The 72,089-nt window shown below is 44.2% G+C and overlaps 2 protein-coding genes across 3 annotated transcripts; one reads left to right on the forward strand and one right to left on the reverse strand.

Annotated features, from left to right (window-relative positions):
• The first annotated feature begins 13,148 nt into the window (after positions 1 to 13,148).
• RANBP9 (RAN binding protein 9) lies at positions 13,149 to 47,293 on the forward strand. Its single transcript, XM_075585668.1, has 14 exons — positions 13,149 to 13,421; positions 23,207 to 23,318; positions 24,416 to 24,468; positions 26,454 to 26,621; positions 27,627 to 27,649; positions 31,350 to 31,525; positions 32,817 to 32,929; positions 34,120 to 34,228; positions 37,692 to 37,783; positions 41,054 to 41,201; positions 43,489 to 43,610; positions 44,239 to 44,390; positions 45,086 to 45,197; positions 45,783 to 47,293. The coding sequence occupies exons 1-14, from the start codon at positions 13,280 to 13,282 to the stop codon at positions 45,911 to 45,913; spliced, it is 1,653 nt and encodes a 550-aa protein (XP_075441783.1). The 5' UTR covers positions 13,149 to 13,279; the 3' UTR covers positions 45,914 to 47,293.
• Positions 47,294 to 55,049: 7,756 nt separating this feature from the next.
• Positions 55,050 to 68,738, reverse strand: NOL7 (nucleolar protein 7). 2 transcript variants are annotated; one of them, XM_075585669.1, is made up of 8 exons: positions 68,536 to 68,738; positions 67,397 to 67,457; positions 61,544 to 61,596; positions 60,638 to 60,678; positions 59,970 to 60,033; positions 57,025 to 57,146; positions 56,865 to 56,942; positions 55,050 to 55,439 (listed from the first exon to the last, which is right to left on the reverse strand). In XM_075585669.1, the coding sequence occupies exons 1-8, from the start codon at positions 68,658 to 68,660 to the stop codon at positions 55,375 to 55,377; spliced, it is 609 nt and encodes a 202-aa protein (XP_075441784.1). In that variant the 5' UTR covers positions 68,661 to 68,738; the 3' UTR covers positions 55,050 to 55,374. The 2 variants fall into 2 exon arrangements, with proteins under 2 accessions (XP_075441784.1, XP_075441786.1); XM_075585671.1 differs by lacking the exon at positions 68,536 to 68,738 and adding an exon at positions 68,332 to 68,363.
• Between the last annotated feature and the right edge of the window lie 3,351 nt (positions 68,739 to 72,089).

Below are 72,089 nucleotides of genomic sequence, written 5' to 3' on the forward strand. Positions count from 1 at the left end.
GGTAGAGACAACACTGCTGAATTTGGTAGTGCAGCCCCTTAAGTACAGGAAAAGCAGGAACCAGGTCTGAGTCCCTGATTGGACACTAGGCCTAGTTGCACCGCCTCCCCTGTGAGTCACTGAAGCTGCAGGGGGTGGGGAAAACCCAGGATCTGTCCTGGCAGACCTGCTCTTACTAGGGCTTACTGCCAGGAGAAGGGCAGACTGGTAGCCAGAAACCAGCCCTGGCTACATATATATTTATATACTTCAATAATAATATTCTTATTTGGCCAAAGGGTTTAACTAAATGACCCTTATTCATGAGAATATTATTATTGAAGTATTTAACTATATACTATTTACTATGTATTTTGTCATATTGGATGTAGCATTGGGCTTTTCTGTCTTTTGTTGTAGACATTCCAATACCGGTTGATTATATGCATTATATTTATTTTGACTTAGTTTTATATATTTTAGGCCATTTTTATACATATTATATGAATTTGTTGCTTAGTAACACTTGCCTATATATTATGCTTATCAGTCAGCAGTAGGACATAACCCTGATGAAGTTGCCCACCTGATGGCGAAACGCATTGGGACATACTATACTGTGACATTGCGTCAATGCACGGGAGCCATACTGCGTCATGTCAGCTCCTCGCATCTCCCAATCCCGCCCTCAAACATACGAAGGCTGAGGGCGCTGCACACCTGAGTTTGCTGGTATTGCTTGTGAGTAAGGACAGGAAATCTGTGAAGCCTCTGGAGCTATGGTTATTACTGGCACTTCTTTTCTCTTCCTCCCTCAACACATGGAGGCTGAGAGGCTACACAGCTAATTTGCCAGCACAGCTTGTGAGTGAGGATAATCAACTTGTGAAACTTTGAGAGGTATAAGAATTGCTCCCATTTCCCACTTTCTCTCCCTCCCTCAAATTCGCAGAGGTTACGTATGATTACACAGCTGAATTTACAGATATCTATTTTTGGGGAGTTTGGACTGAGAATACATTGGATAAAGAGGTAAATACATCATTTGTTAATTACACCTGCTCTTAATACCGGATTGGTATACTGTACCTGTTGTCCCACAACAGCAAAGAGACCTGGGTTGGCCTCTTGTAGGGCTTTTACTGACACAGGATTTTGAACAGGGGCGTTTTCAACATGTTCCTATCTCTTCAATACAAACATTATACAGTTCACTCCATTCCAGGCTAGTCAGCCACTCAGTCTTGGGAACAGTACAGCAACAGGACTGTTTATTCATCATTGATTAGATTGAGGTTGGACTTTGCTACTGATTATTTACTCTTATAATATTATTGTGTTTGTTTTTTATCCTGTGAGTTTCTATATAAGTGTTCATAAACATTACTAGTCACATATTCCTAGAACTGTATACATCAGAACTGGACAAATGGAAAATAAATATAGGTGTTTATTTAACCCATAAAACACACGGTTACCCAATGTTTCGGTCCCCAAAGGGACCTTCATCATGGGAGTGAAACGTCTGGTAACCGTGCGTTTTACGGGTTAAATAAATATCTTTATTCATTTACCATTCGACCAGTGCTGATAACTATTATATATATATATACTGTGACAAACGCCCCTCTTTTGTAGTGCTGACGTCTGTCTGGGTTCTTCCCGACACAGTCTTCTAGGGTTAATTATACAACAAACAGGATCATGCAAAGTATTATATTGCTTAAGTCAGGCTTCTGCCTGCTTTATTTTCATCCAAGTAAGGTACTGCAGCTTTAACATGTGTCGGTTAGAGGCACTCAGACATTTTCATTCAGCAGTTCACTTATATCAGTGTCATAGCATTTCACACAGTGTCACTTTTAAGAAATAAAAACCAAATCATATAAAGAAATCCTATCCCTTTCAGGGAACTAACTACACATCAGAATCAGCCTCTAACTGCGAACTAACTGGGCCAACTAACCTGGTTCCCCAGCTTAAAACAATGCCCTCTCATTTAGGGTCACTAGATACAGCACACTCTTTTAGCAACAGCAATAAACATTTGTTTTGTCTTATCTGTTCGTGGTGGGAACACGGTCCCAAGTGTCCAGGTAAATCCTCTGGTACTGTGATACTTGGAGGGGCTGTCCACCCCGAAACTGGATTCCTCTGTGGTGCCTCCTCCTGTGCAAGAACTTCACACCCACACAGCAAGGATTTGTTGAACTTGAGCATCTTTATTGTAGTAGCAGGTATGGGCTAGCTGCCCCTCGCAGTGATTGACTCAGCCGCACATCTCGGCGTGTGATCCCTTCAAAGGTACACCCTCCCAATGGAGTGGGATCCCCTCTCCCCTCAGGGAGATCACCCCTGTGCCAGGTCCCTGGACACAGTATGGCGTTAACAACTTGATGCTGATTTATCAGTATAGGGCCACTAGTTACAGCACTAGCGCCCTCTATCCCCAGGTCTCAACGCAGACCTGCTCCTTACTCCAACACCTAACTTTGAGCAGTGTGGTGCCTTATATCTCTCAGGAGGCAGGCACATCTCTGATGTCACTAATGGTGGACTCAGAGTATGTAGCCACTCCCATCTACACATAGGGCATCTCACCAGGTTGTGAGGGCAAACATCCATGATTACTGCTGGCATCCCTATAACTTACTAGGCTTACTGCCAGCAGGAGAGGAAACTGCAGTCCATTTTACAGCACGGCTACATTCTCCCCCTGGTAAATCCCAACATCCCGTCTGGCGTCTGGGACCTAAATTTATGTACCTTCTTCGGGAAACACTGTAAAATGACACACATAATTGGTTATAACAGTTGCATTATCAGCAAAGAGTATCTCACCAAGCACGCCCTGACCAGCAGGCACTAACTCGCGCAACATCTGTCCTGTACCTCCTAGTAATAGTGATGTGGGTCGGGCTTCTTAACTTCCCGTCCCCCCATATCCAGGACCATGATGCAGTACTCTCGCGGTAGCCCATTTTCTGGTCTGTATACAACCTTGTGCTTGTAGATGTTCCGCCCTATGCTCCATACCCGCATAAGCTGCGCGATCCTCTCTTCGGCCTTGTGCCCAGTAATGGCGCCACCCTTGTTAACCATATATAACTCTATGGTTTCGCGCAACCACCTATCCCTGTTGTCCTCAATTTCCTGCATGAGGGGTTCAGGGACATACGGATATTCCAGGCCATGAGAATTTTTAGACTTTGTGATAATGGCCCTCTCCGCTCTACTGACACGGGTCAACTTGGCATTACCTGCCTTTCCGGGTAACACCCACGATAGGGGCTAATCCGGTTCTACCGGATCCGTTAATGTACTGGAACCCATGGGCTCTATGTTATGGTGGCGGATCTGGTACCACCGCTCCTGCATTTCCCTTTTCAGCTCTTCTGCAGTAAACTCCCCACGAGCCCACCAGTAGTCAACCACATCCTCTCTCTCTAGTAGGAACCGAGTACGGTCCAACCAACCCACATAACCCTCGAATAAGGGGGCCCACCACCGGGTCTCCCTAAACTCTTCAGGGGCAGATTCTATGGAGTCCCCTTCCTCTTGTTCTCCCCAGGAGGACACCCCAGATGTCCCGGTAGATCGGGAATTAGGCCGCCCCACTCGTTTGGACCTATTTTCTAGCGTTACGCTCACCACGCTAGGGCACCCGCTAGAAATTGACACTTCCCGCGAATAACCCCCACCCAACGACCCGTCATCTGATGTGAAACCCCCCAGTCTCTCCCCAGTCCGTTCTTCGGAGGCACCCTCTGGACATTCCCAAACTTGACGAGGACCCCCGGGAAAACGTGACCGGGACTGGGGCTTTAGTTAAGGCGTGGGGTTGGGCATAAGGGCGGATGGTGGGTATCTGCGGGGTTCCGACCCGCTCACTCCCACGGCATTGTCCAGAGTTACCGCAAGGGCTCTCCGCTGGTCGAGTCTCACCGCTCTCCTTTCTCGCCGCCTGCCAACTCTTCTTGGGACCGGGCGATCGGGAAGCACTGCCCGATCCACGATGCGTAGTCGTCTCTCCAGTTGGTCTGCCACGCCCGCCGGAAGTGATGTCATCTACGAGGCTGGATGCTCCGCCATCTTGGGATGGGTCCCCAAGCGGGACCTCTTCCTCCACCATGACATCCGGAAGTTCCGCTTGGTTCTGCCGCCCCGCCTGGGCCTGGTAACGCCTTTCCTCCGCCGAGGTCGCCGTCAGAGCCAGGTAAGAACAAGGACTGCTCTTACCGCTCCGGGGTGTGGGTGTGGATCGACCCTCACCACTGGACCCGCCGGTCCCTGGAATCAAAGGACTCCGTCTCTCGGTCTTTCGCGGCACTGGTGACACCCGGCTCCTTTCACCCACAGCCCCAGTAAGTGGCATTTTTCTCCCGTTACCGCCGCAGGAGGTTGATGGTTGCCGAATCACCACACCGGACGACACCATGGGTTCCTCGTCCGAGGAATCCTCTTCCACCTTGCTTGAGATCACCGGTCGGGGTGACCGTCGCTTAGTCTCTCGGCCGGTACACTGACCGATCGTTTCTTTCTCCTCGGGCTCGGTTTTGGCAACCGGCCCCGATCCCCATTCTCCGGGATCCACACCTTCCCTCCATAGCGCACCGGGAAGCTCGGCTGCCAGCATAGCCGCATCCCCCACCGCTTCAACGGTCTGGATGGGCACAAACGTGGGCATAGGCCACAAGTACTGAAGAGCGCAGTGCGGGCAGCGTGCAGCTGTACCCACGGTACCATCGGGTAGTCGGCACTGTAAACAGAGGCACGCCACAGTCTCGGTGCCCGCCACCCGAATCACCAGGAAGCCTCCTGGTGCCGAATAGGGTTGGGTGGAGACCATGGTATTTTCTCCTTGTCTGCAGGCCAGACACGGTAGGAGGTACTCGCAGCAGTGGTCTGTTCAGTGTACTGCCTCCGCGTGACTGACATGCAGGGGTTGAGTTGGCAACCACTCCCTTGCCCAGCTCCACCCTCATCTGACAAAGCTGGAAGCCACCCCCACTAGTGGAGATTAGGGACGGGTCCCACAACTTTATAGGATGTCCTGGGATTAGTGCTGTACTTTTCACCGTCCTGGGGGGCGCGGCTTCAGGTTTCGCGCCAACACCTGAGCACCACTCCTTATTTGGCGCCATCCCCGGCCAAATTTTCTCAGCCTCTTTGTCTTTTCCTCCACAGGCAGCACTAATTACAGGGATTACTTTCTGTATAGTGCGGCCGGTTCACCAGCTCCTCGCTCAGCTGAATCCGTTCCCACTGGGCATAATTGGAAACCACTCCCCCTGGTTGAGATTAGGGGGAGGTCCCACAGGTTAATCGGGTGACCCATCACTGGGGCTGAGTTAGTCATTGTCCATGAGGGCGCGGCCTCAGGTTTCGCGCCATACCCCCCATCAGGGTGGGGTTTTCTTGTTGGCGCCACTCCTGGACAACTTTCTGTAAGTCCATAATCTGCAGAATTTTCTGCACTTGCTCCAAGCGGTCTCCCAGGGAGGCGGGAGCCGCCATTTTGGTTCGCACTGTCAGTCTCTTTGAACATTGAGGTAGCGTTTAACTGTTTGTATGCCGACTGACAGGCAACTTCATCGTTTTCTCCACATATCACAGTAATTTCCTCCTCAATGTCCTCAGGGGCAGTACCCCTAGGTCCTAGGCAGGACCAAAACGGCGCGGCCACAGCTTTCGCGCCACTCCACAACAGGCTTGCCAAAGTCACATCAGTAGATTGCTCTTCAGCGGAACGCACACTACATGCGCTCCCTCCATCTGCCTCCATCCGCCATCTTGGACCTTCCGCACCGCATGGATCCTCCATTCTTGCGGTCGCTATTTGGTTGCTGTTTTTACTGTGATTGTACATGGAGCTCCTCTCTGCGGGGCAGCCACCATACCGGTACAATAAAGATTGCCTTGATGCACCACCTTGTGTACCTAATGTAGGTCTGACTCGTGTTGCACTACCTCAGGCTAGACTCACTCTCTCAGTGTCTGCTGTGTCTCCTTCCTCCCAGCGACGTGCTCCCTTCTGTAAGTGGTCTGGAATGGGCTAGAGTACTCTGGCTCTTCCATGCAGTACTTGGGCGTCTACCTACTGTTGGCTAGCCTAGCGCAGACCCTTTCCAGAATTCCTGACCTCATTAACAGGCTATCCCTCCAGGCATCCTACCAACTAGCACTGCCTCAAGGTGACTAGAACAGCTATAGCCCCTCTCCAAACCTCCAACTCCTTTCAGGCCCCTAGGTCGTCCCTGCGAGCTGACTATACTCCATCAGCCCCCTGACTACTCCTAGGTCCGTCCCAACACAGCACAAAGTGGCAGCATACACTCTCCCTGTTTCCTAGTGTGCCTAGCAAAAGCCTGTCCTGTTGACAGGTATCTCAGCAGCGCCTCCAAATGTAACGGATTTTCTGGCCTGACTGACCCACCCAATCTCACATTGGCCCCTGTGGTCTAACCAGTCCCCATTACATGGTCGTGTCTGGTGGTGCACCTGTTGGCAACAGGACTCCTGAGTCTCCCGCATGATGTTGTGTGGGGATTGCCAACCCAGACAGGCAGCTGAGGTAGTGTGCATGAGTCCTACCTATATCCAGTGCAGCGCCTCCACCTCATCAGGATTTCTGCGTCCGCAGGAAGATGTAACTGATGAGGAACTCCTCTGTGGTGCCTTCTCCTGTGCAAGAACTTCACACCCACACAGCAAGGATTTGTTGAACTTGAGCATCTTTATTGTAGTTGCGGTATGGGCTAGCTGCCCCTCGCAGTGATTGACTCAGCCGCACATCTCGGCGCGTGATCCCTTCAAAGGTACACCCTCCCAATGGAGTGGGATCCCCTCTCCCCTCAGGGAGATCACCCCTGTGCCAGGTCCCTGGACACAGTATGGCGTTAACAACTTGATGCTGATTTATCAATATAGGGCCACTAGTTACAGCACTAGCGCCCTCTATCCCCAGGTCTCAACGCAGACTTGCTCCTTACTCCAACACCTAACTTTGAGCCATGTGGGGCCTTATATCTCTCAGGAGGCAGGCACATCTCTGATGTCACTAATGGTGGACTCAGAGTATGTAGCCACTCCCATCCACACATAGGGCACCTCACCAGGTTGTGAGGGCAAACCTCCATGATTACTGCTGGCATCCCTATAACTTACCAGGCTTACTGCCAGCATGAGAGGAAACTGCAGTCCATTTACAGCATGGCTACATATATATATATATATATATATATATATATATATATATATATATATATATCACACAGTACAGTGTATATTTGGGCACCCCTGTATCTTGATAGATATATATATATATATATATTTCCTGTGGAGGGTTTTTGTCACTTTTTTTACTCACCATAACTTAACTCAGTATTATGGTATATATATATATATATATATATATATATAGTCAGATAAGGCAGTTGGCACTCCAATAGGTGCTGTTAAGCCACAGGTGCACGTCCCATATAGAGAATGTAGTTATACGTTACCGTTCCAAGGATTGGTAAACAAGAGACAGCACTCAATGTTGAAGATCAAAGTGTATTAGTGAAAGCAAAAATACATCCAGAAACCCAACGTTTCGGTCCTACAGAATGGGACCTTCCTCAGGGGGATACAAAGGGAGAATGACACAGTTCACCACATATTTATACATCAAACACTGAAAGTCAATTAACCAATCACCATCACCCAATTAAATTAACACAAGAAACCTGCAGCTCTGATGTCATATGTTGATTAAGCTTACATAAGATACCTCCATACTGCTAATCACTCAGCTGTGTATCATCCATTGTCATGGTTATCAATGGGTGTGAGCTCTGATTGATATGGCAGGGGCAATAGGGAGAGGATATCTAAAGAATTAAGGCAGGTTGTGCCATACATAAGTGAAACATTATAAAACCAGGGACATATATATCAAACACTGAAAGTCAATTAACCAATCACCATCACTCAATTAAAATAACACAAGAAACCTGCAGCTCTGATGTCATGTGTTGATTAAGCTTACATAAGATACCTCCATACTGCTAATCACCCAGCTGTGTATTGCATCCATTGTCATGGTTACCAATGGGTCTGAGCTCTGATTGATATGTCAGGGGCAGCAGGGAGAGGGTTTTTAAAGAAGTAAAGCAGGTAGTGCCATACATAAGTGAAACATAATGAAACCAGGGACATATAGGTGTGGGGGAGTGTGGGGGAGTGGTGGGGATCATGATGGAATGTACTGACATAACTAGAGGGCAGAGCCAGACTATGTCATATGAACCATAAGTGCATATGGGAATACCACAATAAGTAGAACTTGCATGTAAACAAATGATGAATAAATATGTATAGACTTCTAACCAAAGGAGAGCAACAGAGGATATTATACCATGAAACACATCAGTGAAATTAATGTGATTGTCCACACACGCACATGTCCATAGGTATCATCAGGATCTGACCTAAAGAAAACAACTTAGCTTAAAATCCTCGTTAAGCCCTTTTGGGGTCATTGTACTTAAATCAAAGATAGCTTTAGCTTCCAGCTGTAATAGTAGTTTATTCCTGTCGCCACCCCTGGTAGGGGCACGAGCCTGTATAATAGGCATGCATCTTAGAGTTGCTAAACTGTGTCTGTGTTTCCTGAAGTGTCGTGCCACCGGTTGGTGTTTCAAATCATCGTCATCTTCAGCACCCAGAAGTGCCTTCCTGATTGCACATCGATGAATACTGATACGTTCCTTTAACATTCTCATCGTCTTTCCAACGTAGTAGAGCCCACATGGGCACTTGATGAAGTACACTACATATTTAGACTCACAGTTTAAATATTGTTTAATTTTTGTAGATTTGCCAGTCTGAGGGTGAGCAAAAGTACTTCCTGTTTGCATAAACTGGCAGTTGGTACAGCCATGGCATCTGTATGACCCCGGTTTTCTCGCCAGCCAGGTCTTTGCTGGCATGTATTTGTCAACGGGATCAGAATGTGTAAGCAGATCTCCCAGATTTCTGCCTCTTTTATAACAAAAAAGGGGTGGAGCATTAAAGTCTTTCCCAATCCTGCGATCATTAGCCAATATATGCCAATGTTGTTGTATAGACCTTTTGATATGTCCAGATGCAGTGCTGTAAGTGCTGACCACCTTACAGCGATCAGAATCAGTGGTCCTCATTGTTGGTGACAGCAGCTCCTCCCTCTCTGGGATCCTGGCTTTGATGAGTGCCTTATTGACTTCTTTGGGATCATATCCCCTCTCTAGAAAGCGAGAGGCCATCTCCAGAAGTGCACACTCCACTAGTTTGGGGTCACTCACAATTCTCCGGACACGTAGTAGTTGTGAGAAAGGGAGACCTGCTTTTAATGGTGGAGGATGATGGCTGGTTGCATGTAATAATGTGTTCCTATCTGTGGGCTTCTGGAATAGACGTGTGCAGAGTTTTCCATTGTCCTTATAAACAATGGTATCAAGAAAAGGAACTTCAATGGTACTGTAGCTAGATGTGAACCTAATTGTGCATGGAATTTTGTTTAGATACTCAGTAAATGATAGAAGCTCTGTTTCCAGTCCTCGCCAGACCAGGAACACATCATCAATGTAGCGATAGTAGTTAGATATACGGTCCGCAAATGGGGCATCGGTAAGCAAATGGGTGTTCTCGTAGGTATCCATGAACAGGTTGGCATACGCCGGTGCCATGTTTGACCCCATAGCGGTGCCTGTTAGTTGCAGATAAAAGGTTTTCTCAAACCTGAAGTAGTTCTTATGGAGTATCACCTCCAGCAGCAATAACAAGTATTCTGGAGGCGGCCCCTTGTGCTCTGCAAACTTACTGAAGTGGTCACGGATCGCTTCAATGCCCTCCTGGTGTGGGATGTTAGTATATAGACTGCCCACGTCCATGGTTACCAGTATAGTATCTGCAGTAACCGGCGAAATGCCTTCCAATTTGTGGATGAAGTCAGTTGTATCTTTGACAAATGAGGCCATCCGCATCACCATGGGTTGAAGGTAGAAATCCAAGAACTGTGATAATGGATGACACAAGGACCCTCGTGCCGAGATGATTGGTCTCCCCGGAGGCTTGGTCAGAGATTTGTGTATTTTAGGGAGTATATAAATGACCGGTGTAATGGGGTATGTTTGCATCAGGAACTTGGCTGTTTCCTCCGCAATCCACGAATTATTGAGTCCTAGCTGTATGATAGAGTCAATCTCCTTCTTGAACGGCATTGTTGGGTCTGATTTCAGACGCTTGTAGTTAGTATCGTCTCCAAGCTGGTTGGAGATTTCCTTTTTGTAGTCAGAGTATGCCATGACTACAATTCCGCCACCCTTGTCTGCTGCGCGTATGATGATATTTGTATTTGCCCGTAGTGACTTCAGTGCTTCATGTTCTTCCCTGGTCATGTTACGGAAACTAGTTCTGTATTGGCTGATACGTTGTCTAGTATCTCTCTCCACAAGACTCATAAATGTGGTGATGTTATGGTTCACGACCACAGGATCGAATGAACTCCTAGTCTTGAAACGGCCCCCAGTAATTGGGTCCCTGAGGGTGCTTGTTGATGTATCCCCTGTAGGTTTGCTATAAAAATCTTTTAGACGCAATTGTCTATTGAGCTTGAAAAGATCAACCTCCCATAGGAACGGATCCTGTTTGTGTGTAGGTACATACGATAACCCTTTCTGGAGGACATCAATTTCTGTTGTAGTCAATGCATGACCAGAGATGTTGTAGACTACCGTCTTCTCCATCTTCCTCTCTCCCCCCTCTCTCCTCTCTCCTTTCTGGAGTCCCGTAGTGGGTATCGGTGGTTTCCACCCACCTCTCCTGGTCTGCCGCCTGTATCGGAGTCGGGTAAGGGGGGTTTTTTTTGTCCTGTCGTACCTATTCCTAAAAAAGGATCCGCAGACGTGCCTTCTTGTGAATCAGAAAAGTCTGTATCACTTGTATTGTATGCTGCACCAGATACTGCTGCCTTCCTGGTATGTGTATAGTGGCGTCTGCCCCTGGAGGAGCTCTGTGTGCTATCTCCAATCCCCAGAAGCCACTTATAAACACGTCGATCTTTGTAGTCCATCTTAACCTGTTTCAGCTTGTCCCGCTTGTATTTGACCAGCCCCTCACGGTACGCATCTATGGTGGTCTGCAGTTTGTCAGTCCAGTTAGTGTTGGTATCAGCACTGAGGGTATCACCATGTTTGGAATAGATAGTATCGATCTCTTTTTTAATTTTCCCCAGTTCCTTACTGGACTGTTCGATTACCAGTATGGTAAGGTCAAATGAGCACTTATTGAGTATCCCAATCCATTTTCTGCAGAATTCGGGATCGTTCCTACCTATGGTTGGTTGGTTCTTAATCCTGAACCCTCTGGGTAGCAACCCCTCTCGATGGTAGTGAGAGAGTGTCACCCCATGCAGGTAATAGTCAACTTCCCTCTTCTTTAACTTCACCAGATCATTATAAATTTCTGATGGTTTTTCAGGTCCAAGTACCTCATCAAATTTTTCAGTATATCTGATGGATGCTATTTCTGCCTCGCTATAGGTAAGCGTGTCAGAGATAGAGGAGAAGAGTCCTGCAGTATCAGCAAATTCCTCCATGATCCAATGTGTAAATCCCTAAAGCAATAGGAAGAGTGTGATATGAAATGCAAAAAATATCCAAAACTGCTCTACTCAATATGCTGTAGAGGAGCAAAAATAATAGTCCTGGGTGCTCAACTCATAAGAGAGTAATAGTCAGATAAGGCAGTTGGCACTCCAATAGGTGCTGTTAAGCCACAGGTGCACGTCCCATATAGAGAATGTAGTTATACGTTACCGTTCCAAGGATTGGTAAACAAGAGACAGCACTCAATGTTGAAGATCAAAGTGTATTAGTGAAAGCAAAAATACATCCAGAAACCCAACGTTTCGGTCCTACAGAATGGGACCTTCCTCAGGGGGATACAAAGGGAGAATGACACAGTTCACCACATATTTATACATCAAACACTGAAAGTCAATTAACCAATCACCATCACCCAATTAAATTAACACAAGAAACCTGCAGCTCTGATGTCATATGTTGATTAAGCTTACATAAGATACCTCCATACTGCTAATCACTCAGCTGTGTATCATCCATTGTCATGGTTATCAATGGGTGTGAGCTCTGATTGATATGGCAGGGGCAAGGATATATTATATGGGCAAGGATAATTGATGCGAATATAGGGCCTCTCATTATCAATTGACAACCCTGCCTTCACGTGGCGCCCCTCGTTTCTAAGGCCGCGCTTATAGTGCGCGCGACGGGTGACGTCACCACCCGCCCATTGATTAGTTCAGAGGCTGTCACATGTGGCGACAGCCTCTGAAAAATCAAATGTTATCGGCTTCCAAATTTTTGGTCGCTGCCGTCGCGCCGCGCTTACGACGGCGGCAATGCTTTTGTTTTCAGGCGATGTCGCGTCGCCGGCACTATAAGCGCTGCCCGAAAACAAATGTATTGTTGCCGCCGCGTGCGCTTATAGTAAGCACGACGGCGACAAAGCGACGGGGCAATGCGATTTTTTGAAGCTGGCAATATTTGATTTTTCAGGGGCTGTCGCCTCATGTGAAAGCCCCTAAACCAATCAATGGCCTGGTCGCCCGCGTCGCCGCCAAATACAACTTTCGCTAGCGGCGATGGCGACGGGCCATCGCGGCCACTATACGTTGATAAATAAGTTTGTCAGATAGTAAAGTGAGTGTGTATATATATATTTATATATGTGTGTGTATGTCTAGTGAGGATGGTGAACACGTCACACCACAGTATAGTGAGTGTGAGGTGTACATACATACATACATATATTTATATATGTGTGTGACAGTACCGTGAGTGTAATATGTGTGTGTGTGTGTGTGTCTAGTAAGGGTAGTGTACACATATGTTACACAGTATAGTGACAGTGTAGTTTACATAAATGGGTGTATGTGTGACACAGTACAGTGAGTGTGTACAGATGTATAAGTGACACACACACACACACACACACACACACACACACACACACACACACACACACACACACACACACACACACACACACACACACACACACACACACACACACACACACACACACACACACACACACACACCTCTCTCCCTCCCTCTCTCTCTCCTGTGGGCGGCTCCTCCTGCTTCCTGTGCTGTGTGTGCTCGGCCCCCGTGTGGTTGTGTCTCCTTGTTGTGCTGCTGCTGCTGCTTGTTATTATCAGTATTGTTGTTGTTGTGTGACCCTCCTCCCTGTCATGTCCTCCCCTCCTCTCCTCGCCCCCCTGCTCGGGGTGGTCGCACCGGGGGGTCTCCTCCCGCGGCCCCGAGCCTGGAGCCCCCGGGACAAGTGCAGCTACCTCGGCCTGTCCCACGGGAACCTGCGCGTCCACTACAAAGGTCAGCACCACCGGCAGGGAGGGGAGACGGGGCAAGGGGCAAGACGGGGTGTAATATGGCTACCGAGGGGGGGTGCCACAGAGGCAGATATTAAGTGCGAGGAAGTCAGAAGGGTGGGGTACTGGGGTAAAAGAGAAACGAGGGGGGTTGGGAGGCAAATCATGACGTAGGGGGGTAGAGGGGCACCCACAGGCCTGGAAGGGAGAGGGTTCCTGGCTGCCTTATTATTGTTCTTACTCCCTTCTCCCTCCCCCACCCCTATTTGGTATAAAACAACAACACTCCTGAAGTGCCCAATTGAGCCCCCCCCCCTCCCCCCTTATACAGTGAGGCAGGGGAGTTGTTGTTTGTTCTTCCCAGCCCCTGGCCTTCTTTTCCCTCTTAACCCTTCCTCTCCCGCACTGAAGGGGTTAAGGGGAGATTTATTAGATGATAACCTAACTCCTGCAGTGTCAACACCCTCCCATCTCAGAGGTTATCAGCAATGACCCCCCCCCTCCCTCGACCAAAGGACATTGATAAACCACTGCAGGAGTTGGGTTACCAGCAGCTACCCTCGCCCATCCCCCGACTTCTGCAGTGCACAATCTCACTGCTTTTTAGCCTTAAGCAATCCCATATAGACTTCAATAGCGCCTCGCTGAATAATAATAATAATAAAAAAAAAACGCCAGTACATTCGCTGGAGTGCTTGGGGTGCCCCCAAGATGTAGTCACAGCGTCATGGGGTCTCTGTCACTCCAGGGGCCCTGTGACACTGGCAACGTCATGGGCAAGAAAAGCTTGTTTGTCAGGTTAAATCGCGTCCAATGGAGCGTGGGACGCGATCTGAAGGGAAACGGTCGAAGAGGACTCCTTCCTGTTCTGGGCTAAGGGGCGCAGTGCCCCCCAACACTCAAAGGGTTATAGCAGCAATACCTGAACTGGGGGGTAACCTGACTTTTTTTTGTACCGATTTTGACACAGAAAAAAAACACAAAAATACGTCTGCGCGGTCATTAATTCAAAGTCGCAACGTCCTCTGCTGAAGACATTGCAAGTTTCTATCTGCTGACCCTGCAGTCATTTTGTGTCCACCGCCCGGTGGCCAAACCTGCTCATCGTTCGAGAACCGAGAAGATAAATAGCGCGCAGCCGGGATTGCCGCTTTAAAATGGACATTTCACGGTTAAGGCCTGAAAGGTTAAGCTTATGCGCTGACCCGTGCTGAGGCGAGCTGCTGCTCGGCAGTGAGCCCCTGCAGCCGCAATGAGAGCGGCTTTAGCAGGGGCTCGCTTACGCTTACGCAAACGTGCGGAAGCGTAAAGTCTTATAAAATGTTTAAATTCAAATTCCAGGGAGCGCAGGGCCGGTCACGTGAGCGGTTCGCCCCAATTAGGGCGAACCAGCTCCGTGACGTCACTAGCCCGCCCCCGGACGGCGCGCTAACCAAGGCCAGGGAAAGCACCCGCTTTTCCTCAGCCTCAGCGTGCCTCCGCACGGGCTGAGTCACCATGGACTCAGCCTAAGAAGACCCAAGCCTCACTGCTTGGAGGTTGAAATGTCCGCAAATGATACCCCAGAGCGGGTGACAATACGATGGCAGCCGAATCCGCAGTGAGATGCATGGTGCAATAGAGGGATGCAGGGGTACAGCCTGCGGTACAAGGGGGGGCTATATTTGGTGACGCGAGGCTCCCAAGGACAACAACCCCCCCTCCCCTGCTTTTGCAGATCTCATACCCTGTAGATTTTGATCCACTTTCTACTTGCAGGACAAGTAACACCGAGAGCGGTTAACGGGGTATTTCTGTATAGGCCCAAGCGGCCGCTCCGGCTGTTAATGACCAAAACTCCCCTTTGACTTCAATAGGGATTTTTGACTAAAAACTACCCAGAGGCCTCTGCAGCAATATAAAATAAGACCCTAAACTGACTGCTGGCAGCCTGTGGTGAGGTAAATGAAAAAGTAGCGGTACCCCCTAATACCATCGGCCTTCAGTCACTGTCCTGGTCTTTTCCCTCCTGAATACAAAGGGAGAACAGGTCAGCTCCTGCGTTCGTGGTTTGTCTTTTAGTGTTTGGGGGGGCTGGAGGCCAACGCAGCTTAATCCTGTGACTACTTCAACTGTGCTTTTAGCTTCTCTAAATATCCCAGAGGTTGTGGGCATTGTAATATATAACAAAGACACAGGAATATAGGCTCATATATATTCATACAGGTAGCAGAAGTCATTTTGAGTCCCGCAAACATAATACGGTATTTAAATATGTATTCAACTGAGCAAGCTAAAACTGGATATCCATTATTAATGGCAAATGATTGCTAGCTGTTTTGCATTTTATTTTTTACTTCATTTAACATCTCTCTTCTTGCCCTTTCTAACGCCGTTTTTAAAAATTGTAATCCAAATCCGATGCTCCGTTCAGGGGATATGTGTTTTGAAATATTGTCTGGGAGCTTAAAATGGATTCTCCCCCTCCCCCCTTATAGCCCAGTGAAGTCTACAGGTTAAAACGTTTGAGGGTTTAAAAGAGCAGGAGATGGTCAGGAGTAATATACTGAGTTAAACTCCTATATGTTTCTTTGGGTGGGGGGAGGGGGATGCTGCTTTTATTAATAGTCTCTAATAGCATGCCCACTTTAGTCAGTAAACCCGTGTGTGTTACTTTTAGCTTCCTCCCCTCTCAGGGATATCAGTAAAGCAGCAGTCTACAAAATTATCCCTTTGCTGCCATACACAGTGTAGCTTATTAGCGCCTAAATCCTATTCATCCCACATTTACAAAGCGGCGATATGTTTGTTTTTTTTTTTTTTTTTACTGTATTGGAACTAGGGTGTCCTCGAGCTAAACCACATGAAGTTCAGCTTCGGGGACCCCATGGCTCCCGAGATGGTTATTGGTGCAATTACTGTTGTTTCTGCTCCCTGGAAGAAAATCAAAATGAACGCCAAATCGTGCGGGTTCTCCTGCGCCAATAGGAAACTGCAACGTCATCAGTGATGCCAAGATTATTCGTGATCGCGATATGCCGGAGCGGCGGTGGCACCAATTTGCCCAGACCCAGTAGGGGTCTTTTTGTTATGTTCATTTGTTTTAAGAGCATCCAGGGATTCACAAAATGATCAATAATTCATCAAAAGCAATTATCCTAAAGTGAGAAATATTTCAAACTTTGCTCAGTACCTTCCCTTAAAATTGCTATATATACACACACACACACACACACACACGTATCGCATACAGTAAATACTGTATAAGTAAAATATCAATGTCATCTCTAGATGGGGAGAAGAGCATTGAATCCTAAGGCTTTTTGAAATCGTTCTCCATTTAACGTATATTTATATTTATCCCTTTCCATTAACGGAGATGTGGGTAAATGTGTTTTGCAAATCGCACATATACCACTTTTCAGACATGAGTGGCTTTAGAGGTGCAATTGCCACATTTACAAAAAAAAATCTACAAAATAAAAAGTAACGAACCGGAAAGCAAATAATTCTGCATTCTCTTTACTTTTTTTCCAGCCTCTTTGAAAATTACATGGTGCTAGTACGGTGAGATTTTTTGGTAACAGGCAGCCATTTTCTACATACCCCATATTAGTGACTTGGCAAAAAGTTGTGGTTGTTTGCCTGACCACATGGAATCCTGACTCCATATAAGCAGCTCGCACTGACCGCAGGTTTTTTTTATACAAGTTCTCTCCTTGCCCTTTCAGAGAGTGTTTTTATTTATAAAATCTGATGTTTTGTTCCAGAGATATGAGCAGTTTAAATGGTTAGGCCCAAATCCACAAAACTCCTATTGAGATGAATGGGAGCTGAGTCGTGCTAAAGCGTGCCACCCTTTTGTGGATCTGGGCCAAGTGTCCAGGAGGTTACAATTAAGCTCTCCCCAGAGCCGTCCAAATGTTACCATGATAACCTTAAATGCTAGAGATTAAGAAAATCGCCATTTTTAACACTTGATTTAAAAATATATTTTAAAGAGCAGAGCGTTCTGAGGCCGTGCGACGCAACTTCGCGTCAAAACAAATGCATTGAATCCGGCCCGTGTGTTTATATTAGGAGCGGCGCGACAGCTTGGTCGCAATCGCTGGAAGTCAATTCAGTTTGATTTTTTCAGCGACCGCAGCGTGACGTCAGCATCGCCGGTACTATTAGCACGGCCATAGTGCGTGCGCGCCAGTCCTGCAAATAGATTTGTGTGGCTGTCGCTGAGCGATTTGTGTCCTCCGTTGATGTGCGCGATGGAGAGGCGTGGCTGTGATGTCACCAAATGAGGTTCGCCCTCATTGGTTCAACGGCTCACGTGACGCGACCGTCGCACGAAAAATCGAATTGATTTGTCTCCAAATCCTGGTGCTTGCATCGCATAGCGCGCAGTATGGACGGACTGATGCACTTAATTTGTTCGTGCGGTCGTGGTCACTAAGTCCACAGCCTAAGGCGGAGTTTATAGTAATGGCGACGCGACCGCGTGACGTCACACGTTGTCGTCGCTATAGCGATTGTTGCCCTGAGGTGCAGGATACCTCGGGAGGGCGACGGGGCGTGGCAGAGGTGTGGCCCGTGACGTCACGCGCGCGATTCGGCCTCATTGGCTGATGTCACGCTGCCGTTGCTGGCCAAGACAAAAATCCTTGCCTTCAGCGATTTCGGTCGCCATATGGCTGTGCAGCGCCGTCGTGGTCGCGCCCACTATGGGCACCCGCGACAGACTTCAAGTACTTGTGACGTCGCCCGTGGCCAGTACTATAAGCGCAGCCTTAGGCTACGCTTATAGTGACGGCTACGGTCGCTGGAAAAATCAAATAGAGATGACTTCCAGCGACCGCGACCAAACCGTTGAGTCGCGCTTACTATAAGCACACGCGACGGCGACAATGCATTTGTTTTGCCGCGACGTCGCGTCGCTGTCGCCGGCACTATAAACGAAGCCTAAGGCAGCAATATAATAACATTGTATGAGTTAAATCCATATAGGCACCCGGAGGTACTGCTGCTTTAACCATTGAGGCAATTTCTTGACCCCTTTCCGCATCCCCCAATAACCTTGCACTTCCATCACTCTATGGATGATTTGTTGCAAGAAACTTATTTGCATTTCCTCTCCTTTTTTTCTTTGACGTGTCGCATTTAACACCATTTCAAAGCCTACATTATTCAGCATCATATACCTAGTGATAAAACAATCGTCATTTAACCCTTTGGGTGTCCCAGGACATACCCCCCACCGTCCCGGGGTCTGGCACTCCAGGGGCCCGAGGACGTAGTGACTACGTCCTGCCAGCAGAATGTGTTAGTTTTCCAGGGGAGATCGCGTCGGGAGCGCAGAACGCGATCTGCAGTGAAGGGGCAATGGAAGAGGAGTCCTCTTCCGTTTCCGTGTTAAGGGGCGACACCGCGCTCATGTGATCGCCATGCGCCCAGAGGGTTAATTCAGTGCTTTTCTAGCTTTGTTCCACGGGTTTCTATGAGAGGGTTACCAACAATGTCCTGAGACCCAGATTAGTTTTTTGATGACATTCTTGACCCAATATTTATATTGACATATGTGTTGATTTAAAAATGCGAACAAGTTATAGTCCTTTTTAATTGTATACAGCAAATGAAAATATCACTTGTCAGCACATTCGCCCGTCTCAGGTCTGCAACCCTGTCTGAGTCATGTGAATGTGCTCACACGCGATGGTTTCATTTGCTATATGCTACACGGGGGGAGGATCTGGGTCACTTTTATACCCAGCATAACTTATATAAGGTGTGGTTAATTGTATATTATAATATTTGATAACCGTAATGTTTTCGTATAAACCTAGAATAGATAATTTCGGGTTCCCTAAAGTCGCAATACATTTGTAAAGGGTACCACGGGTCTTAAAAGGTGGAAACCCACTAATTTACATGATAGAAATAACATGAATCGGTGGCTTTTTAAAGTGGTGGTGTTGCAGGTAACTTGCAGATCTAGGGGGCGTGGATTTCTTGCTCGAGACGTTGAGTTCGCTTCCTGGACTCTGTGCATGTGTACAAGGTGTGGTATCTCCGTCGTACGCCGTACACAGCTGTTTTTGTTACCACCTCATCTGGTTTGGGTGGCAGCTTGTGGCTCGTCTGCAGACGGAAGACGTATGTTTTATGTAGAAACATGGTCACTCTGATGACACATCCAAGTATGTGCTGATCTCAGACGTGAGATATTTATGGAAATGGCTTTCAGGAATAAAAGGGGGGGGTATGAATCCCAAAAACTTGTTGACTCTGAATTTTTACATAAACCCCCCTCCCCCCATACAATATAAAAATAGAGCTTCCTTCCAGATATAACTTGAGAAGTAAAGTGAATGATTCAGTGTGTGTTTTTATTTTCTACAGACGAAGCAGTGACATAGGGAAACGTCAAAAAGCGAGGTGTACGCTGTACACATGTCACTGTACAAAGTTGTGTTATTGCTAGTCTAATTACTCATTAAAATGATGCATGTTTTGTGTGCCCACAGTACTTGGCTTCCTTCATTATGACGACGTCTACTGTGAATTATTGGCTCGCAAGCCCTTTTAGCAAGAGAGGAGTTAAAGTGCAGGGTGCTCATATTTTTCAGGACGGGGATAAAATTCCCATATCCATAACAGGGGGGGGGGCTCACAATTCATCCCTAACCCCTCCAGCAATGAATGGGTTACGGGGAGGGGGGTGGGCCTGCAGAAAGTGTGAATGAGGAAATGACTGGTTGCGATTCACTGACTCATACTTGAAGTGACTCGCAGCCAGCATCATCTCCCATCGTAAAATTAACACTGCACAACTGGGCCTTTCTCGCCTGGTGTATCCAATCTCAAATCCGAGCTGGGCTGGATGAGCAGCCGTGAAATGGCTGAATGGCAAGATGGTGATGCACTGGATTGCCTTGCCAACCCACGTTGAGAATTAAATCCCAGAAGTTTGACTTTGCTCTCCATTCAGAAGAATTTCTTGATTAGCTTTACCCTGCTTTGTAACGTGTAAGTGTTGTAATAAAATGAAAGCACTCTGACACATTATTACATTCGGTACAGAATATCTTTGCTTTTGCTTAAATGTCCTCTAAAGAAATTGGTGTTTTGATATTTGTTGCACAGTATGACTTCTTTTTGTCAGCCTATAACTTGCTAGCTTTTTGGGTGCTGCTGAAACCCCCCCCCCCCCCCCCAACCCCCTTTTTTATTTTTTTTTATATAATATGTGGGAAGCAGGGAGTCTCCAGAGCTGAACCGCGTTAATTTCAGCTCCGGGCCCCGCTGTTTCCCGAGATACGTACCTCCTTAGGTGATGCCGGTGGCCGCCCGCAGGTTTAAAGCAGCAGTTCAAGCTGCCGTTTAAAAAAAATAATACAATTAAAAAAATTCCATTTAATATGTTGTGCATCAATACAATCTACACACTGACAAGTGATTAGTTAAGTTGCCGTTCTCCTGTAATCGATCGCCGAATCGGGGGTTATTTAATTCACTGTTAAGGCTGCATAAGAGTACCCAGGATGCAAAGTTCTGTGGGGAAGATCATGTGACCAGCCAGGCACTAGATACAATTGGTGCACTGCTAGAGAGAGGGCAGGGCTCAAGAACCAGAGCCTGTCTCGGAAGAGGAAGGGGATGTGACTTTGGAAATTGGTTTCTATAGAAAAAAAAATACTTGCTACATTATAATACATTGATAAAAAAATATATATATTATGCTACAAGTATTTTCTCATAGTACAGAACTGATTTATTTAAAAAAAACACATGTATGATATTGCTTGAACTGTAGCTTTAAATGTTCCGGTCACGCGGGCCAATAGGAAGTCACAATGTTACTATGTAACAAGATATGACGTCACTGCTTCCTATTTGGCCCATGTGACGTCAGGAGCTTATTACATCCGCCATTTCCATAGCCCCACATAGCAAGCAGGGGGTCTCCGGAGCTGACATTATCGAGGTTCAGATCCAGAGACCACCTGCTTCCATCCTATAACGCTAAAAAAAATGTAAAAAAGGAAAGCATGATTAAATTTAAAGGGGTAATTCCTTACAGGACCAAAGTGCACTAATGGCAGTGACACGTTTAAGGGGTTATATCCTGCTGTGCGGTGCCTTTTTACAAAAATGTGAGAACTGCAATTCATAAGTAATATCTAAAGAAACAAAAACATCTTTTGCTTCTAGCACGGTTAGACTTCAGTAAGGAAGCTTATGAGATTGCAAAATTATTTACAAAAGGTTGGGGGTTTTTTGGGCTGGCTACGTGGGATTGCACAGTTTACGTCTACGCTTATAGTGCCTGGCTACGCGACGTCGCTCCGAAACAAATACATGGACTCCGTCGCAAGCGCTTATAGTAACCGCGACGGAGCGACCAAAAATTTTGAAGCTGGGTAAATGTGATTTTTTTTAGAGACAGTCGCCACATGTGACCGTCTCTAAACCAATCAAATTGCGCGGCCCGCCCCTTTTAGTGACGTCACTGGCCTTGTCGCCAGCGACGGGGGACGTCATCGGTCGCGTCGCCAGCACTATAAGCGTGGCCTAAGGCGTAAGGTTCAAGGGGTTTTGACTTAAACTTACCAAGTACGGCTTAGGTTTGCAGATGAAAGGAATGCAATATGCATTCATGTTTGCATTTTAATTTTCTAACATAGTGCTGTCCAGATGGTAGCTCAGATGTCTTATGCCCCATGATAATGGGATGTCAGTTCAGTCGTGACACAGCTGATGAATCAGGAGGTAATATCGGATTTGCTGGAGGGAGACCTCTTAGTAAATATAGGATAAGAGGCATCGTATTTCAAATGCTGTCAACCAGTCTTCCCCATGCCTGAGAAGATTTTAGCCAGCTTCCTTTGAATGAACTCTTCTTTCGCTTTGAGAAGATGGCTTCACTGAGTAGGGGCCACGGGAAGATAGAGCGATGGCAGGCATTGGATGGTAGAAGTGTCACAACACACAGGGATCAATGTACATTAAAGAGATGATGTGCTAGGAACACGCATAAACAGATCAGGATGAGCTGGGTGGAAATGTTTGGTGGCATGCTTATAATTTAGAGTGGGAGGGGGGTGCAGCACCAAAATGCCACTGAACCTCTCGCTTCTAGGTCATGTGATCAGGTCCGGCTGCTGGAAACAAGTGGAGGGTCCTCCACGCGTTTCAATTGGGTTGGTCGCTCTGTCGAAGTGGTCAGCTCGATCATTCCCTAAAAAGCAAGCAAGGTACCATGTCGTACCTGACGTGCCTCATTAGGGCACTCTGAAGGTTAATTACGTTGTTGGCTTTCTACACATGCCTAAATTGCAGATCACAGTGACCCTGTTTGTAATCAGTTGTGTCCTTCACACTTGTAAGTGGCGCAGCTGAGTGCTTGTGTTAACCACATTGGTGGTCAAACGAAAGGCGGGTATGTGAGGTTTCACTGTTTTCATTGGCTTGGGTCTCCCGAGACTGGGCATAAGGTGTCTGCATGATTGTACATGCGGTCTCTGGCTCAAGTATGCAGTGCTGCTGTTTTAAAAGGTCCTCTCTACATCTTGGAGGCAAAAGAGTATGGTAGGCTTCATATAATTGTATTATATTGACAGGACATACATTGTAAAACCAGCACATGGGTTGGGATAAAGGGGCATACATGGATTACATGAAACTACTGTATGTAATGCTTCATGTTCCACATGGTGACTGTCATAGCAATCTTTATGACCTATGGGACCTCTGCACCTTTACAATTTTCTATACAACCAATATATCTATATGACGACTTTTTCCTCCATGTATTCGCAGGGCATGGCAAAACCCCAAAGGATGCAGCTTCAGTACGGGCCACACACCCGATCCCAGCAGCCTGTGGGATATACTACTTTGAAGTGAAAATTATTAGCAAAGGAAGAGATGGGTAAGTATGATTACTCACAAGTACAATATGTACTGTTTTTATTTAAGTAATAATCCCAGATGAACAGGGCATTGCTGGCCGAGGCGACGACGAGGTAACCCATTACAGGTCCGAGGTAACCCAGCCAGGGCATTATTGACAAATAATGCCCTATTCTGAGGGAATTGTTATTATTATAGGTTAAATGTAGACTTTATTTTTTAATATTCATTTAAAAAAAAGACACTTTTGTTCAATTATATTGATTTTATTAACAGGATATTCTACATTTTCTTGTGTTTTTACTGTAGTTGTTTATTAAAATGAAATTGTAAATATACTAAAGCCCCTCTCAATAGATATACAAATACACAAACACACACTGCAGCCCCCTTTAACACACACGCAAACTCTGCAACCCCCCCGCCCCCTCTATACACACAAAAACACGGCAGGCCCCCCTCTGAACACACAATGCAGCCACCCTTCTGTACAAACACACAATGCAACCCTCCTCTGTACACACACACACACACGCACACACACACACACACACACACACACACACACAGCAGACACACACATAGCAGACACAGACACCCACAAAACACACAGCAGACACAAACACCCACAAAACACACACAGCAGACACACACCTTCCTCCTCAGTGTCTCCTGTGCGGGAGCTCTCTGCAAGCAGGGAGAGGAAGGAGTCAGTGCCTGCCTGACGCCTCCTATCCAAACCATCTCCCCTGTCTCGAGAGCTGCTCTCATTCAGTGTGTATGAGAGCTCAAAGCTGATTGGCTGAAAAACATGGCAAGATGCCAAAAGGGCCATTACTGAATGGATAATGCCTGGAATTTTGACCAATCAGAGAGCTGGAATGTCAGTAATGCCCAGAATTTCTGTGTAGCCTATAATAGCAGTATTCCTTATTTTGTTACCTTGAGGTAAATTAAAATGTAAAAAAAAGTTTAAGTGCCTCATTTTATATTTCTGGTAAAATAGGTACTTATAAAGTGCAATAATAGTAGAAACAACAATATCTCTATGTTAAAGCCCCTGTGCTCTAAAACAAGGAATATAAATATTTATTTATTTTTTTACATTTTTTACAGTTATATGGGGATTGGTCTTTCCACTCAGGGCGTCAACCTGAATACACTTCCAGGTATGTCCTGTTATTTAGAGTGAATGAATTATGCTGGCAAGACAGATCATAACATGTACAATTCATATTTGATGAAATCACATGTTGGAAATAGATTATGTATAGGTCTTATTTAAATATTTATGTCAAGTAACGTAGTACTGTCAACCATCATAATTTTAAATGTATGAAAAATAGAAAAAATGTGATTACCGCACAGCGTTTTAGCAAGACCACCTATAGAACGTGTAACATAAGAGCCAGGACGCCAGCCACACGTGCAGCAGCCAACACCCGGGCCTTAGCCTAACAGTACCACCCTAGAGCTATATCTATCCTTTATTCTACTGAGTCAGTGAGGGACAATGGAATAAGTGTGTTATCATATAAAGGACAGGAAGCCTGGATTAGGCATCAATATAGAGGCAAACTGACATTCTCTCCTAAATATTGGGTCTCTTGTTCCTCACCATCTTGTCCCCGATATACTATACCACCCCGCTGTTCCCGACTTAGGATAGATGAATAGTGGGCATTGTCCTCATAAATATGGTGGTTATAATCCACATACCCCTTGTTCACTTGAGTAGTTCTGTTTATGTTACTTGTGGTGTTCTAAACTAAAATAAATAAATGTCACGTTTTATAATAGCCCATAGGCGTGCTACAAAGTACATGGGTCCTTTTCTCTCGGTGCACACTCCTTCGTCTGTTTGTAAATGTGCTTAAAAAATAAAAGCATTGACTGGTGGGAATCTTACAGCCCGTTGACTGGTGAGTACCTTACAGCCCATTGACTGGTGGGTACCTTACAACCCGTTGACTGGTGGGTACCTTACAGCCCGTTGACTGGTGGGTACCTTACAGCCTGTTGACTGGTGGGTACCTTACAGCCCGTTGACTGGTGGGTACCTTACAACCCGTTGACTGGTGGGTACCTTACAGCCCGTTGACTGGTGGGTACCTTACAGCCCATTGACTGGTGGGTACCTTACAACCCGTTGACTGGTGGGTACCTTACAGCCCGTTGACTGGTGGGTACCTTACAGCCCGTTGACTGGTGGGTACCTTACAGCCCGTTGACTGGTGGGTACCTTACAGCCCGTTGACTGGTGGGTACCTTACAGCCCGTTGACTGGTGGGTACCTTACAGCCCATTGACTGGTGGGTACCTTACAGCCCGTTGACTGGTGGGTACCTTACAGCCCGTTGACTGGTGGGTACCTTACAGCCCATTGACTGGTGGGTACCTTACAGCCCGTTGACTGGTGGGTACCTTACAGCCCGTTGACTGGTGGGTACCTTACAGCCCGTTGACTGGTGGGTACCTTACAGCCCGTTGACTGGTGGGTACCTTACAGCCCGTTGACTGGTGGGTACCTTACAGCCCGTTGAATGGGGTGGTTATCTGATTTTAAAGATCAGTTGTGTTTCATAATACAAAATGTAATGTAAGATCTTTGGAAAATCTAATACTATGAATATGTAATTCCTTAACAAAGGTACAATCTCGTCATTATAAATCTTAATCAATATAAAATATTTAGCACCTTGTTTTTATTATTTATTTTAGCTTGGAACTTTTCTTTTTAACAACAACTATATTTTGCTATCACCAAAAATATATCCCGGGAGTGGCACACGATGAAAGTTAAGAATCGCTGTGCGTAGCTCTTCTTATTATAAGAGTTTAATCAGTTTTTTCTTTCATTTCTGTGACAGAAAGTAGACAAAGTCCTAGCGTGTTAATTCTTTAGAGAACGGGATTGTTTGCAGCTTTGGATACTTTGTTCTAGTCTGCATAGAAGATGTTCAAAAATGATGTTATGCATGAGATTTTAAAATAACATATTTTTGCTTCGCAATGTGTAAACTGGCCACGAAAAACAAATGGACATGTTGATTTTGAGTGGTACAGTACATTCGATACAAACATGAATGTGTTGTTATTGATATTCCTGTTGTTTGTGTTACTATCATTACGTCTCTGCCGCATGGACCTAAAGGTTGGGATAAGCATTCCTATGGTTACCATGGAGATGATGGCCATTCGTTCTGTTCTTCCGGAACCGGGCAACCGTATGGCCCGACTTTCACCACGGGTGATGTCATCGGCTGCTGCGTCAACCTAATTGACAACACCTGCTTCTACACCAAGAACGGACATAGTCTAGGTAATGTGCAACTGTGTGTGAAGTAATAAGTACCGCCCTGTTTATCAACGTAGGCAATTAAAATAGTGTCAAGCGGGGACTGGTGACAAAAACCTACATTTCTAATCTATACAGGCATACCCCGCATTAACGTACGCAATGGGACCGGAGCATGTATGTAAAGTGAAAATGTACTTAAAGTGAAGCACTACCTTTTTCCCACTTATCGATGCATGTACTGTACTGCGATCATCATATACGTGCATAACTGATGTAAATAACGCATTTGTAGCCAGCTCTATAGTCTCCCCGTTTGCGCACAGCTTCGGTACAGGTAGGGAGCTGGCATTGCTGTTCAGGACGTGCTGACAGGCGCATGCGTGAGCTGCCGTTTGCCTATTGGGCGATATGTCCTTACTCGCGAGTGTACTTAAAGTGAGTGTCCTTAAAGCGGGGTATGCCTGTATGTCACATGGGAGGGCACCTGTGGTTTCAGTATTCACTTTCATTACTTCCTGCATGCAATTGAGGTTACTGGTGTATTAAAAAAATAATAATAATAATAATAATTTTACCTTGATTTTTGGTGTCTACTCAGCAGGGCATTTTCAGCTCCACAAACTTTAAATCACAGTAGTCCGAGCAAACTGTATACAACAGAGATATTGTTGCTCACTGGCCAAGACGTAGAGAGATCTGTGCTGGAGAGCGGTTTCATTTACTGTACCGTTGCAGCGCTGCCGAGGCATGTACCGTAGCCTAAGGGCCCGTAATACATGCTTGAAAGGCAGGGTTTCAGTTAAAGATACAGGTTGCTAAGAACAAATGAATGGTGGGTAGACGTCATTGTCAGGATCTGGTGTAAAGTACCGGTAACATTTTATTCTCACATGAGGCTACCACTGTCTGGTCCCAGAGATCCAACTTTTAAAACATAGATGTGTGTAAATGTGAACTCATAAATACGTGTTGATTTTTTTACTCCGAATCTTACAATGTAATGTCATTTTTCCCCCTTTTATACAGGTATTGCATTTACAGACCTTCCGGTAAGTTCTAATGTACAGTGTACACTAAAATGGTTGATATCGTATAAGAGTGAACCATTGTACGATAAACTTTACCTGCAGTAGGGCCCAGGTACTGGTGACAGACAAAGAGCCCACTTTATACACATGGGCAGATGTCATAGACCAGCGGTGCGCAAACTGGGGGGGGCGCAAGATTGTTCAGGAAGGGTGTGGCGGTTGCAGAAGCCCCACGCTCTTCCCCCACGGCATTTAAATTAATCCCGGGGGATCGAGTGAGGCCTTCACTTATCTTCTCTTCACAACGCCGCGAGGTCATGTGACATCACATTGGCATGGCAACGTGACGTCACGTGACCCCGCTGCGTCATTTGACGCCGGAGAGAAGGTAAGGGAGGGGTGGCGAGCAGGCAGGGGGGCGCAGCAGGAAAAGATTGCGCACCCCTGTAAGAGACCATAAGTGTGTGTGTGTGTGTGTGTGTGTGTGCGCACACACGCACGCTATAAGGAGGATGGCAATCCTAGAGCCTTTCATACAGCTCTTGGGACCCCATACGATCTGGCGAGAAGATAATGTATCAGCAAATTAGTGTTGCCACACTTCTCCCCATATTGAGGAGGTGGGATTAGTTTGGTGCTCACATAGTGGATTCAGGATACAGGTAACACGAGCAGCAATTGGGATTCAGTTTCTCGCTGCTTCGTTTATTGAAACTTGACTGCAGGCACCAAGATTTGCATTATTGTGGCAACACCTCTGTGTATGAACACAGAACTCGCCAGTGCCGGTATAATCTCTCTTGACATAGAAAATAGATAAATAAAATCACGGGACTTTTAGCAGACGTTTTGCTGCTATACAGTACACATTCTGTTTAGGGCCAGAAAGCCTCACAAGGAGGAGTTATCCGATGGTAACCAAACTCCAGAAGCATATTTGTTGCACTGTAATGACAGGCGACACTTCAGAAATAGAAAACTAATTTGCAGAAGAATAAGTTTAGACATAACATTTCTCACTGGTATGGTTGTTTGGGGGGAAAATTGCAGTAAACCGGCAATATTAAAGTTTCTTTGATTAATTAATTAGAATTGTCTATTAATACTATCGAATTTAACACATTGTCCACTGATAACAAACCCCCTTGCAGAGACAGGCGGGGGAGATGGTATGCGGCGGCGGCGGGCCACCTGGGTTAAAGGATAAGCCGGTAGGGGAATCAGCACTTGTTACACAGACAGAGCAGGGGGAGAGCGCCCCCCAGCGGTCCGACCCGGAAGTGTTTCTTATTTCCTCTGTCTGCTGCTAGAGCGCGCTCTTCCCCTCGCACCGTCCTGCTCTGCCTGTGTAACAAGTGCTGGTTCCTCTACCGGCTTCTGTTTAACGCCGGGGGCCCGCCGCCCCATACCATCTCCCCCCCCCCCCCGCCTGTCTACCACCCAAAGGTAGGCATGGAGGAGGGGGAGATCTGATGATGAGGGGGGAGCTGATGGTGAGCAGGAGGGGGAGAGATGATGGGGAGGAGGAGGGGGAGAGATGATTATGATGGGGAGGGGGAGAGACGAGGAGAAGGAGAGATGAGGATGGGGAGAGTTGATTAGGATGGGGAGGGAGAGATGATGATGATAATGAGGAGGGGGAGAGATTCTGAGGGATGATGATGGGGAGAGATTATGAGGGATGATGAGAGCATGGGGGGAGGGAGAAAAACAATTACTGTCAGTATTAATATTAATGGGGCCCTGAGAATATTTTTGCCTGGGGACCCGCGCATGTCTTGCTGCGCCACTGCTCACTAGACTAAATGTTCAAAAGCATGATAAATAACCACTCCGAGTCAATGTATTATTTAACTTGTACTTGTTAAACCAACTGTTCAAATAACGCACCCATTTGTACACTTTGAGTAGCACAGCTGCCTGCAGTCACAGGTTGGTGAACCTTTAAGGGCCATTCTTGTATATCTTGGTACCCAAAATATTCCTGAAACTGATACTGAATAAAAACTGTGTTCGGTGACCTTACAAACATTATTTTTATTTTCCACGTACAAAGTTTATTGAACTTTTGTTGGGGAGGTATGCGGGGGGAGGGGGGAATACAGAAAATAAAGTAGTGGAAGGGGGGGGAAGGAAGGACACAGTTCCAACACTTAACATGGATCACACCTTTAGATATAGTTATACAATCATCTTAAAAAATTGTTATATGTTGTGCATCATCTCCAGCCATCTCAAATCCACTGCCTACCTGTGGATCCACGGGTCTCAAATCCTGTGGGATTTTTTTGTAGTGTGTTTTAGAAAGGAGGAGAGTTTTTCCATCAACATCATTTCATTAATCCTGTTGATAACTTGTTGCCCTGTGAGTGGAGCTGTTGGTTTTTCCAGGAGGCGGCTTTCGGACCCCTCGCTGCCGTTAGTATGCGGGAGATACGCCTGCGCTTTGTCGCCTCCTATTCTTACAAACATTATTTAGTAGACATTCTGAAATGTATGAATTATTGTTTGTTGTACAGGTTATTAAATAGACAGTCCTAGACCTAAACATAACGTACGTAACTTATTTATGTATAAGGTTTCAATATTTATGCTATTTCGTTTTCATTTTTATGCACACTATGCTAGTCTACAATACAGATGTTGCCTGCATACACACTAGCTGCAAATAGTGCATTCGTTTCCAACATATCACACTGTAAGCACATACAGTATGAGTAATATAACAATGATACATTCTGCTATCAATCCTTATGTGAATGAGTAGGTTTAAGTTACGTACAATGCATACAGTACTTTATATTGGGTATAGAGATTTAGGTGCTCAGTCGGTGAAACATTGTCCAAAGGTTTTCCTCATGTACAGTACATGGATTTCCCAACCCATTATTTTATTGTTCTGAGTTATGACTCAATTAAACATATACATGTTTTAATTCACTGAAGTCCACCCACCGTCACATGATTCTGGTACACCAGGCTTTATTCTACAGCGGATGAGTGCTCTCCTTGGGGTTCTTTTCTTTCTGTGTACTCCTTAATAGTTTACCCCTGATAGTAGCACCTCCACCAGTCCAGTCCAGTGAGCAGTAGCGAGGGTTTCCCCTCCCTTCCCACTTCCCCTTCCCCCTCCCCTAGTTCGGCATGGATTTCCCAACACTGAATCAAGCCCTGAATAGGAAGAAAATAAATACTCCTCACCCTTTATGTTACCTGTTCTACATAAGATGCGCTGTAAAGAAGCAAGGGTGGAAATATGTCAACCCGTTGTATCTTTTTGGCTTTCCAAGGTGTGAGGAGATCAGTTGTAGAATGATCTTTGAAGCCAATTAATCAGCGGAGATGTCTCCTGTCAATGTATTATAGCTGGTGGTGATAAAAGCATGTGTCGACTCGTACATAGAAATCCTCATACATAGAAATGTACAGTATAACAAATACCTCCTTACGAATGGGAGCTTAATATCTGTTTTGCTTTTCGTTAATGTTACAAATAAGTCACCGCTGCCCTACTTTATTGAAGATGAAATACTTTTCTGTGAGCGCTCAGCTCTTTCACAGAACTGATGGGTGATGCACAGATCAGGGCATCCTGAAGTGAGGAATGGGAGCTCTTGCGGTTATAAAAAGGGACGAAGTAAGGAACACTGTGTATGAAAAGAAATGTCTTAAATGTTTCTCCCTTAACCCCCTCCCCTCCCTCCTATTTGTTCTGTCGCAGCCAAACCTGTATCCAACAGTAGGACTTCAAACCCCAGGAGAAGTGGTTGACGCAAATTTCGGGCAGTGTCCTTTCGTGTTTGACATAGATGATTACATTCGAGAATGGAAAACCAAAATTCAGGCTCAGATTGAAAGGTTCCCAGTGGGGGGCGAGTGGCAATCGGTGATACAGAGGTACGTGCCAGGAGTCCGGCAGAGTTCATACATTCACATGACCGGGGGAATTAAGCAGGTGTGTAGACCTGTGAATAACAGGCAGGCACGCTCGGGGGTATTTTGTCTTTGTATACATCACCCTGAGGCTGTTGTCAATAGTACAATTGTTGACATCAAAGATAAGTCTGAAATGGTAAATGAGATTCCCAGTTTGTGGTTTGATGGAGGAACATGTATGTATGTATATATGTATATATATATATATATATATATATATATATATATATATATATATATATATATATATATTTTTTTTTTATTCTTGCTGTGTAACATAGTCTAGCCATTATAGAAGGATACAATGATACAGAAAATGTATTAAACCTTCAGTGGACTGGTCACATAATAGGGTTGTCAGCCACATAGAACAATGCACGTATGCTTGTCTCTCTCGAGCAATTTAACCACACATCAGGTGCAAGCGTTCACCTTTAACATCACTCTTTTGCATTGTTTACACTTGAAAAATACACAACATTCTATTACTTTGTTTTTTTCTTGCTGGTTTTTTTATTCTCTAGGTTTATCTTTCATTTGATTACAACAGAAATACAAATGGATAAAAAAAAAGGCCATACAAAAAAATGTGAATTACTAGACTGAAGGGATAAAGGGAAATTGTTGAATCATGTGACTTGTTTATCTTTTTATTTCTCATTTTACCTGTCTTCTGTTTAATCCGTCATTAAATGAGATGTGCATTTCAGTCAGTGAAAAAGTTGCTTACCTCCACCTTTAACTCTTTAACTATTACAGCGTCGTAAAAAAAGATTCCAATTATTAGGAGCCTGCTGGGGAAAAAATTGGTGACCCATAATTACTTTCTCAATGGTTGTATAGTTACTTTCTTCCAAATGGTTTAAATGCCCATACTAATGTAAGGACAAAAAATATATGTATTCTCCGCTTACCTAAATAATGCACTCACAAGCATAAGAGTGTAACAAACGACGGAATACGCCACAATCACAGGAAATCATTGTAAATAGTTCTATTGTGCATACAGAAAGATCCTTTTTCTATGCACGGTATTACTATTAAAATGATTTCCTGTGCCTTGGCCTTATTTTGTGTAGTTGACATACGTCCATAAGCTCCAGTTGCCTGACTTTCTGCAAGGTTGTTTATATTGCATGTAAATCTGGCTGTGTTTACACATTCCCTATTACATGAAACCATGTGCTATTAAAGTACTTGTTATCGCCATATGGCTGTGTTGTAGCATCCTTTGCTTCCTTTGTGTTGTTAGGATGGTTTCCTCGTACCTTGTACATCATGGATACTGTTCTACAGCTGAAGCCTTTGCCAAATCCACCGACCAGACTGTGCAAGAAGAGCTCGCTTCCATCACAAATAGACAACGTAAGTGAAGAAGAGGTGTGCTCTGGACTGAAGTGTATACCTGCTTAATTCTGCAGTATTCCTGCTTCGGATTGTACCTAAATACTCGACTACAAATGTATCTGTACATTGAGTCATCGCAGTGGTATTTATTATTAAGGCCCGCTGTTACTTACATCCTTCCACTCATGGGCATGGCTCATACTAGGGATAACTGACACCATGTTGATCACCTCACAAAATCTCATGTACAGTAGGTTTGAGAAGGCAGGCGTCCGAGTTGGCTCCTTGGACATGTCTTTGTGAACAGAACCGTGTGCAAAGGCCCTGGCCTAAAATTAGCCTGGGTTGTTAGTGGCTAGTTGCTGTGATCACATGCCTGACTGGGACTTGGTTGTTTTTATCTCTATTGACCCGTGAAAGATCATTTTCTGATGTCTGATTTGCAGCTATGCACCTGAAGAACATGTTAACGTGTTATTCAGTAGATTTGTTGCAAATTGTGTTAACATGTTGGGGAACTAGCATTAGAATGGTTTATAGATTAAATTATAGTGTACGCAGGGCAGGTTTCTTCGAGTGCATTGGGTCTGGAACTTTCAGTCCTATCAGTATAGTTACAGCAGGCTTATGTACCCACAGATATTCACACAATTGACATGAGAATATTATACAAAGCTAAAGGACATAACCAATGTGTTATTTCCTCGTCATCCACATCTGCAAAGAATACCATTCCACCATTTATATATTTACAATTATAGTCAAGTGGGATATCTAATTGCAGCAAATCTGAAAGCTCTCATTCTAGACTGTAAAAAAAAAAGAAGAGAGAAGTTTTTTCTTTATTAAAAAAGAAAAGCATAATTGGCAAAACGTTAGTGGAATATGTGCCTTACTGTAATTTAGCTTTAAAATGTCTTAAGATTACTTCACCTTTGCATCTGAAATAAGATCCTTTAACTTTCAACCCGGGTGTAAAACGCTGATTAATTTTCTGTTTGTAATTAAATCTCGATGATGCAAGTGCCGGCCTTTTTTACAAGGCCAATAAAGCAAGACTATAACGCTGTTAAAATCAGACATCATACATTATGTATTGGTTATATACAAATTCATAATGCTCACTAAATCTAAATGCATCAGATTCATTTTATTGCCGGTTTTCCTATGCTTCTTAAAACTGAATGCACATTTCTTTTGGTATACAGGAATTCAGAAATTGGTGTTGGCAGGAAGAATGGGAGAAGCCATTGAAACAACACAACAATTGTATCCGAGTTTGCTAGAAAAAGATCCCAATCTTTTCTTCACATTAAAGTGAGTCTCTCTATGTAACTTGTTACAAATAACTGGAATATTTGCATGAGTTTCAATTGTAGCATAATTTAATGTGTTTATAAAGACTTCCAAACCCTCTATGTTCATTCCCCATCTTTAAAGTGCCTACTGGATCTTCACAAGCTTTTATTGAGTGGAACACACCGACGTTCACATTGACGATGAGCTGTGGAGGCCCAAAAAAAGCCTTAGGCCCGGGCCATAGAGGGGGGGGAGCCGGGCTGAACCGCGCGGACGCTGAAGCTCGCCTGCAGAAGCTGTGCGATTCCACGCACATACAGGCGAGCCAGCGTCCGCGATCGGAGGTGGGGGGAGACTGAGGGAGGCGGGGCAGTGACGTCGCTGGGCCAATCGCCCGTGACGCACCGACGTCACGGCGCCGTGACGTTGACGCAGCCCCACTCTCATTGGAGGTTTTCAGCCGACAGCGCGCTGAAAAATAGCTTGGCGCTCGGCTGAAAACTCCAAAGCCTCCGCACGCCTGCGGACGCTCGCGTGAGCCCCCTCTCAAGGCATCCTCATTGAGGATGCAGGGGCTCAGCGCGGAGCGTCCGCACGCCTCAGCACGGCCTGTCCTTGTATGGACTCGGCCTTAGAGTTGATGTGACATTCAGTGGCGAGAAAAAGTTTGTTAAACCCTTAGGATTTTCACCTATTTCAAACCTAAAATGTTATTAGATCTTAATCTAAGTTCTAATAATAGATAAAGATAACCTGATCAAACATGTGACGCAAAAGCATGATACTTTTTCAACATTTATTCACAAATGATTCAACATTCAATACCCATGTGTGAAAAAGTTGTGAACCTTTATCTATTATTGAGACTTAGATTAAGATCTAATAACATTTTAGGTTTGAAATATGTGAAATATTTAAAAATCCTAAGGGGTTCACAAACTTTTTTTTATCGCCTGTGTGTGTGTGTGTGTGTGTGTGTACATATATATATATATATATAGTCAAAGTGTGGAGATTTGCACTCACGTTTTGGTGTACGAGGCAGATGCTTGTCCCATAAGTGGTATGTAGACGTGTGGTAACCAGGGGATCCTGATAGCCAAAAGAAGACAGCACACTGCAGAGTTGGTATCAAAAAAAGTGTATTACGTGGCACAGGGCCGCCAACATTTCGGTCCCGTTGGGAGGACCGAAACGTTGGCGGCCCTGTGTCACGTAACACGTCTATATATATATATATATATATATATATATATATATATATATATATATATTCCGAAAGCTTAGTAGACTTGTTTTTCAGATTTTTACTGTACTCTTGTTAAATCTTTTGTTTTTGTAATATTTAACCAAACTCCTCTCTTGAGAAGCATTTTCTTTCTGACGGCCCTAATTGAGAAACAAGATCTTGTTGTTTGCCATTTTCTCAATTTTGGAAACGACCAGAGATCTCAACCATGATGAGTTTTTAGCTGTATTCAGACATTTTCCAGCAAATTCTCTTCCCTAAAAACCACCTTACAGTATTATAAAGCGATATGGAGATTTCCAAATGGCAGTAGCTTCTTGTAAAGTACACCTAGTTTGGCATAGGTTTTGGATGACAGGGTATCAATGTGCATCCCGTTAAATGGGAGTCAAACAATATGCCCAAGTATTTAAAACTAGTAACAGGAGTTAGGCTGGAGCTCAGTCATTGTAAGCTTTAAAAATGTTGCCTTGGTCCCAAATACCCTTGTTACAGTCTTGTCAGTATTTAAAAACTGAATGTTTTGGGAAATCTAATTTTCAAGTCTAAAAAAGTCAGATTTTAAGTATGTGTTGAAGGTCAGAGAGGCTATGGCTGTGTGCATATAAGATTGTGTCATCTGCATACATGTGTATTGAGGCTTCCTTACAAGCTGTGGGAAGATCATTAATGAACACTGAGAAGAGTAGGGGCCCCAGAACAGAGCCTTGCGGGACACCACAGGTGATGATATCCAGGGGGTTGGAGTTAGAGCCTGAGATAGACACATGCTGTGATCTACCTGATGGGTAGGAATGAAACCAGTTTAAAGCATGCTTCCCTATTCCAGAGTACTGCAGTTTGTTTAACAAGATAACATGATCAACAGTATCAAAAGCCTTTGCAAAATCTAGGAATATTGCACCAGTGAGTTGTCCCAGTTCCATTCCACACTGGATTTCATTGCAAACTTTTAGCAGGGTAGTTACCGTGGAGTGTTTGGGGCAAAAGCCAGATTGGAATTGTGTAGGGAAATTTGTCTTTGTATAGTAATCGCATAATTGGGAGTGAACACATTTTTCCATGACTTTGGATAGTACTGTATTGGGAGAAGAGAGATTGGCCTGTAGTTTGAGACAGTGTTTTTGTCCCCACTTTTGAAGATTAGGACAACTCTGCAGACCATATCCCTAAGACCTGGAAAACTGCCAGACAGGATAGAGTTGACTATGGATGCAATTGGTTTGGCAATGGCTGGGGCACCAAGTCTTAGGAACTTAGATTGCAGTAAGTCAGGTCCACATTGGCTGCATAGTTTTAATTTGAGGAGCGCTTGTGTAATCTCCTCTTCGAATACTGGGAGAAATTGAAAATTGTGGGCAGTGTTGGAAGAGGGTGGGGCTATAGTTCTTTGTATTTAAAACAAGTTAATTGCAAAAAGTGTCCTGCACATTTGGAGCTAGTTCATGGACATGAATAATACTGTTATACTTATGAAGTTCCTATGTTATACAGGCATACCCCGCATTAACGTACTCAATGGGACCGGAGCATGTATGTAAAGCGAGAATGTACTTAAAGTGAAGCACTACCTTTTTCCCACTTATCGATGCATGTACTGTACAGCAATCGTCATATACGTGCATAACTGATGTAAATAACCCATGTGTAACAGGCTCTATAGTCTCCCCACTTGCACACGGCTTCGGTACAGGTAGGGTGCCGGTATTGCTGTTCAGGACGTGCTGACAGGCGCATGCGCGAGCTGCCGTTTGCCTATTGAGCAAGATGTACTTACTCGCGAGTGTACTTAAAGTGAGTGTCCTTAAACCGGGGTATGCCTGTATGGCAGTTCAACTGTGAAACCCTTTTCAAATACATTGTGACTCAGAGGAAGCATAGCCCTCTTATCTTTTGCATGTAAAAATGCTACTGAGGTGGCAGGGCTTATAATATTTTTACGTAAGATTGTAGCTTTCCATGTTGGATGTATTCATAATATATGAATATTACATTTAATTCAATATATAAATTATTACATTCTAAAATATTGCAAAAATTAAAATAAATAAATGAAAGCGTAAAATGTCCATGATTACCAACCTTCTCTTCGGGTGCCCCTGCTAACTTCTCCTGGAACTTCAGGGTTCCAGTGAACACATGATGAAAACCATTGTCCTAGTTCTTCTTTTGGAGGTGGTTAAGCACTTAATTCTGCTACCTAACATTTTCCTTTGCTTAAATATTTTTCAGAGTAAGGCAGTTCATAGAAATGGTGAACGGTACGGACAGCGAAGTAAGGTGTCTAGGAGGCCGCAGTCCTAAGTCTCAAGACAGTTACCCAGGTAGGCTTCAGCCCTACAGAAGCCTCAATGCATCCTTGATCAATATATCCACTGTGTTGGTGCAGGCAAAGGCAGAAACCCAAACTTCCCTTGCATTGAGCACAAAACAGAGGCCTCAAAATGAGTTTTCATGTTGCAGTATTTATTTACCAGGAAGTAATACATTGAGAGTTACCTCTCGTTTTCAAGTATGTCCTGGGCACAGAGTTATGGTGATAATACATGGTTACATTAAATTAACAGAGGTTATACGAACATTTCATGGACCGTTAGAGATAAAATATGATTATGGGCGTATGTAACAGTTACAGGCAAGATTAAAATGAGAGACAGCTGAAGTCTTGAAATTAATTAGACTGGAGATGGTTTTGAGTCTTGGGTAGGTTGTTACAGTTTTGGGGTGCACGGTAAGAGAAGGAGGAGCAGCTGGATACTTTGTTGAGCCTGGGACCATGAACTTTTGAAGTCAGATTTCAGATGATAAGTGCTGCATGTGGTAGAGGTGAGGAGTTTCTTCAGATAGGCGGGTAGCTTGCCCAGAAAGTATTTGAAGGCAAGGCAGGAAAAATGTACTTTCGTCAGACTCAAGTAATAGTCAATCAAGCTCTTGGAGCATTTTGAAGTGATATGTGTTGTAATTACATTGTAGGACAAGGTGGCATATTGAGTTGTATAGGGTGTCTAGTTTGCTCAGGTGAGTTTGGGGTGCTGTACCATATAGTTTATAATTGCCATTAGCATCTGCTGTGCAATGCGCTTTCTGACCTGCTGCTTAGGAAGGATTTTTTCCTATAAAGTACACCTAGTTTAGCATAGGTTTGTCAGAGTATCAATGTGCTGCCCAAATGTTAAGTGAGAGTCAAGCGAAATTCCCAGATACTTAAAACTAGTGACAGGGGCTAGAACGGTGTTTGGCCACGATTATAGTGCCGGCGGTGGCACGTGCTTCCGTCGCTCGCGCAAAATGTGCACTGTGCCAGTGCGATTTCGGGCACGTTTTTGGTCACGTCCGTAAGACACAGTCGTGCGCTGTGATTGTTTAGGGAGATCCCGTATTCAAGACATGAAAAATCAGATTGAATTATATGTCCAAGTTAAGAGAGGCTAAGGCTGGTGCATATATGATTGTGTCATTCGCATACATGTGCATAGAAGCTCCATTACAAGCTGTAGATGGATTATTAATGAAGACTGAAAAGAGTTGGGACCCCAGAACAGAGCCTTGCGGGACCCCAGAGGTGACATCCAAGGGGTTGAAATTAGAGCCCAAGAGACACACATTGGGATCTATCCGATAGGTAGGAGTGAAACCAGTTTAAAGCATGCTTCCCTATTCCAGAGCACTGGAGCTGGTTTAACAAGATACCATGGTCAACAGTATCAAAAGCCTTTGCAACATCTAGGAATATTGCACCAGTGATTGTCCCAGTTCCATTCCACACTGGATTTCATTGCAAACTTTTAAGACGGTAATTACTGTGGAGTGTTTGGGGCGAAAGCCAGATTGGAGATGGCTAGGGAAATTTGTCATAGCATGGTAATCGCTTAATTGGGAGTGGACACATTTTTCCATGACTTTGGATAGTATTGGGAGAAGAGAGATTGGTCTGTAGTTGAAGACAATGTTTTTGTTGCCACTCTTGTACATTGGGACAACTCTGGCAGTTTTCCAGGCTTGTGGAATCTGTCCAGAAGATAGACTACAGTTAATTAGGGAGGCGTGCGGTATGGCAACGACGGGGACACTAAGTTGCAGGAACTTTGATTGCACTAGGTCAGGTCTACATTGGCTGTTTAGTTTTAATGTTAGGAGCGCCTGTGCAATCTCCTCTTCAGATAATGAGACAAATTGAAAATTGTGTGCACTGTTGAGCGGGATGGAGCTATAGGGTCTCTCCCAGGTTGAACTTTATGATTGTATTAAGGTTGAGCTTTGATAGTAGGGAAGTAGCTCGCCCCACAAAGTATTCATTGAATGCGTTTGCAATGTCAGTGTAATATCATCCTTTTTGATATTAGATGGTCGTTGGTGGCTAGAAGGCTGGAATATATTGTTGATGACCTTCCAGACGTTTTCTAGATTTGATGTATTTTGGTAAAGATTAACAGAGTAATATTGTGCTTTTGCTAGTCTTGTGTAGCACATTAAATATTACTGTGGGACGTAAAGAAGACCCGGTGATGTTTTAACGGTTGTAGTTGTAAACCTTTTTTTTGTATGGTGACACTTTTAGCTTATTTTTGACACACAGGAGACTGCCTTATTTATATTACCCTGTGGGTGTTCATGTCAATGTTGTCTTGCTGTAAAAATGGTATTGACACATTTGCCTTGCGTGTTTGTCACAACACTCTGGTTAAAGGTGCAGACCAAGGAATATCCGACGTGTTTTCTTTTGTTTGGTTTTAATAAATCAGTTCTGTACTATGAGAAAATACTTGTAGCCTTTAAAAAAGAAAAAAACAATTCTGAATTACATTTTTAATGTATTATAATGCAAGAAGCATTTTTTGTTTCTGTAGCAACCATTTATAAAGTCAGATCCCTGTCCTCTTCTGAAACAGGCTCTGACACACCCCTTTTTGAGCCTTGCCCTCTCTCTAGCAGTGCACTAATTATAAAATTATAATTCTAGTGACTGCCTGGTCACATGAACTTCCCCAGAGAACTTTGCATCTTTGGTCCCCTTCTGCTGCACTAACAGGTATTTAATGAACCCCTGAGCCAAATCTTTGCCGATCGATCACAGGAGAACGGATTGATTGGCAACTTAGCTAATTACTTATCATTGTGTGGATTGTATTGATGCACATATTAAAAGGGGGGGGAATGTTTTAATTTAAAAACAGCAGCTTGGACTGCTGCTATAAGTCACTGGAACAATGTCACTTTGCACATTCTGTCCATCAAGATTATAAGGAAGCAGCTCAACTGTGGCAGATGTGGTTATAATCTGTCCCTATGGTGACTGGCCACCTCTGTTCAGTTTTTCTGCATTTCTACTTGCAAGCTGACTCTCGCGTAACCCATTTACTGCTGGCATGGCCTGTGATGTCACTGTATAATATACATTTAATCAGACCATGGTATCATTGTAGTTTCACCTTAAATAAATAGGCAAACCAGTATAGTGCCTCTCTTGACAGTAAAAGGGTTTACCCGGGAGTCTATGAAGTTTTCAGAAAATAACTTTATTTTACTTTAAGGCTAAGTAATTGTTAACCAAGACTTAAAAGCAATATATTAAGGTTTTCATTTGTTTCTCTCAGGTCCCGATAATAATTGCAGTAATGGAGTAATATCAAACAAAGCTTACCATACCCACTGTCGCAGCAAACACCAACCCGCCAGCCTTAATGTAACCGAACTCAACAGTATAAACATGACCATGTCCCAGCAAATGAACAACTACACCAGGTGAGACATCGTCACTGTGTAACATAAGCCATCTTCCTGACATTGAGGTTGTTATTCAATATTGACTTCTTGAATTTGTGTTCTCCAGCAGCACAACAGTGCAGCTTTATCACGCAGCTCATTTTCCATGGGAGTGATTCTGCTTTCCTGGTAAAGAATCCCTGGTGCTGCAAAGCACAGGCCTAAAATAATTAGATTACTAATTGCATTGGAAGAGACTAAGTACACACTAGGAGAGAGCCTTTTGCAAGAATCACAGTATAGGTGCATATTAAGTAACAAAGAAAGTCGGTGTGCGCTGTCCCTGAAAATCCTCTCTCTTCTAAGTCTGTGGTTTTCTCCTTGCTGCTCCCAATCTCCCGTGATCAGCGGGGCATTTCCAGGCACAAATACACACAAAAGGGGCGCAAGAAGAGAACAAACAAAGACTAAATTAATGACAAAATAATACTTTATATGTCAAATGATAAAAACATATAGCTTCCAAATTAAAAATTAAAATTAAAAAAACTGAGTACACACAATAAAGCATAAAGCTCTATACTGAGAAACCCCACATCCTAAAAGTGTCCTTAGATGTTGAAAAGGAAAAAAATGTCCAGCTGCAGAGATGAAATATAGCTACCAGCCTAACTTTCAATAGGCGTCCTCGTGCTGTACTCTGCTGGCAGCTTCCGGGTATCCGTCGTCACGTGTGTCCCGTCGCTGCCCTGACCTCACCACAACGCGTTTCGTGTCGCCTTGACACTTCATCAGGGGGTTGGCCTTAGGATCCCATGGTACTCATTTAAGTACCCTGGCTCCAACACATATTAGCCAGTCGGGATCCAACCGCATGAATAATGAATTAGCCGTCCAATTAGCTGCCTAAAAACTGTAAACAAACCCGTTACTCTAAAAAGCCTAAAATATTGGCACAATATAATGCTACATCAGCATACATTCTAATGAACAAATAAACATAAAAAGTGCATGCTAAAACAATCAAAAACGGGGAAAGGAAAACAAAAAATGGGGAGCTGTTTTTTGTTTTGTTTTTTCTTCTCTGTGCCAATTTTTAGGCATGATTGTAGGCTGTGTGTGTGTTGGGGGCGGGGCCTCACTGCAGGAGCAGTGAATAAATTAACTAGATCCGGCGCAGCCGCCATCGCCCCAGCCGCCTACAGAACAGCGGCCGCCTGCCGGGGACGAGGAGGCAGTCCCCCAACTACGGGGATCGGCGAGGGGGACGCCCTGCAGCAGCGGGCGCAACATGAGGTGAGGGGAGGTCACGCTGCGGCCGTCGTGACCCTGGAATCCTCACAGTATAGAGCTTTATGCTTTACTGTGTGTTCTCAGACCATTGGATCCATCAGATCTTTTTTCTTTTAATTTGGAAGAACTATATTTTTATCATTTGACATAAAAAGTATTATTTTGCCATTGATTAAGGCTTTGTTTTTTCTCTTCTTGCGCGCCCCTTTTGTGTGTATAGGTGCATTAAGTAGCAGGTTTACACATTTTCCAGTATGAAGCGAACTGCACAGGATCTGTAGAAAAGAATTATAAAGGTGTAGCAAGACTAACGGCATTCTGTGCTATGGCCACCTGTGGCTTCAGCCGACCGCGGTGGTTGCAGCATTGGAGTATTAACGCTGTGGGGGCAAGACTGTTTAGATCAGTGGTGCTCAAGTACAGTCCTCGAAGGGCTACTTCAGACCAGGTTTTTAGGTTTTCTCCGATTAATATATACTTGACCAGCCTTAATTATTACAAAGATAGCAATATATATATATATATATATATATTGCCCTGGAAATCCAGACTTTTTGGTAACCTTTGAGGACTGAACTTGACTGTGTTGTAGGTAAATTGTCACTCCACACTTTATTTGTAAAGTACTTCTGTTGTCATCTTTGGCCAAACATATAAAAGTGGGAAACAAGAAGTATCTGATAAGAACAAACATAGTAGGCACTGGTTAAAATGAAGAATAAAAAAGTACGTTTTTCATAGCGCACAAATAAGTAAAAGCTTCACTTTGAAGTGATTGACTCTTTCTTCTTCTGTACAGTTGAAGGACAAACCTATGAGGTTAATCTATGAAGAACCCGAATGTTGGTCCCTTAAAGCTACAATTAAATTGTCTAAATAAATAAACTATTTCAATTAATCATTTGTTTATAGCGAAAAAAAATTGCTTGCTTGGAATTGTCCCTTAAAACATCTCTTTGTATTTTCTTTTTGTTATTGAGTCTTGAAGGGGAGCAGCCTTGTAATAATGTCATGCTGTGCTTTGTTTTCACAGCAATGATGTAGATATGGAGGCAGATCATTATTCCAATGGTATTGCAGAGACCTCATCCAATGGCTTTCTCAATGGCAGCTCAAAGCATGACCACGGACTGGAAGAATGTGACGCTGGAATGGGTCTGCAGTGATACTTCTCACATTTTAGAATACAGCCAGGATAATGGTTACATTTCATTTACACCAGTTACACAGAAAGCCAACAGCAAGTGGGAACAGCTCCACATGAAAAGGGAGCCAAGTGCTAAATCTCTGCGTAACATTGCCGATGATCACAATGACTCCATTACTTTTAGGATCCAAGAGAATAATTTTGTTTGTATAACGTGTTTACATATGTTCTTATAGTGTCTTATTATTATTATTATTAACCTTTTGGATGGGAATACAATAAATGCAGTTCCTAGACCTGTGATTGGAAAGAATGACCAGGCACAAGTAATAAATGGTGGCCTTCTTCTGACGTGGTCACGCGTTGCATGGGTGCTAACTTCAGAAAACACAGGGCCAGGGGAATTATACAAAGAAACAATGTACGGCACAGTGTATAAGGTAGTAATATCATCCAGAAGTTCTCTGGAACTTGTGCCCAGGATTCTGTGTACTACCTAGCACCAGAAGTTTTGTTTTCGTATATCAGTGTAGCATATTGTGTGGACATAGTAGCAAATAAACAAAACGTGAGATTAGGTATATTGAGTCACATTGATGTCTGGTCGTATTGCTAAAGTGTTCGTTTCCGTTGCAGAAGTTGATTCTGCTCAAGTCAGACGTCAGCTGTGTGGAGGCAGCCAAGCAGCCGTTGAAAGAATGATCTGTTTTGGGAGAGAGCTACAGGCTATGAGCGAGCTGCTAAGAAGAGAACGTGGAAAAAATGCCACCAACAAAAGCATGCTCAAGGTGCCAAAGCTTTTTAAGCTGTTCCCTTTTACTACCTAGCACAAATTGTTAGAGAAGACATTTCTTCAGAACAACATATCGTGTGATATTAGAGCAGTATTTATAGGCAACTGAGCCTAACTGCAGTTAGATGGTTCATGTGGTGAGTAGGTATGTACTGTATGTGATCTGCACACACATGATAATTGACCCCAAGGCAGTTATTAAGTGAGAAAGGATGAGGAGAGGTCACACAATAGCAACCTCATGTAGACCAAGAGACAGATCACCAGAGAATGGGGGAGGTGTCAGCAAACAAGACATTAGATAAGAAATGTGAGGCGTAATCTAGGAGAATGCTTTTGTCATGGCTTCCAAAAAACCCAAACACAAAATGAAGGATAAGGAGTGGTCAACAGTGCTAGAAGCAACATGGGGGGTGATGAATTACAAATGGTATATGGCCTGTAGGTCTAGCAGCATTGAGATTGTTGCTGCAGAGTGAGTGGTACAGGAGCCCGATTGTAGGGTCTGACCCTGTTATTCAGCAGTGGAAGGAATTAAGCACACGTGAAAATAAAGCCATAGGAGAAGTTGAGAAACAAATGGAAGAAGGTAGGGTGTGAATAACGTGTATTTCCTATTTTTCCCTACTAATGTATGATTATGTGCTTTACCCCCTTATTTCTCCGTGTATTTTTCTTTTTCACTAACAGGATGCCTTCAGTTTACTAGCATATTCTGATCCCTGGAACAGTCCAGTTGGATACCAGCTCGATCCAATACAGAGAGAGCAAGTGTGCTCCTCTCTTAACAGTGCAATACTAGGTAAGGCTCTGGCTATCATTTCTTCTCCCTTTATATGCAACACAAATTAAAATGTGTAAACCTCACACGTCCGTTGAAAATAAAAATGTGTCAACTTATATATCACGTACTGCATTACGCTTTGTCCATTTCAAAGGTAAACAAAGACTTTCACAAGAAATGGTTCAAACGAATACATTAATAACAAATCTTGTAAACGGAAAATGTCCAAACAGTCTTAATTTTGCAATTATTCTATGATCTGTTGCTTGAACATTTAACAGTGATAAATCCTGTTGCTAATATGTAACTCAGATTAGGCATCACTCCCTCTTTCACACAAGCTCACACACTGCTATGAAGACACAGAATCTAGTGTCAGGATGTAGTGTTTGTGGAACTGCAGTCATCAAGCAGCACCACATTCAGCATCTTAAATATGTCAGCTTTGCGTTTCATGGCAATAGCTCTAAAAAGTCACGTTGCAGCCCTCACACAAGCAACTCGCACATTTTTCCAACTTAAGCATGTTGTTTTTTCGCTCGTCTAAATCTTGTGTTTTACTTTTATAACTAACATACCTTTTGTTTTTGTTTCATTCCGTAGATATACACAACCTGCCAAAGCAGCCGCCCCTCTCACTGGCATTGGAGCAGGCCTCTCAGTGCCTAGAGCTGATGGCCCAGGCAGGCATTGGTTCCTGTGCATTTGCCCGGGTGGGCAATTATTTGCACTAGCTGTACATGTAAAGATTTCAGCATTTGACAGGACTTATTCAGTATGGACATACTGTAGCACACTTAGACCAGCTCTACTTATTTGGATTTTTGTTTTGTTTTATATTTTACCTTTGTAGCAGGCAGGTCTTTATTCTTATTTGTAAAACGCTTTCTAATTTTGTTTCCTTTTTGGTTAAGAGGAATATTTGTTATGCAATTTTAGTTTGACATAACAGCAATAACTTTTGATTTGACTGTAAAAACTCTTAATGGCGAGCCTCTCCCAGTGTGTGAGGAAAGGTTTATCATCATATATTGTATGTTTATTACAGGAAAACAAAAAAGAGGCAAAGGAAAACGTTCAAAACTTGTTATAAAAGAGAGCCAGGGAATTACTATTGTATGAGCAACTTGCGCTATCTTGGAAGCCTGTCCAATTAGTTTTGTTCTTTGCTGTAGAGGAGGAGGAGGAATCCAGCAGGTGCATTATTGACAACCTAACGTCCTCTTCTCAAGGTATCCTGGTCCAGCCCCTGATCTCCAGCTCTCTGTTGGCCATACTGTGGCATTACAAAACTATTGTGAACAGAGCACGCACTGTGATTACAGTTTAAAACCACACTCTGGGTCAAAATCCCATGGTGACATGGATCCAGGTTGGCAATACTGCAATTGTAGACGCATGTAGACATCAAGCATTGTTACATCATGTAATCACATTGCAGAGTTCACCATGAACAGGGAGGATGTCTAATGGTAACACTGGGATATCCCACCTGTGCTGTAAATCTTCAAATGCTGCGGTGTTGAGTATTTTTTTTTTTGTTAGAACCCAACCTGGTAGTTTGTTATTCATATGATCAGCTTCAGCGGTTTTGTTCCCTGCTCACTACAGGCTGTGTTTATGGTTTTTAACTGTTGTGTGATAACAGTATTACATGTCGCACATCAGACCCTCTTTAATATGCTGTGACAACGTCTTCTCCTATATATAACAATAGGAAAAACGGCTTCACAGTAGATTGAACAGAGACCGTTGTGTGTTTATTACTTTTATTTATAGAAAAGAACCAAATATTTAGTCTATTTACAAGTGACTTAATTTAATCTTTGTATACTTTAATTTTTTATGTGCTAAAATAAGTGTTGCAATACAAATGTAACTGTACTTAATTTAATCAGCCATTAAATAATTAATTCTGCATATACCAAAGAGTAGCGTCTTTGTTTCTTCACGAAACCATACACACTTTTAATCTAAATGTAGTGAAGCGGTATAATACAGTTTGTATTTTTTGTTTCCGCTGATGTTGAAGCAAGCAAGAGGGCATGTACTATCTAAGCAGAAGTAAAAGCCTCTCGGCTGCATGACTCAGAATTGTTATTCATTTCAAGTACTGTATATGACTGACCTTTAAAATAAACTGCAGATACAATTGTAGGACTTGGGTACAAGGTTTTGGAAGGCTACAACCTAAGTAAGGAAAAGCTGAGTTTATTTCACCCTTTTATGTCTGTGGTTTGTAACCTAGACTCCACCATGGTTTTGGTATTGGCAGATATTTAAACATTTTCAAGACCCTATTAATAATTTATTGCAGATTTGGGGCCCTCTGAATTGGGAAGGGTTTGTCAATCAAGTGTTTTCTTTTCCCTTCGCCCCCATCCTGTCCTTATCAGGGAGTCAATAATGATAAAGGGGAAGGGAAGTGAGGGGGCTCTAGTTGGGCAAACTCTAGTTGAATACACACTTTGTTATTTATTCAAGTCTCCCAGCCGCAAAACTGGTGCAACGTCTGTGCAAAAGAATTCCACCAGATTTATCACAGGAAAAACTCCCATTGCTTTAAATGTTTTTTGGAAGTGAAACTTCTTTAGTGGCACCTAGTCATGATGGGACAAAACTGGAGAGATGGAGATGAAAATGCGAATCGGAAATGACGTCACGTAATGCCCGCCGCTCCCCTCACACGGCGCCGCTCCTTACGGCCGTCGTTCCCCCCACACGCCCACTGCCGCGCATACGCAGTTGTGATGGCGCCGCTGACGGACGCCACGAATGCGCAGAAGCGACTGGCAGCGGCGCCATTCCCCCCAGACGCCCGCCGTGTCCATACCTCTGCTGGGGGGGGGGGGAAAGGAGGAGGAGAGAAGGGTGGTTGTGTGTATGCCTCCATACCTCTACCGGAGGGGAGGAGAGAGGGGGGCTGGCTCAGAGACGGGGGGACTCAGGGATAGGGACAGCTCAGACAATCCCAGCAGAGAGACACACTGACTGACACACATACACAGTGACTAACACACACACACACACACAATTCCCAGTTACTCTAAATATAGAAGTGCAAATAGCTAAAACACGTGTTCTAAGACAAACTTCTTTGCGTTTTGGCACTGAAATTTTATTTTTTATTTTTCATTAAAAATATCATTCTTACAAATACAATTTCTGTGACAAAACAGTGACAAAAGACAAAGAAGTTTCACTTACTATGCGCGTGATCAGCACACACAGCTGCATTTTTTTTTAATGAATATGGCTCTGTGTTTTGCTGTGGTTTTTCAGCCATGAGACTTTAGCAAATAGACCACACTGTGTGATTAGCCAGAAGAAATAAAATCTCAGCTCATGGTCACCATGTTTACAAAGTAGCGCTAAACAATTATTTAAAATACTGAAGTGTCACATTTTGCTACCCAGAAGTAACCCCTTATACATGTGTAACGGGTATTCCACCCCACCCAATCTCATATATAGTGTGGGTGAGTAGAACATGCGGTGTTACCGGTGTGGTGCGTATACCTGCAGGCTCACAGGAAGTCTGAGCCTCCGCTAGTGAGAGCCTGGGGTGAATCCTCTGGAACGAATCTTCTTTCAGCGCCTCCACCTATGTAGGATTCTAGGGAAGTGTAGAATGACCCTACATAGGAACCCAATCAGAAACCACACACACAGTGATTATATAACTAAGGACTTTACTAACGAATAATAATGATAACCTGTGTCTCTCTCACGGTGAGACACTAACAGTGACGTCTCGCAGGACGATTCCCAAACACTAGGTGATCCCACCCAGTGTCCCAAGAACCCCACCCAATGTACTCCTACAGAGATAGTCAATGGGTGACTGCGCAGTCACTAAGAACCTCTAGGCCTGTTGGTGCACATGTGATGGTATAATACCTGCCGAGCACTCCGGTGCTCGGGTCAGCAACAATCTTCTCAAAGGGTCAGACGTGTGATGAATCCGTCTGATCCTCCAACCGAACTCCTTGCACGTGCGGACCGCTAGGGCGGTCCCACTCTGGAATCGTCTCTGTGGACCCCAACGTGGGTCCAACCGCTTCCACAGGAACAGCAGCAGCCGCTGTGTCCCTATCTATATAAGTGGTACTAACGTGACAGGAACCCTAACTTAGGGCCTGTCCCTGTAGTACAGCAACCTGTAGTGGCTTGGGGAACTCCTAGGGCCTGCAGGGGTAATGACCTGTCCCACTCCCCTTACTACCCAAGTCCCTTCGGTAAGTGATCTGGAATGGACTAGAGTACTCTTCCATGCAGTACTTGGGCGTCTACCTACTGTTGGCTAGCCTAGTGCAGATCCTCTCCAGAATTCCTGACCTCGTTAACAGGCTATTCCTTCAGGCATCCTACCCCTAGCGCTACCTCAAGGTGACTCGAACAGCTATAGCCCTTCTCCAGCACCCACTACTCTCTAACTAGTCCCAGCGCCTACCGCAGCAAGCTGTAGCTCACTGGAGGCTGCAGCCAACGTGCTGCGCAACAAGGTGCCTGCCTATCAGACCTCACAGCACTGCTCGCTGTGACCCTGACAAGGCAGCACTCTAACAACACTAAGGGCAGCGTCCCTATCTTGGGCCTCCCTCAGTACTTAACCCACTACACTAGTGGGGGGGTTGGGGCCTACCTGGGGTGTGGGTACCTATGGGGTACAGGAGCTGCTCTCGCTCCCCGCACCCTTCTTCCCTCACAGCTCCCTAGCTCCAACTCTCTATCACCTTCCTCAACAGTTACCCACCCAACTAGTGGGGAGTTGGGGTCTACCTGGATTGTAGGTACCTATATTGGGCAGAAGCTGCACTCGCTCCCTACACCCTACTTCCCTAACAGCTCCCTGACTCCAACTCTCTAACTGCAGACTTCCTTCTCCCAGCTTCCACTAATGTAAGTGGCAGGGTCCCTAACCTGAGGGATGCCCCTGGCAACACTCACCTTACTGGGGAGCCGAGCTATCCTGGACCAAGGGGGTGCTGGCCTAATACAGGGGAGTCCCTCTCTCCAGTACCCTACCTCCTTCCCTCACAGGGTCCCTCCGCTGACTGACTAGCGTGGTGCAAGCCCGCGAAATGTATCCTTTCCTCCAGCACAATCCTGCAGCCCTATTGGCTCCTGTGAGGCACCTGGTGCCTCCCTCGCTATGCTCCATGGGAGTTGTAGTCCCATAGAGCCTATCCTGGCATTGGGGCCGCGTGCGCGCCTTTCCTGCGCATGCGCGAGCTATCTGGGGCTTCCTCAATCTTTCCCTACTCTGGTCTGGCCCTCGAGCGACTTTCCCTGCCTCTGACGGTTGTACTGCGCATGCGCGACTCTGTCGGCTTACTCCTACACTCGCGCGATCACTGCGCATGCGCGAGTGGCTAATTAATAGCGGCGCTCTCCTCGCCGGCCGCCGGGACCTTAGAGACGCGACCGCGGCCTTAGCAACGGCCCGATCGCGTCCCCGGCAACCGGCCCGCTCGCGGAGACAGCGCACCGCTCCCTGCAACGGCCCCCACCCTCGGGATGGCCGTCGGGTCTGCCGCTGGCCTCCGGCAGTACCCAGCATTGCTTGTGCCCACGGAGGCTCCCGAGGGGTTTGTAGGGGGCAAAGGGTGACCTGGCTACACATGTCACTGGCATTCGTACACTTTGCCTCTGGCTCAACGGAAAGGAGCAATTCCTCGTAGGACCAAAGAAACAAACCTTGCCAGAAATGTATGAGGGAAAAGGGAGACCAAAAAGCGCACCAGCACAAACGGAGCTCCGTTTGTGCTGGTGCGCTTTTTGGTCTCCCTTTTCCCTGTATTGCATTGAGTAGCTGCACAGCCTGCCTGCCTGCCCTACCAGGATGTGAGTATTTGCATATTTTTCAGGGGAACCTGCCGATGAGACAGATGGTGAGTGGGTTGCACCACACACAACCTGTCTTCAGGAGGATAGTACCCATTATATGACACAATAGGTACTATATCAATTGTTAGTACCCTGGTACAGTGGTCTGGCTTATTATTATTTTGAGATATACCTGCATTTGAGCGCTTCAACTATTTTCCATACAGAAATGTATGAGGCATAAATACTCTTATTCTCACACCCCCTTTTTTTCCCTTCTACTAGCAATCAAAATATTAATACTGCAAACAAATGTCACTCTGTACTCCTCATTTTACTACATTTTTTTTTCTACACTAAATCACAGCTCTTACAGGGCAGCTCCCCATAATAATGACCTACCGTAAAAATAAACTCAATGCTATTATATGAAGCAGTTTGTCAACTGTTATTTTTTATTTCCAAACTTTTTTTATTGGTACGGAAAAGGCCTACAGCCGGCAGTACAATGTTCACATGGAACTAAACCGTTTTCCATGCAAACTTCAAGGAGGTTCATCAAAGAAACGGGTTGATCCTGAGCCTTTCAGATTAGCGTTTTCGAAGTTCAGTGATATCACAAAGTTGGAGAAACATACAGATCAGGTTAACTTCAGTTTTGTACCAACAAGAAACAGAAAGCCCTTATCATATGTACTCAAAGAAAACCTCCCATGAGTAATAAACCACTTAAGATATATAATGTAACTTTTAATAATAAATAGTGATTTATTTTCAAACACATGAGCACAATCTGCACAATCTGAGGGTTATGTAGAATGGTATTTCAGGTCGTTAGCAGTAAAATTCCTATCACATTAAAAGAAACACTTGTGCAACAAATAGATCATAAAATCAAAATGTGTGCAAAGTTAGTAAGAGTCCCTACTGATTTCTCTCATATATAAAGAAACAGAAGCAGAATCTCGTCCAGCAGTAATAGAACAGAAAAGTTCTATTTACAGTCTTTGTGACAGATTTACGTTTATTTTAGGAACAAGGGAGAAACACAACGTTTCAGGTGCAACACAGACCTTTCATCAGGTGATGGACCAGAAACATTGTACTAAAATAAAGGAAAATCTGTTACAAAAAGACTAGAGCTATTTTGTTCTGCTACTGCTGGAAGAGATCCTGCTTCTGTTGTCTTTTTCAGACAAATACTGTACACATACACCACAGCCGCCGGCAGGACAATGAGGGAGAGAGGCAGCACCTGGGGGTCAGCAACCTGGAGAGAGCCGCAGGTTGCCGACCCCTGGTCTAGGCTATAATCTAAACTACATTTGGGGGTGTCAGCCTTCGTATAGATCTTTTTTGTATCCCCCATCTCAATAACCCGCTGAGGAGGTTATTAGCATCTTTATCAAAGTCTTTTCGGTCACTGTAGCACCAAACAAGGACCATGAGGTTTAAAAGTTTGTATACTTAAAGGTACAATTTCACATAGTCGGCCAGTTAAATTTCTTAGGGGCCTCTGAATGGTGAAGTGTTTGTCAGTCACGTGTTTTCTTTACCCAATAAAGATAAGGGGAGGTGGAGAGGGGGGACTCTGGCTGTACAATAACTTGTTGATCATACAGTAAGGGATCAACCAGACAAAATCAAACCCCTCCCAAGTCTAAACTTTACAAAATAAATACAAATACTTATAGGTATCAGATTAGGGTTAAAAGAAAAAGAAATCACAATGATGAGACCCCTTTTAAACATGTCACTGGAATTAGTTAACTTTGGTCCTGGGACAGATTTCCCCTTTTAACCATTATTGGTCCAATAAAAGGTCACATACTGTTTTTTTCCTTTTATTCCCGATTACTAGTTCAATCTAATTTGAATGTAATAAATTGCCAATAAGGCTACGTCCCCGCTAGCGCTTAGCGGGCGGCGCTTACTTACATATATAGAAGTATGTAAGTCCCCAAGTGCGTGCACACACGCTTGGTGCTTAGGTTAACAAAAAAAAATATCCTTACCAGCGTGCTCAACTACCCACAGTGCCCACCGCTCATGCTTGGAGCGCGCTCAGCACCACCGGGGACTCCGCCTAAGGTACAGCTTTCTTGACTATGCTACAGCTGGCAGGGGCTTGCCTATAGGACTGTATTTTCAGTTGTCTTTTCAATAATTCCATTAAAAGGTCAAGATAGAACTGGGCAAAGTTTGTGCCCATGGTTATTAAAGAGAATAAACCTCTTTTGTTCCCAGGGTAAATCCTCTTACTTGGGGTATGTCTAGACTGCACTAAAGTCATCACAGTGACTAATGCTCGAGTACACAGCCTGAATATCTCAAATAAGACTCATGTTAGATTCAAATATGTTTTTGTATGGGCTCACTTGTGATCTAGTAACATTTGACATATTTTGAGTACAATCTACGTATGAACAGAATCCTTCAGTGAATTAATCTATTTTTGCTGTTGTAGGTTTTGGTGGAATCTGGCAATAGTTATTTGACACTGAAAGAGTGCACAAAATGGCCACCATTCTCCAATTATAATGATATTTTCTAACGCATTTACCAAAAGATACTTTAATTTGCTTTTATATTGGTTAGTCGTATACATTACCTCGTCATGTCTTTATCCGTTTGAATGTGAAGTCACATTATAAATAAAACCACAAGCCTCTTTTCTTTGAAATTGCAAACATTGACACATTATCTTTTTAAATCATATTTGCCTGCTATGTGTGAGTGCCACTTTAATCATTGGAAATATATTTTTGTTTGACTCCTAATAAAAAGGTCCTGCACTGTTACACAGTTGTATTTACTGGTCTTCAGAAAGACGCTCGGGCTTCCATAACTGCATTTTTACAGTGTGAAGCGCTATGTACAGGCATACCCCGCATTAACGTACGCAATGGGACCGGAGCATGTATGTAAAGTCAAAATGTACTTAAAGTGAAGCACTGCCTTTTCCCACTTATCGATGCATGTACTGTACTGCAATCATCATATACATGCATAACTGATGTAAATAACGCATTTGTATCAGGCTCTATAGTCTCCCCGCTTGCGCACGGCTTCGGTACAGGTAGGGAGCTGGTATTGTTGTTCAGGACGTGCTGACAGGCGCATGCGTGAGCTGCCGTTTGCCTATTGGCGACATGTCTTTACTCGCGAGTGTACTTAAAGTGAGTGTCCTTAAACTGGGGTATGTCTGTATATTAATGGCGCTATATAAAGACAAACATACATACAAGTGAACTTGTTATAAACTTTGAGTTTGAAAAAAAGCAAGCTTTTTTTTTTAGTGGAAACCAAAACATGTGAAATTAGCGGTTAGCTTTTCAGTGCCAAAAATGTGTGCTTCTCTACTTAACCCTCTCATAACAAACAACTAAAAGTAGACAAAGCCATAAGAATGATAGCAATTAAAATGTTTCACAAATGGGCCTCATTCTAGCAGGTAGTCTCTTTACATCCTATTCGCCCATGTTAAAATCCCTTCCCTGACAGCGGTATTTACAATAAATTACTCTGCAATTATCTTGTAGTAAGTGGTATTAAGAGCGGTCACTTCAGTGAATACATTTTTACACACACTACCATGATGCCGTTCAGTGTCAGGATTGGTACAGACGTGTTAAAATCATAATCGTGGTCCTAAGCGGCTCATAACAATTCTGGATGAGAGCCACACATTCCCCAGAGAGGCCCGAATCCTTGACTGTCTGCAGATTGGACAAGAGATAGGAATCACAGCTGCCTTGAGCAGTTCATCTGCCAGACTGTGCTAAACCGCTTAGCCTTAGCCTGTCTCTCAAAACGTGTGCACACCACTGGTTAGGTCACCTGGAAGAAGCACTTCTACGATGCACATCTAGTGCTCTTCAAGAACAGATCACTTGCCTTGGAGGATGAAAACGGTTGCTGGCAGTTTTCAGGGTCTCTCTATTGTAACCTGTGAGTGAATTTGCCTCCCCCAATACTTCTACACACAAAATACATATAAATATATATTTGTTTTTTAAAAAGAGGAGATTCCAGTCTCAGTACTGTTAGTATATTTAATTCACAATAGAGACCACCATTTAGTTACAAATTACTCAGCAGCATGTGTTTTAACTATTAGTTAGAAAACCAATAAAGATTTATTTCTGACTATTTACACATGGGTTTTTCTTAACAAAATAATCATTTATTCCAGCAAGAGGAAGGTCAAAGTATATGAAAAAAAATACATGCATGTGAATTCCATACAGTAAAAATATGTACATGTTCACTGCATCCTTACAGGTGCCATACAGTGACATAGCTCAAAATCCGAGTGGTGTGTGTAACTTGTTTGGTAGACCATCTTTTCCTGTTGGTATCACAGTTACAGTTTATCTTTGTGTGCCCAACGAAGGTTGAACTTCTTGGCTTTCTTTTTCTTTGCTTTCTCTAGGAGGAAAAATACCATTATTACAATTTTGCAGGTTTTCTCTGCAAACAAAAACATGATGATGGTGTTGAGTAGCAAGCACACAGAGAAGATTCCACACAAGTTTGGCAAAGCAATTGGGTGCCGGTCCCTCTGGCAGCAAAGGGATTGCAGCACTACAGGTTGGATTGTTGGCTTTTTTTGTTATAGCAGAAGGTTTCAGGAGCTGAACCCCATTCATTTAATCGTCGTACCCCCTGCTTCCAGAGATACAGTACTTACTTCTGTATGGGGTGCTGGTATCTCTGTGCAGTCAGAAAACTGTGTGCCTAACAAAACGGCAACTTTAAATGTCCCTCGGGCCATTAGAACCGTTAAACTGCAGAGATACCGCCAACCCCTACAGAGGTAACCCTCTGGAAGCAGAGGGTGCACCAAGATTAAATTAACAGGGTTCAACTCCAGAGACCCACAGCTTCAAACCTGTAATATAAAGAAATAACAAATAAAGCAAGCAATACAACCTGTAGTGCTGCCTTAAGCAAACAACTCAAAAATACCACAGTTACCCTTTACATCAAAAACCCTTCACTGCCTGAGGGACATGCAACACTATGTATGTATGTAACAAGACAAAGAATGATTTAGAATATTGGCCAATTGTGAAGTATTCATTACATGTAAATTAACGTAGTTTGCTCAGTCCGCCCAATAAGATATTTACACGAAAAGACATTGACATTTCAAGTATGCCACGCACATGTCAATCATAGCCAACTTCTATAATCCCAGAGCGGTCACATACAATATGACCTTTTATTATAGTGATTTTTATATTGTGAATTGCACATTTGAAAACCTTGAGGAAAAGAAACAAAATTACCCATGTGCTACAGGTGATTTTTATGCACTTTGCACATTTCTCTCGGGGTGAGAGACAACCGCAACAGCAGGGAAAGTTAGGATTTACTCACTTATCAAGTTTATTTTTCATAACATTGTATTCACAATTTATTTTGCGCTGTTTAATAGATTTATTTTCTTGTCACAATTGCAAATTTCAAAGAACAAAGAAAATCCACATCCACAGCCAAATTCCCCACTATTATAGATCAGTAACTTGCTTACAAAAATATTGCACCCACACCAACATTCAATTAGTTTCTGAAATATGAAGATATCCAAAAGAAATACTAGTGTTTTTAAAACAAAAAGGCAATGAACAGTACACCTTAATCATTCATACTACAGAGGCCTGTGACTCTTTATAGTAGAATTGCAAAGATGTAGACAAAAGAATGACATTTGGTCCATCACTTGTTTCTTTGCCACTGAATCTCACTGCAAATCCTATAAATATCATACACAGTAGAAATAGCTGCCTCACTGCCACACTAATCAGCAAGCCCACCCAGCAGCAAATCATTTCAAAATACTGTACATACCCCAAGAGTTGTCCGTAAACTTGACTGCAGCCTTTTTAACCACACCTTTTTTGCTTGAAATGGAAAAAAATTCATTGGCTGTGCAAAAAAACAAACACATTGTTAGTGACGCTTTGTATAAGCAGCGAACAGAAGGCAGACTGAAAACACAGTTGTTCACCTGTTGTTCTCTTCCTGTGGGCTCCATATAACTTATTCTGAATGAACGCCTTGGCCTTCTGCTGCTGTAAATTCATCAGGCTGTAATGTTGCAGTTGGACTACACTATAATTATCCTGCAGTCTGTGAAATGGAAGAATAGCAAGATTGTTTATTGTGGGAGATCAACATTTATTTTCTCTCGGGATAGGAGGGTGATTGGTTTATGGCATGGAACATCAATGACACAGTAAATACAATTGTATTCACATGGATTTTTTTTTTTACTTATTCTGTTTAAATTTGAAATGCAATATTAGAAATCCATCTTTACGGCATATTGGATAAAAGCCTAAGGGCTGTTATATAGAGTGTGCGCCAGGGCACGGGTGCCTGTTCGAAGGCGCGTTCACGTGCCGCATGGTGTGTGTGTGTGTGTGTTTTATTTATTTAAAAAAAAAAAATATTGGTAAAAATAAAATATTTATTAAATTTGTGCAGAGAGACACACACACACACACACACACACACACACACACACACACACACACACACACACACACACACACACACACACACACACACACACACACACACAGTAGCAGCGCGAAAAGATGATTTTCCCCGTCTTCCCCGCGGCCCTTGTATAGAAGGGCTGACTAACCTCAGCCATCTATCACTGCCGTGCGCGCGGCCGCACTATAGAACCAGCCTAAGACAGGGCTCTTCAACGAGTTCTCCGAAAAGGACAGGGCTCAGAAAACCTTCAGGTGTAGAGGGGTCACAAGCTTGTTGTATTGTAATTTTAGATACAAAGATTTGAAAGTGATTATATTTAAACTTTTTTTTTTTAGCAAGTATTTATAACACCGGTACCATATCTATTCACATTACATTAACTTACAAGTACGTTTCCGCATGAAAAGAAGCACTTAGCAGCCTAAGCAATTTGGTATGAAATTAGCAGAAGCACAGTGCCAGGGCTACATATGGGCTCTGTGGGGACACATGGGCCCCCAGCCGAAGAGCCCTGGTCCAAGAGTCAGTCTATTTAAAGATCACAAGCTGATCCGGGGATGTTTGCGGTTGTCACCCATCTGTGGAGAATACCTGCCTTACAAAAGGCTCCTTAGGCCTCAATTACTTTGTCGCCTCTGGATACAGCTGCTCTGTCGCACCTATGCGCAGCATCATTAAACACTAGGTATTTGATTCGGCGGCGCCCGCACTATAATCGCGGCCTTAGGTCACACACACCTGGGAGCCAATAGAAACCTGTGATGTCATTGAGGGGCTATGTTTATCCCGGACATTGAAGGGTCCCAAAGAGAGCAGGGGACTGCAGATCAGCTCCCTAGGATCCCACCGTAGGTACCATTTAAAGACCGGGAGGTTAAAATGGAGCTCTTCCCAGAGCCCAGTGCAGTCTGAAAGTTACAATGGTAACTTCAGGCGCCACAGATGGTGATTTTGAATTTAAAAATGAAAAAAAAAAAAAAAAAGTTGTGATGAACAGATATGAACATTACAGGGAAAAAACCCCACACAGGGCGTCTGACGGACAGATGCTTTAAAGCAGCAACCCTGCTTCCCTTTTTGTAGAGTTATAGGTTTGAAGCCAGGGGTCTCCGGAGCTGAACCACGTTAATCTCAGCTCCGAGGACCCCTTGCTTCCCGAGATACTTCCCTCCGTAAGGGGTGCCAGTAGCAGCTCAGGCTGGGCTATCGAAATGTGGCTTAAACGTTGCTTGTGACGCGGGCCCCCTTGCGTTTTCCTATTGGCCCCTGTGACCGGGACATTTAAACCTGCGGAGCTGGTACAGGCTCCCCCTACGAAGGGCTGTATCTCAGGGAGCAGCACATGTTCCGAGGTGAAACGCCTCGTTTACACCAATCGCCAAAGCTGCAGAAACGGGGCGATGTGTCTGCATCACAGCTCGGAATATAATGATTCAGTGCTGATAAGGGGGGGGGGAAAGGTGGCAAAAAAAAATATTTAGAAAGAAAACCAGTGTTAAAAGTGCAGTTTTCCCAACAAATGACCAATCTTGAAAGTGAGCTCCATGTTATCACCTACATTTTTCTTAAATTATTTTTATTGAAAAAGGCCCTATGTCCGCTTGGCAGCCTCTGCTGTAAAGAAGTATTTGTCTTATTTATATGGCGCCCCACATATTCCGTAGCGCAGTACAATGTGGGGGGTAAGGACAAGAAGAAAAACATAATTTCATTCCATTTTAACCTGTATGTATATGTAATGAGGTCCCTGTTCCATTCCTTTTAGATTGTAAGCTTCCTGGGAGAGGGATGACACCAGAATAGGTTGGGTACAAGGCCACTCTGTATGGTATTATTCACGGGCTTGTCAGCAGAGTACTGGGCAGACGCCTTTATAAAAGTGGGTTTTGAAGGGACATTTGGAAGTGTGGAAGGCGCAGGGGAGAGTCGGATGGCGCAGCTCTAGAGCAGTAGGTTATGAGCCGAGCGGAGGCCGTGTGTAGCAGAGTACTTGGCAATTAGATTGGAAATGTAAATAGGGGCTTGTGGAGAGAGGAAGTTATGAAACAGACACGGTGACGGGATACGATGGGTATGTTTGTTGGTCCGGGCATTGGATATATGTCATCACATAGCAGGAACAGAAGGCGAGCAGGTAGTAGGAGAGTTTTTGGGTGGGAAGGCATGGTGAGGAGATGCAATCAGTGACTGCAAAACGAGTCACACTGCACTGGGGAGGGGGATATGGAAGGGGGCAAGACATTTGCTCCACCTCACCAGGCAGCTGGTCTAGGACGTTTGGCCGCAGCTACTTGTACACTTAAATGTACAAAGTATATTTACAAAGAATGTCATGCACGTTCATTTAAAAAAAAAAAAAAAAAAAGCTTTTACGAGCAGCAACACAAGCTACCAAAACTAACTGGCTTCCAAAACAATCTAAGTTGAATTATCCCCAGTTTTTAGTACCTGGATCGGGGAAGCAGCTTCTTCGCATGCCTTTTCGGGCCGCGTCGCTTCCGCCCTCCAACGCCTATAATAAGAGGAATGCTTTTAAGTTTACCAGACACGGCAGCCAGGTACTGTACACAAAACGTTCTACTACACAACACAGAACACCACTATATACAAGTATATATGGTGTGGTGGGTTTGGGGTCTGAGCTTGCAGGGGTTGTTTGGAAGTAGGCATTGGTTCAAGAGGTATTTAATAAAACAGCAATACTGTGCCTAAAAGGAGCATAACATTAAAGCAGTGTTTCTCTAAAACAGAAGTGAGAGAGTAACTGTAAATATGCCAGGCACCCTTTACATTTCACCAGATCACCACAATTCTGGAGCTGTGCAAAAGCTTTGGTCTTTTCTTGCAGATTTACCTCCAGGTTGACACTGTCACTGTACAATTTAAAATATAAACTTACATGCATGCTGTATGCTGAATGCCAACAGTGTTGACTGTCTAGCTATCAAACTGAAGTTTTATGAACTAGTCCACCAGTGAGGATCTGATAATCCTTTCTTTTTGGATTATGTGGAGGTATTATACAGAGCTTTAAAACCTTCAGATTTGCAAATGTCCTTATTTGACCTCAAGCAAAAAGCAGATGAACATTTAAAGAGCGAGATGAATACTGGTACCTTTTTCTTTTAGTGCATCTTGATCATCTGATCTGTCTCCCCTAAAAGAAAAAAAAATGAGTTCTGCTGAGAAAATCAACAACAGAGCCCACACACACACATGGATTTTAAGACAAAAACTATGTTAAGGTCACAATTCAAACAAAATTCCCATTGCTGTGCAATGTGCTGCTATCCCGTTTGGCAGCAAAGGGGTTAAAATAACAAAGTCCAAAGCACCATTCACAGAAGCATAACTTTGCCAAGCAATGGGATAGGGGCCGATTTGAAAAGAGAAAGACATCTTAAAGGTTGTGATCTCCAGAAAAAGTGTAAAAAAAATAATACCTCCAAAATAGGTAATGTAAAATTCAGATAAACAAACGGTGGCACTCTGGGAATGGGAGAACCTGACAAAGCTGTTGGTTCTCACCGATAAAAGGCCATCATTTTTTACAGTACCACACAGCTTTCTTGGGGCTACTAATCACAAAAAATAAGTGGAAGTGTTGGACCAGGGTGCTCAACCTACAGCCGAAGCCAATTAAAATTGCCCTGTGTACTGTGCGGGGTATGCGGTCAATCACAGCGGAGCATCGAAAAGTCAACCGCCACAATTCTCTGTGCCATGTAGGGCCAACGCGGATACATAAAATTCCCCCACCCATTGATGTCAAAGATGCAATGCGACATATTAGAAGGGCAGGAAGAGCGACAGAAGAGATTCTATCGTCATTTATCATTGTGGACGTACAGAGCAAGATCAAAGAAGTGGGAGTCATGGGTCTGGGTAGGACCACGGGAGGAGACTGGGTGGAAGGCGATTGGATGGACATGTAAAATTATTTGTGATCCTTGGCCTACATGCACCACTGGGGGTTAGACGAATAAATAGAAGGGGAGAGGAAATGAGACATGGTGCTTTACGGTTTTAGAGCTGCGACAGTCTGTAGGACGTCTTCCGACAGTAGCTTTCGTTTCTACAACAGGATAGAATAAGGCAGGGTCAGTCTGTAAATCCAAACACAGCTACAAAACTATTTACATCAAACTACTACGAAACAAATAGAAAATATGTATCTATAACGGGTGCGCAAACTGGGGGGGGCACGGGAGATTATTGTAGGGGGGCGCGATGGTTGCAGAGGCCCTGCGCTGTTCCCCACGGCATTTCATTTAAATGCCGCGTGAGGTCACTGCAACCTATTACTTTCCGAGATTCAGACGGCTGTTCACGTGTCGCCATGGCAACGCAGCGTCAAATGACACAACGGGGTCATTTGACGGCGTTCACTGAGGTGCGAGCACCAGGGGAGCCGCAGCTGCAAAAGTTTGCGCACCCCTGATCTATAATACAACAATGCCAGCAATGCAAACACGTGTTCTTGTTAAGTGGACACACAAAGCACAGCACCAGGACACTAGCAGCTGCCTGGTAGGGTGTCCAAGCTCCTTTCCCAACCCTGTAGGTGTCTGCAATGCTCAGCACAGTTGGTTCTGCCTAGAGTTGTAATGTGGATCAATAAGGAATACGGTTCCTGAGAAAGGTCCCTTTGGAACTGAAACATCGTATTTAATGGACAACTTTTAAACCTCTTGTTTTAACGTGTTAATTTTATTGGAGCTTCCATCATTTTGTGTTTTTTTGAGTTTCAACTATACCCAACGCTGGGATTGATATGGTTACCTCAAGTAAGATACAAGTTCACAGCCCAAATAAGCACCAGTGTTTGAGCTATACAACACCCAAAGCAAGGTGCTCTTGATTAGTAACATATCCAAAGTGCAGCCTTAACTACCTTATTTTCTGCCACTACAAATCGAGATTTATTCCATACATCTCTAAATTAGCTCTTATTTGCCAGAATAGAAAACATATTCAGGAGTAGCTCAGTCATCTCCTTGCAGTTATATCTACTCTGACAATACAATAGCCCAACTTCTCTATACTCATGGCTGGAAAAAAAAGCCTTCTGCTGCTCAACCCAGCCACAGGTGAGCACCCCCGACGTTACATTGTATGAATACGATTGCTAAAAATAACCTAAAATAATCAAATCGGCCACACGGGTTAAAGAGAAGAGCCGTGCATCAGTGAAACACAACGCTTCTATTCCCTTTCGGTCGTACTTCTAGCTGTTTTATGTATTTCTGCCTTATAGAAATGTTAGCTGGCTTGATCACAAAGAGGGTATTTCTCAGCCCATGCCATACTTAGGCTATATGTAACCTAGATCATGAAATCATGCGTCATTACTAGTGATGTACAAACGGTAAGCTATTCAGTTCACACTATGATCCCATGCTTGCTTACCTGCCTATTTCAACCCCCCACCCCTTTACAACTTATTTACTGCAGTCTCTCCCAAAACTGACTGCACAATACACTGAAACCCTGAACTGACTCTAGCATTGCAATACAGCTAAACATTTGACAAGGAACAGGCACACACCTGATGTTTAGTCTGCTCACACTCACTCTGCTCACAACAGCTCCTTGCAGCACTGCCTACCTCTGGCATCATGAACCTGCTATGTATGTTAACTTTTTTCTTTCTCCTGGCCTCATGGAGATGTTACTCCCTCTATCCACTACAAACTCCTCCAGCCTGGCCCACACCCAACATCACCATACACCCTGGACTACTCAAAAGCCTTGCACTATCTACTGAATGTTGGTGGAGAACTCTAAAAACCAGCACATCAACCACTGCTCACTCAAATGGCAAACACCACAAATCTACAACTTCCAAACAACTAACCAAATTTCTACTCATACTATTACTCTCTTTAGCAGGTGATATTGAACCTAACCCAGGTCTTCCCATTTCAGCTCTGTCCCATGCCCCTGAGAATTCCACCTTTAAATTCCAAAAAGGGCTATCTGTCGCCCATATAAACATCCGGAGCCTGCTGCCCAAACTGGACGAACTAAGGGCATGGTGCCTTATGCATAAACCCAAAGCCATCATTCTTACAGAAACATGGCTATCCCCTGAAACCCCTGATGCAAATATCGCCATTCAGGGATACTCCATTTTTAGGAGAGATAGGTAAAGAGAGGAGGAGGGGTGTTATTTTATATTGCAGACACCTTACAATTTACACTGTTAAATTGCCCACCAAGCCCACCCTCTTTTGAAATTCTAGTTGGCAAAATCTGCCTCCCCTTTTCTAAGCCCATCTTGCTTGCTGGCATCTACCGCCCCCCTAAAGCCCCTCTACAATCCTTGACTAATATCACCCAATTTCTTGGCTCCATTTCCTCTCTGAATGAGAAGAGTGAGCTGCTAGTTCTTGGGGATTTCAACTTCAATTGGCTTGACCCTAAAAACCACAAAATCCAGATACAACTCAAGTCACTTAACCTATCACAACTCATTTCCCAACCCACACGGATAAACCTGAAATCGCATAACCATTCCTTGCTAGACTGGATTCTCTCCTCAAACCCCAGCAGAATCCAATCCTCTGGCATCCTTCCTGATATTTTCAGTGACCATGCAATAGTGTATTGTGTAAGGAAAGATTCTGCGCTCGACTATTTCCAATCCGAGTTCTTAAAACTCTGCGATACCCATGCTCCACTACGCAAAATAAGGGTACGGGGGGGCCCACCTTCCATGGGTTACACCTGACCTTATAGCACTCTACCAGTTCAGAGATGCCTTGTGGAAAAGCTACAAAGTAACTGGCACTACCAAGGATCTCAATCACTACAGATGCATGCGGAACATGTGCACAAGGCAAACAAGGCATGCAAAAGCACAATATTACTCTGACAATCTCCTCCAGAATACATCAAACCCAGCTAACTTCTGGAAGGTTATCAACAATATATTCCAGCCTCCTAACCATCAACAACCAAGTAATATCACTAAGGGGGATATTACTCTGACAAACCCCACTGATATTGCAAATGCATTCAATGATTACTTTGTGGGGTGTGCCACTAACTTATTAGCGAAACGCAGCACAAACCCCAAACATGAATCTCATCCTGGGAGTATCCCTACAGTCCCACCCCCTCCCAACACTGCCCACAATTTTCAATTTGGCCCAGTATCTGAAGAGGAGATTACACAAGTGCTCCTCAAACTAAAACTAAGCAGCCAATGTGGACCTGACTTACTACAATCTAGGTTCCTACGACTTGGTGCCCCAGCCATTGCCAAACCAATTGCGTCCATAGTCAACTCTATCCTGTCTGCAGGCCATATCCCTAAGACCTGGAAAACTGCCAGAGTTGTCCCAATCTTCAAAAGTGGGGACAAAAACACTGTCTCAAACTACAGGCCAATCTCACTTCTCCCAATACAGTACTATTCAAAGTCATGGAAAAAATGTGTCCACTCCCAATTAAGCGATTTCTACACCAAGACAAATTTCCCTAGCCAATTCCAATCTGGATTTCGTCCCAAACACTCCACCGTAACTACCCTGCTAAAAGTTTGCAATGAGATCCAGTGTGGAATGGAACGGGGACAACTCACTGGTGCAATATTCCTAGATTTTGCAAAGGCTTTTGACACAGTTGATCATGTTAGCCTGCTTAACAAACTCCAGAGCTCTGGAATAGGGAAACATGCTTTAAACTGGTTTCAGTCCTACCTATCAGGAAGATACCAACATGTGTCCATCTCAGGCTCTAACTCCAACCCCCTGGATATCACCTGTGGTGTCCCGCAAGGCTCTGTTCTGGGGCCCCTACTCTTCTCAGTGTTCATTAATGATCTTCCCACAGCTTGTAAGGAAGCCTCAATACACATGTATGCAGATGACACAATCCTATATGCACACAGCCATAGCCTCTCTGAACTTGAACACATACTTCAGTCTGACTTTTTGAGACTCGAAAACTGGATTTCCCAAAACAAACTGTTTTTAAACACTGACAAGACGGTAACAATGGTGTTTGGGACCAAGACTAAATTTGTAAAGCTTCCAGTGACTGAGCTCCTGATTAGAACCAACGCTAACACCACCCTAACACCTGTCACTAGTTTTAAATACCTGGGCTTATGGTTTGACTCCCACTTAACATTCGGGATACACATTGATACCCTGACAACCAAGACCTATGCCAAACTAGGGGTACTTTACAGGAACAAATCCTCCCTAAGTCTCCTGGTCAGAAAGCGTATCGCACAGCAGATGCTAATGCCAATTATTGACTATGGAGACATAGTATATGGCTCTGCTCCTCAAACCCACCTTAGCAAACTTGACACCCTCTACAATTCAATTTGTCGTTTTGTTCTCCAATGCAACTACAACACACATCACTGCGAAATGCTCAAAGAACTAGATTGGTCATCACTAGAGTCTAGGCGCAAAGTTCACCTTTCCTGTCTTGCCTTTAAATTCTTCATGGGCAAACTACCCAGCTACCTGAACAAGCTCCTCACCCCTACCACCTGCAGCACTTATCACCTGAGATCAGACTCCAAAAGACTATTCATGGTCCCAAGGCTCAACAAAGTATCCGGACGTTCCTCCTTCTCCTACCGTGCACCCCAAAACTGGAACAACCTACCAGAGACTCTCACATCCAGCACCAGTTTAAGTTCTTTCAAATCTAAGGCTGTCTCACATTTTAACCTGGTCTGTAACTGTTTCATACGCTCATAATATATATTTTCTTTAACTGTGCATGCAATGTCTTGTATATAATGTATACCTGTTCATTTATGTAACTGTACTTGTAACCATGTATTATTTATTTTACTCTGTGCCCAGGACATACTTGAAAACGAGAGGTAACTCTCAATGTATTACTTCCTGGTAAAATATTTTATAAATAAAATATTTTATAAATAATGTACCGGGTCCATAAGAACACAGGGTATCCAGGCACCCGGCCAGGTAGGTTTGGGATGGCAGAGGAAGAATAGGACAGCAGCCGGCAGCGGAGGGAGGAGGACGACGACCGCTGGGGTTGGATGGGGAGAAGGACAGCAGCCGACGGTGGAGGGAGAGGAGGACGGCAGCCTCCAGGAGGACAGCATTGGCGGTGGAGAGAGAAGGAGGACGTCAGCGGAGTAGGGAGAGAAGGACCATGTGAGCGGAGCAGGAAGACGGCCAGTGAGCAGCGCGCTGTAGCAGCGGCAGACACAGAAAGTCAGAAGACGTCCTCCTCTCCTTCCACCACCAGCTGCTGTCCTCTGCTGCTGAAGTACTCGACATTGGGTTCCAGCACCCTGGTCTGGTGCTGGGTAGGTAAAATATGGCCGGGTATCGGGTAATTACACGGTACCCGGTACATCAGCGTGCTAAGGGTTAACATTTGCTTGTTCTCTGTGGAACGTCAACCCCACCCACTGGAATGTTAACGAGCCATGAGGACACAAAGAGCTTTTGTTCACAGCTGCATTGCATCTCAGCCACCCACCCCACTGTGCATCTGCTTTGCCCCAAAGGCGCACAGCCAAAGGTGTGAACCGTTTGCTGATGTTAGTTGATGTTAAAGTGATGTTAAAGCTGCTCTATTTCTATCTGAAACTCACCAGCCCTTTTTCCCCTGTACCCAATTTTCCAACTCTATCTGTCCATGAAATGTCTGTGAATTCACTGTATAACCCTGTTCTTTTAATGTAACCATGTATTTTTTATAACTCTGTGCCCAGGACATGCTTGAAAACGAGAGGTAACTCAATATATTACTTCCTGGTAAAACATTTTTTATAAATAAATAAAACATCACTAGTCATTACCAAAGAAAAGGGTAGCAGACTGTAAATGTACATTGTGTCAACCAAAAGTGCAAGTTAAATCCCATACCTTTTGCTCTTTAAACAGCTCCTCCTTGTGTTTCCTCTTCTCTTTCAGCAAAGCCTTTTCACTACAAAGGAAAATATATATATGACTTATGACAGTCTTATAATAATCAGGACATTTTACAGACAGTATCTAGAATGAACCTATTTTGCATTGCTGCTCCTCTTAATTCTTCAATGTAAACAAATTACATATATATGTAATTATTATTAATTGTGTTACTGCGATTAAATCAGAAGGCTACCTTTGTTTATTCTGTTTTTAAATGCAAAAAAATATTCTATCGAGCTGTAAAATGGAGAGAGGAGCAGACATTATTCCTATTGCCTCAAGAACTCCCATTTAAAGTAAGTCTGCACTGCGCTCATCTTAAAAATAACAAAAAAATACTATAAACACACTAATAAAAATATATGCTGCACTGTGTCATTGTGTTACCTGCGGGATCTCTAAATGGCGGTCAGTGTGTCGCATCCCGAACTTCCCTTCTCTCCTTGTGTTTCATTTTGTATTATACTATTCCTCTTGTATGTATACCTTCATTTACATGGCACCCACAATGTACTCAGCGCTTTACAAAAGAACATACAGTACAGGAAGTTACAATACACCAGGAAAGGCAATCGTTGCCCCGGAGGGGTTACAATCTTACTACACACGCACCGAGTGTCATAACTCCTAGCGCTCTCAGAAACTGCATCTCTCATTGTGTACTATTGTGTAGCATGCATGCTCTTTACAACTCTCTGCTCTAGTTACACTGTGTATGATTGTGTTACTGCAGGTGGTTCTGTCTCCCTCCCCCCTCCTCCCTCTGTTTTAGTGTGACATTGTGTGTCAGTGTGTTACAGGGCATGCTTGTGTCACCGTCTGAATGTCTGCAGCTGTGGCCCCACTACATGGTGTATGAATGTGTTAGCTCTCGTCTCTGTATATACCCTGGTATAACTCTCATGTCTCTCTGGTTCTGTCACGTGGTATAGGATGTCTGGTTCTGTCACGTGGTATAGGATGTCTGTTCTGTCACGTGGTATAGGATGTCTGGTTCTGTCACGTGGTATAGGATGTCTGGTTCTGTCACGTGGTATAGGATGTCTGGTTCTGTCACGTGGTACATGATGGCTGCGTCGCACCGGGGTTACCTCTTATCTCTCTGCAGCGCTTGCCTCGCGCTCTCCTCCGCCTCGGTCCTTGCGCTCTGGAACGTCACCTCCTCGGGCGCCTCATCCTCCTCCTCGCTCTGCAGCGCGTGCTCCGGCCTCACCATGCTGCTGATCTGTACCGCTGCTCCCGGTCTGTGCTGCAGCTGTGTGCAGGAAGAGGAGGAGCGCAGATAGACAGACACACACACACACACACACAGGGCAAGAGGACACACTGCAAACGCACCGTGCACAGTACAGCGCCCCCCGCAGTCCGGGAGGGCCACTCACAGCGCTTCCCACCCATGTGTGCAGGAGAATACATACAGTGACACAGACTGGTCATTATTAGCAGGCTGCGGCTGAAATGCATCTCTAGTAGGACAGTCCTGTGTGGCAATGCAGCAACGTTACAATCCTGCTATGTAAATGGTGTTCACCTCTGCGCGCTGTGCTACAAGACCAGGGAGGTGTATGTTCTTACAATCCTTTCAGTGCCAGTTGGGCATTCATCATGTGCTACCAGCTCCTCTGCAAGGGAAGAGACCAGAAATAGCTCACTTTGTTATCTGAGGGGAACTGCAGGGAAGAGAGACACAGATGGGTCACCAGGAGGGCATCTTCACAACACACGTTTTAGGCAACATGATAAATCTTAAGGCCCTTGAAGTATATTTTATTTATAAAATGTTTTACCAGGAAGTAATACATTGAGCGTTACCTCTCGTTTTCAAGTATGTCCTGGGCACAGAGTTAAGACGGGTGCGCAAGAGGCGCACCGCACTCACAGATTCCCCACAACATTTAAATTGATTGCGGGGGAGAGCGTGGGGCCCCTGCCTCTTGCCTGCTCTCCGGCTGCTCCTGACACGTCGCCACGACAACACAATTTGCGTCAAATCGCAACGTCACAGAGAGATGCCGGAGAGAAGGGGGGGTCGGGGCGAGCAGGTTGGAGAGAAGGCGCACCCCTGCTTTAAAGCTGCAGCTCAAGCAATATCCCAATTTTTTATTTTTAATAATAAATCAGTTCTGTACTATGAGAAAATACTTGTAGCATTTAACACTTTTTTTAAATGTATAACGTAACATGTTTTTTGTTTCTATAGCAACCATTTACAAAGTCACATCCCCTTCCTCTTCTGAAACATGATCTTACAGACACACCCCTTTTTGAGCCCTGCTCTCTCTAGCAGTGCACCAATTGTATCTAGTGACTGCCTAGTCACATGATCTTACACACAGAACCTTGCATCTTGGGTCCTCTTCTGCTGCACTGACAGGTATTTAGCAGGTCCCTTGGAGTCCTGCAGAGGGCCTCACGTTAATCTTGTAGATAGATTTAAGTGTATAGATATATCCTGTCACCCTTTGTTGTTTTCAGTTAAGGAACGTGTCCTTTAATTAAGCGCCAGTAGTATACGTCTGAGATTGTTCTCACTATTGAACGGAAGGAATCAGGCTGTTAGTAAGGAGTTCTCAGTGTTAGTAACTCCGGATTGTGTTTTGATCGGCCCAACCAGAAGGTCCCTAGTGCAATCCTGATCGGATAAGTATGGAAGAAGTATACGGTACACAGCCGCGGGTTCCTAATTCAGCAACCCGAAGTATATTCTAGAGGTCCATTTAATATGGGACATCACTAACTCTATGCAAGAGACTGCCAGTTTAACCCTTACTGCGGGTAACAAACCAAGTACCTACCCAGAGTGAGAGCTTCAGAGGGGATGAAGCCCAGATAAGTCCAGGTCCTCCCTAATATTGGAGAGCTACAAAGGGGATGAAGTCCAGAATATTATTATTTTCCACAATATATTAGTCAAGTGTGAAGTATGTCAATGTTTGTGAAGCATTTTTAACAGATGCTCAATAAAGCACTGTATGTTTTATAAAAGTTGGCACCCAACCTTGTTACAGTAAATCATCCACACCCAGCCCGCACCCTGAACAGGTACGAGAGACTGAGCATTGCCATATACCGCATATTGTTGAACAGCTGCAAAGGTGCATTGATATGATTCTGAGCACATAAGGCACTGTTGGACAAAATACACATACAGTTCGCTTATACCAGCACCACCTGTGAAGGATGTTGTCCTCTGCTGCTACCGGCTGAAGGGTGTCTTCTGTTGCTCCCACCGCCACCAGGATGTTGCCGTGGTCCTCCTCACCCTCCACCACGGTCCTCCTCACCCTCCGCTGCTGGCAAGTCTTCTGCTGCTCTTCTCCTGCCGTTCTCCAAGAGGAGGGCCGAGGGAGCACAGCAGAACGGAAATTACCCGGCACCAAGTCCCAGCGTCCTGGGCCGGTTCCGGGTACTTTAAATGTGGCCGGGTACCAGGTAATTTCTGGGTACCCGATACATCACTAAAAAAAGATATATGTCCAGAACAATTGGAGTGCTCACCAAAGTATATATTGAGTTCACTGGGTGGAAGATACAAGAGGGTCAGAGGCCACTATCTAAACCTGTCACATTACAGGGATCAACCTCCCAAAATCAAATCTATCTGATGGTGCTGTTGGAAACTCTGCACCTGACAGACTTGCACAAAACATGAAACAATTCCTTACCCTGCATCCAGTGTTTATCTGGTAAGAAGAGACTGGAAAGATTTCCACTTTGATCCGGTTGGTGAATAAAATTAAACACCTGTACTTAGATTCTACACAATAATAATAATAGCATGTTCTTATATAGCGGTGCTAGTTTTACGTAGCGCTTTACAGAGACATTTTACTGGCACAGGTCCCCCAGTGGAGCTTACAATCTATGTTTTGGTGCTTGAGGCACAGGGAGATTAAGTGACTTGCCCAAGGTCACAAGGAGCTGACACTGGGAATTGAACCAGGCTGCTTCAAACTCTCAATGCCAGTCAGTGTCTTTACTCACTGAGCCGCTCCTTCTCCAAAAGAATGATTTTGAGAGGTTGATCCCCGTAGTGTGACCGGTTTAGAGAGTGGCCTCTGACCCTTTTGTATCTTCCTCCCAGTGACTTCAATATTTACTTTGGAGAGTCTAACTGTTCTGTACACATACATTCAAATACATTAATATTGCGGGGGGGTTTTTTCTTTCCTTTTGCGTTATATATACTGCGCTCCCAATGTCAAATGTAATTATAATATACCACACACACCGAGATATTTACTGTTTCAAGTTTATTAGCTTTAGAAATTACATTTGTAAATATAACACCAAATCAGCAAAAGTACAAGATGCAGCACTAGCACAGAATTTTAAAAAAATCATTTACTTTTGAAATGTAATTCTTGTGATTAATCTTCATCATCCCAACCCAGCAAAAAAACAAAAATGTGACGGGTATCCAAAATCAATAGAAAGTGTGTTGGTTTGCAGCAGTAACAACCAGGGGAAGAACAAAAAAACTGCAGTGTCTGTGATTGTGCAAAGTGCCAAGTGAAGACGTTAGCATGTTATTCATTTGAAACTATTTCTTCAATATGCTTGAAATGTATCCAGACATGCTCCCGTAAAGCATTACTACCAGTTTCATATAAGTCACCGTAAAGCAGTAATATAAATAGCTAGC

This window comes from Ascaphus truei, chromosome 2, assembly GCF_040206685.1.
Source record: "Ascaphus truei isolate aAscTru1 chromosome 2, aAscTru1.hap1, whole genome shotgun sequence".
NCBI lineage: Eukaryota > Metazoa > Chordata > Amphibia > Anura > Ascaphidae > Ascaphus > Ascaphus truei.

Bases quoted from the DNA above. Each gene is read 5' to 3' on its own strand.
- RANBP9 (XM_075585668.1), top strand. From the start codon at position 13,280: ATGTCCTCCCCTCCTCTCCTCGCCCCCCTGCTCGGGGTGGTCGCACCG. The intron at 37,784-41,053 runs GTAGGCTTCAGC...TGTTTCTCTCAG, and splicing joins GTCTCAAGACAGTTACCCAG to GTCCCGATAATAATTGCAGT. The intron at 44,391-45,085 runs GTGCCAAAGCTT...TTTCACTAACAG, and splicing joins CCAACAAAAGCATGCTCAAG to GATGCCTTCAGTTTACTAGC.
- NOL7 (XM_075585669.1), bottom strand. From the start codon at position 68,660: ATGGTGAGGCCGGAGCACGCGCTGCAGAGCGAGGAGGAGGATGAGGCG. The intron at 60,034-60,637 runs GTACCAGTATTC...CTCTTATTATAG, and splicing joins AGATGCACTAAAAGAAAAAG to GCGTTGGAGGGCGGAAGCGA. The intron at 56,943-57,024 runs GTGAACAACTGT...TTTTTTGCACAG, and splicing joins CCACAGGAAGAGAACAACAG to CCAATGAATTTTTTTCCATT.